Source organism: Mirounga angustirostris, unplaced genomic scaffold (assembly GCF_029215605.1).
Source record: "Mirounga angustirostris isolate CCGP_5_RB_7025 unplaced genomic scaffold, mMirAng1.0.hap1 SCAF_9, whole genome shotgun sequence".
Taxonomy (NCBI): domain Eukaryota; kingdom Metazoa; phylum Chordata; class Mammalia; order Carnivora; family Phocidae; genus Mirounga; species Mirounga angustirostris.
The window spans coordinates 56,374,012-56,446,100 of record NW_026991717.1 but is presented as its reverse complement, the minus strand read 5'-3'; the positions used below and the strand labels follow the sequence as shown (position 1 = coordinate 56,446,100).

General features: G+C 42.0%; 1 protein-coding gene across 6 annotated transcripts; it reads left to right on the top strand.

Moving 5' to 3' along the window:
* The first annotated feature begins 14,169 nt into the window (after positions 1–14,169).
* On the top strand, positions 14,170–66,703 carry SEMA6D (semaphorin 6D). Of its 6 annotated transcripts, none has more exons than XM_054513557.1 (19): positions 14,170–14,336; positions 53,990–54,152; positions 54,549–54,660; positions 55,225–55,285; positions 55,396–55,458; positions 55,568–55,669; positions 55,892–55,982; positions 56,425–56,544; positions 57,240–57,328; positions 58,052–58,269; positions 58,379–58,510; positions 58,837–58,992; positions 59,083–59,256; positions 60,067–60,207; positions 60,304–60,381; positions 60,798–60,898; positions 61,254–61,310; positions 62,782–62,949; positions 64,724–66,703. In XM_054513557.1, exons 2-19 carry the CDS (start codon positions 54,044–54,046, stop codon positions 66,010–66,012), a joined length of 3,261 nt encoding a protein of 1,086 aa, XP_054369532.1. In that variant the 5' UTR covers positions 14,170–14,336; positions 53,990–54,043; the 3' UTR covers positions 66,013–66,703. The 6 variants fall into 6 exon arrangements, with proteins under 6 accessions (XP_054369532.1, XP_045756097.1, XP_045756096.1 ...); XM_045900141.3 differs by having other exon boundaries at positions 14,170–15,475; positions 60,837–60,898; XM_045900140.3 differs by having other exon boundaries at positions 14,170–15,475; positions 62,782–62,937.
* The last annotated feature ends 5,386 nt before the right edge of the window (positions 66,704–72,089 follow it).

Sequence of the window (72,089 nt, the reverse complement as noted above, 5' to 3'; positions counted from 1 at the left end):
TGGGAATTTAATTACAGGTGTACTGTATTTCAAGTTTAATTTAGAGATCCTAGGCATATTTATTGAGATTTCTTATTTAAGAATAAAATCTGGTCCTCCATTTACTCATCTTCTTTTACATTCCTCTGAAGAGCATTATAGTCTATCCAGCACATTTCTTTCCAAGTTTATCCTCAGGTAATCTATGTTTCATTTGCCTTTGTGAATGTGATATTTTTTCCACTATATGTTGCAATATTTGTGTGGTATTTGGTATATGGGAAGACTAGTGATTTTTGCATTATTTTTTTTTTAAAGATTTTATTTATTTGACAGAGAGAGACATAGCAAGAGAGGGAACACAAGCAGGGAGAGTGGGAGAGGGAGAGGGAGAAGCAGGCTTCCCGCCGAGCAGGGAACCCAATACTGGGCTCGATCCCAGGACCCTGGGATCATGACCTGAGCCAAAGGCAGACGCTTAACCATCTGAGCCACCCAGGCGCCCCGATTTTTGCATTATTTTATAAGTTATTAACCTTGATAAACTCTCTTATTCTTTCCTTTTTTTAAAGATTTTATTTATTTATTTGACAGAGAGAGCGAGAGAGCACAAGCAGGGGGAGGGGCAGAGAGAGAGAGGGAGAAGCAGGCTCCCCGCTGAGCAGAGAGCCCAACGTGGGGCTCTCATGACCAGAGCCAAAGGCAGATGCTTAACTGACTGAGCCATCCAGGTGCCCCTCTCTTATTCTTTCTAAAAGCTTTATAATGTTTACCTCCTTCTTTCTAATACTTATGACTATATTTTACTTTCTTGACTTCCTGCTTTGGCTAGCATATTTAAAATTATGGTATATTAGAGAAGAACTTGATGACTGATATCCACGGCTTTTTTTTTTAAGAGAAATTCTTGTATTTTACCATAAGGAACTTGTTGGCTTTTGATATGAGTGGCTTGCATTTTGATCATGTTGAAGAATTATCCTATTCTAGGTTTTTGTTTTTTTTTTTCCCAGTGCGGTAGCTAAGGTGTATTTAAAGTTTTTAAAAGATGTACTATAGTAGTAGAATTGCATTCACCTTTCTAGTAGTAATCTCTGTGTTATCATTTAAACTGTCCAGTCAATAAATATGTATTTAGCCAGATAACTGTTCTAAGCACTGGAGATGCAAATATGACTTTGTAGCAGTCACTACTTAAAGGCAGCTACTTTTACCCTTTTTATTACTCTGAAGAACTTATGAGACACAATATAACAGTAGATCACTAAAGTAATGATACTCAATGAGAAAGAAGAGAAGGACACTGGAGGAACAGATTATAATGGGGAAGGAAAGGAAGGAAGCAGGTGTGACACATACTTTAACAAAGCGTCCCGAGTGATTCTTACCTGGCTACCGGGTGGGCCACTGAACTTTGGTATATCTAATCTTATTTAAGGTTTTACAGTTTTATCTATAAAACCTATATAATGTTTTCACAAACATTGATTACTTTACTCCTAACAGTAACCTCATATTAAATATCTCAACATTACAGAAGAGGAAACTGAAACTTGGAATTGTTAGGATACCAAAGCTAAGCAAAAAACCAAAACCTGTACCCCTACCCTAATAAAATAATTGAATAACAAAATATATGACTTAATAAATAATTTTTCACAGAGGTTCTAGAATTCATTCTTTCCTGATTTTTTGCCCAGAAGCTCACCATTTCCCACTGGAACCAGAAAATCACCAGCTGATCACACCAGGCCAGCCCAAACAGTGCTTTTCGCAATTCCTCTGAATTACAGGAATAACTAAGACCCGATCCTCTGTGAAAGCCCTGTGTTCTTATCCCATATTGGCTTGTGCTGATTAAGAGACAAGGAAGGGTCCAGACTGCTCAAATTGGGTCCAAATTCTATACTGCTGTATGAAAAATGTTGGCTTACTATCAAGCCCTCGAGGCTTAAGGCCATTACCAGGGAGTAAAAAACCTTTGCTGGATAGTCATACTCCTGTGGCCTCAAACCAAGACCAGGCTCCTTCTCCAGAGTGGGGACTGCCTCAGTCCCAGGGTCCTTTTCCTAACCTTCTTCATTTACACAGTACACATAGGAGACTGTTTGGGCAACAGGGTATTGTATTTTTCTACCCCTCTGCAACTTAAGGAATATCAGAGGAAGAAAAGTGGAGAGCGAGCTCAGGGGGCCAGATCAGCAATTCAGTCTCTGCTGAAAACCGCTCCAGATCTCACTGCTAAAGTGGAATCTTGAGAGCTCTCTGGCATATTAAATATTCATCAAAAGCCAAACACTACTTTTTCAACATTTGACTGAATAATACAAGTGTAGATTTGTCCCATTTCTACACTCGGATTGCTCAGATATACCTAGCACTAAATTATGGTTCTAATGAAGTCAGTTTAAAAGATGAGGAAAGAATCCTTTGTAGTTTATCCCTGCCTTTCATTTCCTCTTAATTTAACCATAAACTAAACGGGTTCATAAAATGTTTATAGAGGGTAATAAAGTGATGTTTTAATACAAAGGTTGCTTATGTAATTAAGCTTACATTCTATGACATTCTGTGTAATTTGAAATGGGTTGCATGAAATTAACAAATACTTATATCTATTTTATTTCTCCTCCCATTAACGGCAAATAATAAAAAGGGGGAAAAGTAAGTTCCTGCCATGTAAGTACCTACGGTTCAGAAACTGAACCTGCAGATGTTGCAAAAGACTTTATCTTTTTCTTGGAAACATGCCGTTAAATTTAATTAGATTTCTCATTTGCCTTCCTTTTCTTTCATTTTGTCGCTCTACTTTTTTTCTGCCCCACCCCCTCTTCTCTCCTATCTCTCTCCCTTATGTACTGGGGGAGAACACTACATGTTTCTAACCTACATAACATAAATGAAGAAACTTATCAAATCCTATAAACATTACATTATAAGTTGTTTTGATAGAAGTTACTTTGAAGCTCACTCTAACAGTTAAATAATATCATGATGTTCATGGCCCCCACACTCACTTTCTTCTTCTAAATAAATAGAAAAACTAAGCTTGAAGAATTTAAAGTCATATTCTGTTTTTTCCCAAATTTTTTGTAAAGAGAACTGGAAGTGATCTAATCTTTACTGTTACAGCATTTTATCATCGGGCTGTCAAGATGTGATTTCTTACTCTGAAACGATCCACTCTCTATTTCATGTTAACATTTCAAGTCAAGTAAAATGGCAATGTTCACATTGTTTAAGATAATTGGGAGAAGAAACCATGGAACTGTATTTCTTTGAGTTCATTTAGATTTCAATAGCAAATATTGATAATCAGATCCTTGGGATACCTAATTCTACATGGAGTGATAATGGCTTAAATCCATTAATTTTTGGACACTTTTCTCATCTATACCACTTTAAGAAACATCAAAGTTCCCTTAGCATGCTAAAATAATGATTTTGAATAGTTTCACAAAAAGTTTTAAAAGTATGCATCAGCATTTTCTATAAAAGTGTCAGGTAAAACAGATTATCACTGAACAGTCGGCCCAGACGGTATTAGATAAAATATGATGAATTGCCAGGTCCACTCTTCATATGTTTGTGTGGACATCGCTGAGAAATGGAAATAATTCAGTAGTTCTCCAGTGTATGTTTTCTGTGTTGGAGCAAACAGTCCAGGAATGGGAAGGATTAATGTTTCTCACCCGAGCATCTCTGAGCACGTGAGACTTTAGGAGGGCATAAAGGCTAACCTAGGTCATTTGATAAAAACTGAATTCCCTCTTCCCTTATTCTATGTATTTGGCTCATTTAGATGTTGCTGTTTCTCCAGAAAATAGAAAGATCCCCCTGTCCACTAACTATAATTATTATGACAATTTCTAATTTGCTGCTGCCTGTCAGGGATACCATGCCAGCACTTTAAGCTCCACGTACCCAAAGCCAACCTCAATTATCGCCCTTGCAAACCTGCTCCACTCCCTGTGTCTCCATCTCTTCTAATAATTCAACTTTTCTTAAATTTGGCCACACCAAGAAAACTGGGAAAAATCTCCCACATCCCATACCAATAGTCAAACATCAGCCTACTCTGCTGTGTCTCTGGTATGTACTGATTCCCACACCACTGAAGCCATCTTCTGCCCTGACCCCTATCCTAGCATTCTTACTCTGAAACCGCCTGTTTCTCCAACCTCTTCCACCCTTCGGTTTGAGCACTGTCTCTCAAAAGCACAGCCTAGATTACGATCACCTTTTCTTCAAAAATCTATGGCTTCTAAACACCCTGAGAAAGACATTCTAATTCCAGCAAGTGTCACTTCAGAAGTTCCATGCTATGAGCCTATCTTGTCTTTCCAGCCACATCTCTGACTACTTGCCTCCAGGAATGTCAAGCATGCCCAGCTACACGATGCCCTCCCACCCGCTCCTGCTTCTGCTGTCCCCTCGGCCCACAGTAACTTGGTTATAGTCCTCTACCTTTGACACTTGTCTTTCAATGTGCTTGGCTCAGCTCGTATGACCCCACATCATAAAGTCTTCACAACCCACACTCTTAACTATTCCTCCTTTTTCTGTCCATTTACAGCACTTTCCCTCTACCTCTGGATTTAACATTTGCAGCATTCTGCTATATGTGATGTTAGCCTCATACATCTGTCTCTCCAGTTAGGTTGCATGGTCTCTCCATTCTATCCATCAGAGGTCTCCAGGATTCCTATCCAGCCACAATTCTATACACTAAATACAATGACCTAGTTCTCTCTCTCAAGAAGCTCGGTCTACTAAGTGATAAAACATGTTAGTAAGTCAATATGGTAAGTATCATAAGGAAATCCAAAGGAGGGAATATGGAGATAGGTTGATAAGCACCAGACTTCAATTCAGAAGACTCAAGTTCAAGGTCTGGCTTTGCTATGTAACTAAGTTATGATAAGCAAATTTAGTTTCAGTTTTCTCATTTGCAAAATTAGGATTTCTACCATCTACTGTTCTGTAAGAATCAAAATAAAATTAAACAATGGGTTTCCATTTGTTCCACCAGATGCAGCCTCTGTCCTTTTTCTCTCCTCTGTACGTCTAGAAACTGACTTCTAAGCAAGGGGGTCTTCCCCACATTGTCTCTATGTCTCTAGGTTCTGCCAATTCCTCTGTCCTCTGGCTCCTTGGTCCTAGGGGTAGTCAGGCCCCAGGGTAACTCTCCCTGTGGTTTCCCTGCACTCTACCCACACCTTTACAAATAATCTGTTTATTAAAGGCTCTTTAAATTACACAAGTTGAATGTGCCATCTGTTCCTTGCCAGGACTCTAACTGATAAAGCTGCTTTTCAAACTCTAAGTTGCTGTCTAAATGCAAGGTATATCTCATTTATCTCTGCACAGTGCTTTACACAAAGCAGATTGCTGCTATTAATAACAAATGGTGAAATGAACGTATGCAAGGATGAATGAGTGAACGATCCTGCCCTTTTCCACGTTAGTTACATTCTTATCTGGGGGATCTCTTCTTGTCACCTTGATTGGATTTTGTAATGTCCTACTTTGATTTGGAAGGTCCTCTGTTCCCTTGGAACTCACTGTCTCTTGGAGAAACATTTTTACAGATAGACTACCTCAGGCCTTGTGTGTTTCCAGTGGTTTAACTTGAAAGGATTAACTTTGTTTGAAATTCCCAGAAATAACACCCCTTCTATAGGCTGCACACTTACCTGATATCAAAAGGGATGAGTAATTTGTTCATTTATTTATGTTTTTTGTTCATCAACATAAAAGCTGACAAGTCAAAAACAAGCAAATTGATTGTTCCCTTATTACATGGAAACCAAGAGCATATTGAAGGAATCAGTAGCCGGGGGTAGTTTTTTCAAATAAATAAACATGGGGCAAATAATTGCCTTCACTACTTCTTTCCTAGTCAAAAGCCTAGCCAGTGAATAAGCAATTGGGTAGACTCACCAAATGATCTAAACAAAGATAAATCACAGAATTAAGTATCTTGATATTTTTGAGGAGCTGAAGTCATGATTGATTAGACTTTAATATTAATTTATTCCCAGCTACTATCCTTGTCTTCTGAATTCTCACATATCTCAATAAAATAGGAGATAAATGTTTTCCTCTTATTTTAAATATAAGGTTGATGACTTAAAAGTGAGGAACTGACCCATGGGAAGTATCTTTAGAAAACATACTTTTGAGTAAACATATTTAATAGTATGCTTTGGTACTGAGTAGGTATTATTCATTAGAAAATAATTGCATAACTGGAATTCTTAATTAAAATTTGTGATGAGAAATGAATCTATTTAGTCTGTAATTATGACCCAGAAATTCAGAACACATTGGTTTATGAGCACAATTCCAAAGATTTTAATATAGTGAAAGAACTCATGAATACTTTAAACAGGAATTCTTAGAAGAAAAATACATTGTGTGTGTGTGCATCCAGATGCAATAAGATTTGAAAAGTCAACCATTGAATACAACTGTAACATGGAAAGATTCTAATTTAATGGATGTGTGATACTGTTAAAAGCTTCTAAACAGTCCTTCTGGACCCTTTCTGGATTTTCAGAATCCAAACAGTTTCTTTCCTTAGCTTTATAATTGAAATACAAATTAAGACAATGGCAACCTCTGAGGTTCCTCTTTTAAAGGTTTCCTTAAGAATGTAAGTTCGATTCTATATATGGACCACATCTTCTTTATCCATTCATCTGTTGAAGGGCATCTCGCCTCTTTCCACAGTTTGGCTATTGCAGACATTGCTGCTATGAACACTGGGGTGCATATGGCCCTTCTTTTCACTTCATCTGTGTCTTTGGGGTAAATACCCAGTCGTGCAATTGCTGGGTCATAGGATAGCTCTATTTTTAATTTTTTGATGAACCTCCACACTATTTTCCAAAGTGGCTGTACCAACTTGCATTCCTACCAACAGTGTGAGGGTTCCCCTTTCTCCACAACCTCTCTAACATTTGTTGTTTCTTGCCTTGTCAATTTTTGCCATTATATACAATGGAATATTACTCAGCCATCAGAAAGAATGAATACCCAACTTTTACATCAACATGGATGGGACTGGAGGAGATTATGCTAAGTGAAATAAGTCAAGCAGAGAAGGTCAATTATCATATGGTTTCATTTATTTGTGGAACATAAGGAATAGCATGGAGGACATTAGGAGAAGGAAGGGAAAAATGAAGGGGGGCAGAATCGGAGGGGGAGACGAACCATGAGAGACTATGGACTCCGAGAAACAAACTGAGGGTTTTGGGGGGGGGGATTGGTTAGCCCGGTGATGGGTATTAAAGAGGGCATGTATTGCATGAAGCACTGGGTGTTATACAAAAACAATGAATCGTGGAACACTACATCAAAAACTAATGATGTATTGTATGATGACTAACATAACATAATAAAATTAAATTTTAAAAAAAGAATGTAAGTTCGAAGTGATTTTTTTTTTCAGTGCATATCACAATTCAAACTTTTAGAAGGCAGCCGTTGAGGAGCTCATCCTCAACTACAGTAAAGTAAAATGGATAATGTTTAAATCTAACTTGGTTGCTAAGATCATCCCAGCAAGAAAATTCTGTTGTAAAAATTTCTGATCCTTAACTGTTTTTATTTGCTGACTGTATACTGATGATGGGTTCTGGTTTTGAAGGCCAGAGAGATCTGGAGAGATCACTTTGTGGAACCAGTGAAAGCTTAGACAAACAGCAGGTTTCTCCTGAGCCTCCTTGTAGAACATAAATGAAACTCCAGTCGCTGGGGCTGATGGAGACACCGTTACCTCCTATTACCTCATTTGTGTCATTGCTGACTCAGTGACACCATATCCCACACCCAGATTTAAACACTTGTTAGCCAAATGTATCTCCCCATGTGCTGCTGGCCCTTGCCACTTCATCACAGTTTAATAAGGCATTTGGGATTTTAGACAACTCCTATAATTACAGCAGAATGCGAACAGTGTTTGCTATTGATTTTTATTCCAGAATGTGAACTTTTTCCTGTCTCCCATACACATATTACCCTTCACTCCCTTGCACGTTACCAGTGTCATTTTTTAAATGACTCCAACATATTCAATATTAATCAAATGTCCATAATAGAAGACATCCTCCTGAGAAGGCAAAAGGAAAGAAAAAATGTATCCTTGCTTGCTTTGTTTGGAAAAATGGAAATTACCCAGAATCCTATTCTTTTTTTTTAACCAATAGGTGGCGCTAGTGGTTTCTAGCAATGAATTGAGTCTGTAGCTCTAATACACAGTTCTAATATATGTAGCATTTAGAGATTAGGATTTATTTATTTATTTTTTTGGCAAAAGGTACCATCACTATGGCCTTAACCATTAATTGAAACATTTGTAGCTTACCCAGTGGGGATTATTTTAATATAAATTTGCATGCTGTTAAATAGGTTTTTTAAAAATTATTATTTATAAGTGATCAAGAGGAGTTATATGGGTAATAGTTTGCATATAATGTAGGGAAGTTTAAAGTATGCTATAAACCCTATCACAGAATTCCTGATACTAGTTTGTATGCAACAAGCAACAACTATCAAAGAATTAGAAACTGAAGCACACATTTTTAACCTAGCTTGGAGAGTATAGTTGTGGGTTTTAAGTATTTTTATTTCCTGTGTTATCCAAGACACACTGGTTTTCAAACCTGTGCTATTTTCATTTTTTACAGCATGGTGTGCTAGAAAGCAAATTAGGCTTGAGAGCCAAACAGACCTGTGGTAGACTCTAGACTCCATCATCTACAAGGCTGGAAACCTTAACAAGATGGTTAGCTCAAACAATCCTGGGTTTCTCCATTCCTAAATGATGCCTGTCTCTAAGAGTTATGGTAAAAATTAAGTGGACACTATTGTAGCTCATCAGTATCTAAGATGTAATAAGTACCCACTTAGATTCTTCTCCCTTTGTTGATTTGAATTTTAACATTGGCTGAGGCAAAAAAAATAAAAAAATAAGCAGAAAGAGGGGGAAGCGAAGGAGAAGAAGAGGGTGATTAGGCAGTGAGGTCTATTTCAAAAAAAAAAAAATTGGGACACCTGGGTGGCTCAGTCACTTAAGTGTCTGCCTTCCACTCAGGTCATGATCTTGGGGTCCTGGGAGCCCCGCGTAGGGCTCCCCATTCAGTGGGGAGTCATTTACCCCTCTCCTTCTGCCCCTCCCCCTGCTCATGCTCCCTCTCTCTCAAATAAATAAAAAATCTTTTATAAAAAAAGATATCTGATATCTTTGTTAAAAAAATTAAAAAGTGTATATTTTAAAAAACAAAATATTCTAATTCTCTACCACTTTTGATTATTTGTGTTATCTTTCATTTTTGTGAAGAGATTCTAACATTTAATAGATATTATTCAGCCCCAATTCCTCAAGGTCAGGGGGTTGGTTACTGTAAATTTGTGGAGAGAAGGCTCTAAGGAATTTACAGAGTCTCAGCTTCCCTATATCTGCAGGGATGTAAGTTAGCATCCCTGTATCCTAAGCACTCCTTCCCGAAGTACATATAAGTACAAGTAAGCAACTTGGACTAAGTTATCATCTTTTTGTTTGACCCTCCCTCTAAAAAGTTTATTTTGCTTCTGCTGTTTCAAAACATCTTTGATAAAATGATGATAGCATTTCTGATCTGTTGTCTGTTTTCAAAAGAGCTAGTATTATTAAGGGCTGCTTACCATTCATCTTTCTGATGGTACAAAAAAAAAAGTCTGATTTTATTTGGCTTGAGCACTCATTGTCCTTCCACACAGTGGCACCTATGGGGTCATTAGCAAAATTAGATAAGTAACTGATTTATTATTTCCATAAATGCATGGTGCATTCCCTTTACTTAGAGTGTACAGCAAAAATTGTTCATGCTAAGGAATAGTAATCAAAGTGACTAAAAAGGCACATTTTTATCATTCAAAACATAAGCATAGCTGTGGTGGTATCTTATCATAGTACATAATAATAGAAATGAATTATGTCAGTAAAATCTTGAGGTTTAAGATTTAGCGTGATAAATGTTTTTCATTAAAGTGAAATATCTTGGCAGAGTCACTTTCATATGCAGACTGTGACACAAGGAGGCCAGCTGTGCCCATGCAGATGCTGAGATTTGGGTCTATATTATTAATGATTTATCATGTCATGGAGAGCTTAGGTTAGTTTTGAAAGCAATCCCTTGCCACAAAAGCACTTTCTATAATGTGTGAACGCAAGGAATTGTATATGTGCATTCCAAATTACAGTAGCTACCTTTGAAATTTCAATACCTCTTTTTTTATTCTGGAACATGAAATTCTAGATCCTAAACTGTATTATTCATTAAAATTCATACAAAAATGGTATTTCATATCCACTGGATAGTGAGTAGTGTATCTGAATTAACAGATCTATAGACATAGATGAGGGAATGGAACAAAAAGGTATTGCAAACCTATTGTATACCATGTGCTTTTGCGCTAAGACTCACATTTAATGTGAGGTTGGATTAAGTTTCCCTTTCAATTCTGCAGGCTTCCAAGATTGCACTGCCTTCAGGGCATGTATAATAACATTAGCTAATATTTATTCAGTGCTTGCTGTGTTCCAGGTAAGATGCTAAGCACTTTACATGCATTATCACATTCAGTCTTCATAAGTCCCATTTGAAATATTGTTATCACCCCTGTTTCACAGATGAGAAGACTAAAGCACAGTGTAGTCAAATAAATTATCCCAAGAGAGGAGGAGCATGGACTCGAATCCAGGTTGTCTAATGTTTTACAGCCTTCACTATTAACTACTACTATTAACTGTGACCTCGCTATTAAACACGGTTACAACTAAGCAAGAGTTAGGGTTCAGGTCCTACTTAGTTACTGCCTGTGTGCCTTAGGCAAGTCACGTGAACTCTGTAAGCTTCGTTTCCTCTTCTATAAAATGAAGATAATAATAGTACTTACCTCATAGAATTGTTGTGAGTTAATATTTATAAAATGCTAAGAACAGAGTTTGGCACATATTAAGCACTAAAGCTTTGTGCTGTAGTAGTTAATGAGTTGTACTCTTTGATGATTGATATCCTTTCATTGACTACTACACGCAGATTCTCTATACTTTTCAGATAGCTTTTATTCTGAAAACAAGATTGGGAATGAAACATAGAAATTAAATTCTGAATTTTACTCCTAAAGGAAACAAAGGACTGTGAATTAAGTTACTACTTAGCGCTAATGGGAGATGTATGCAGATAACACTAAAGCATCATCATCACTAACCATCTACAGCAGTGAGTCCTTTAAGTATTCTTTCTGAGTGTGGAAAGAGCCAGGTATCTTCCTTCCTTTCCTCTTTCTTTCTTCCTTCATTGCTCACTCACTCAACCAATATCCTTACAAGGATACTCTGCTTGCTCAGGGGATACAGGTGAATAAATCCCTACTCCGGAGGAGCACACAATCTAGAGATGACTATACTCTCTGGTTTAGCACATAAAAGAATATGAGAAAGTTGTAAGCTCCCTTACCTGACCTGTTTCAGAAGTATTTATTGGGCGCCCAGTAAATGCCAGGCACTGTGCTAGGCAAGGTCAAAAGGCAAGAAGCACCCAGTAGAGAAGACATCCTAAACAGGTATTTTCCTGTCAATGTGGTAAATTACACAGATGAACTTACTGGGAGAGCATAGAAAAGAGGTGCTTAAACCCATCCCGGAGCTAGTGGGAGGAGGGACATTCTGACACCTGGACAAAATTTTTGGTAAAGGTGAAGAAAAGCAGAAATTAAAGTACCTGAAATTATGGGGAAAGAGCAGCCCTAAAAGCAGAGACACCACAAGTGAAGACAGGCGACATGAAGCAGTGTGACACGGTGGGGAGCTACCAGCGGCCATGCGATGCTAGAGCCTAGCATGGATGTAAAGTGGGACGTGCGCCGGAGGGTCGCACTAGAGAAGTAAACGGGGCTGAAAGGTTAAAAGTGTATAAAATCAACGGAAAGGACAAATGCTAACAAACTGCATAGAGTGAGCACTTCCCTTACACTTCTTCTCACTAAAATCCAAATGAAAAGAATGTCATTTTCCTGACTATCAAGATTCTGGGAACCAAGGAGATGATGAATGCTTAAGAGTAATGTCTTGATCCCGACCAAAAGATACAAGGTGTCTTTCTTTCCATGTCAGTGGATTGTCTACTTCCCTACTTCTCTGCCCCAGGGAACCAAACATCGAGATTGGCTCAGAGACTGATACTTAGACTGAAAAAATGTCTAATCCTTGGCTCAAAATGACCTATTAGCACATCCTTCTGCAGCCTCAAAGTTTTTTTTATTCCTGGATTTAAGAACTCAGTCCACGATAAACTGGGTGGTGCTCTGTAAAGTTGGCCATCGTGGAGTTTCAGCAAAGAATTCAGGAATCTAAAGAATTGAACTTTTTTTCCCCCCCTTTGCTGCTACTGTAGACAGACAGTTCCTAAGCTTTCTGCCTCCAGGTGGGTGGCAATTTGACTCTCATGGAAGCCACTGGTCATCCCCTTGCATCTTCATTCAGTGCACAGAGCCCTCTGCCTGCAAGTGGGGCCTGCTCCCTTGATGGAGAAAATGCGGGAGGGATGACTGGATGCCAGTAAACCAGGCACAGCTTTCTGGGTCAGAAGTTGGCTGGGGAAGGGCTCAGACTGCCAAGTAACTTGCAATGATGTCAGAACCCAGCACAACCAGAAAACACCAGCCAGCCAGCCAACAAAAGCCCTCACAACAACAGAAAAATCACAGAGCAGCCTTGCCAAAGCTGTTCTTTCCGCCCCCTACCCTTTTTTCCCAATAGGAAGAACAGCAGGAAGAGAGTTTATATTTTAAAACACTCTCCCTCCTCCTCCCTCCTTCTTCCTTTTGGTAACAAAGTGTTACCTAGTGAGGAAACAGTTCTCCGGATGAGTCCCGATGCAGTTCCTTGGGGTGTCTTTTTTGAGTTCGTTTTCAAGGCTGTCAGTGGAAGTTTCAGAAACAACTCAGAACAGGGTATTTTTCCTAAATGTAAACATGTAACTTTGTGCAGGGGAGAAAGCAGGGACCATTGAGGAAAGGAAAATCCTTTCTCAAGTCCCTTCTTCTCTCTTGCCTGGTAATTAACCATACTCAAATGAAAATTAAAAGTTTGGCGAAAAACCTCTCTTCTTTTTTTTTTTTTTTAAATAGAGATATCATGGTTCATTCCAGCCATTTAGAGCCTTCCGTGATTCATAATTCAACTGGAAATTAATAAAACACAGCCCCTGTTCTTGGAAATGAAGTTTGGATTAAAATCCTCTTGTTTTGGAATATATGGCCTTTTTTTCCCTTTCATTTGTGCCAGTCAATTTTAAATGATGTCACTTCAAGGACATTTTCATTTCTCCCACAACATATTACACGAAACACTTGCCTGTAAAACCGGCTCATTAGCCTGCAAAATTATACTGTACTGAATGGCTTTCATTCAAAGTAGAAATGGGATTTTTAGTAGGCAATTTCTGTATTTTGTAAAGATAAAGCCATGTTTGATTGCTTCTTCCCAGCTGTTTTGCTTAGTGGTTATAAAGAGAAATTGGAGGGGGGTGGGGGACGAGAAAGGTAATATGGGGGCGGTTTTGTAAGGATGTGCTTAAAAAATAAATCTTAGATTAGGAAACCAAGGCCGAACTTTACAGAGCAACTGCGTCTGCAGCTCCTCTGGGCTGCAATGATTTGTCCTCTGGATGTCTGGAGGAAAGCTGTGAAAAAAAAGTGAGGGAAGGAGAAAAAGAGGGAAAGAGGGAGGAAAGCGAGAAGGCGGCTTCGCAGGCTGCAGCGGCCACCGCGAGCCGGATGACTGAGGCTCTGGGAGTTGCTGGAAGGAGCAGCCCTTCAGAGGTGGGAGAGGGAGGGTGCGCCGGGGAGGAGGGACGCGGGGGCCACCCAGGGGTCAGCGGGGCCGCGGCGCCGGGCCGGGGGCCTCCAGGCGGCGCTCGGCCGAGGGTGAGCGCGCCGGGCCGCCCGCGCCTCCTGCCGTCCGCGCCCGGGGGTGGGCCCCGCGTCGCGAGCTGCCTGGTGCGGGGAGGGAACCAGCTCCGGCTCGCCTGATGGATTGACTTGGAGATGGATCGAATTACACCATTTGCCTTGCCTCGATTTGTTTTGCTCCCGCTCCGTCCCGCTGCTGCTGCCGTCCCTGCTGCAAGGCTGGTGGTGGCGAGTTTCAGGATTATATCGAGCAAGCCAAGACCTAAAGAGAAAGACGGATTTTTTTCTTTATTTTCTTTTTTTCCCTGCGCGTGACGAGCTGCTTTTCTTTTTCTTTCTTTTTTTTTTCTTTTTTTTTTACTAGCCGACCCCCCCTCCCCCCGCCCCATGAGGTAAGACTGTCTTATAATCTGCTAATGCTCTGGGCGCCTGGTGGGGATCGGACTCAGATCCTCAGAGCCTGAATCGCAGCCCGTGTATGTGCGTGTGCCTGTGTGCGTGCGTGCGTGTGTGTATGTATGTGCGTGCGTGTGTGTTGTCACTGGAGAGTTGATTTCTCTTCCAAGCAGCCCCGTCCGCCTGCCGTGCAAGGGACGCGCAGCGGGCCGGAGAGGTTTGTCGGACTGGTCCAAACTGGCATTGCTGGAGGCTTAGGGGGAGGGGCACGAGGACTTGGAGGCCCCCTCCACTGTGCACACCCCCCCCCGAAAAAAAAAAAGCGAAAGGAGGGGGCAAGTAAAAGTTTCTTGCCAGGCAGAGCCGGCTCCGCGCTCTCCCCGCACATTCTCAGAGGGAACGCGGGCTGCTGGCTGCTCGGGCACGGCGTCTCCAGCCAGCGCGAAAGCCGAGCCGAGGCCGAAAGAACCGGCCGCGGGCTCGGCCGCCCCCTTCCGCCCGCCCGCCCCGGAGCCGACGCTGGGACCGTCGGGGTCGCGCGGCGCCGGCAAGGCGAGGAGCGGACCAGCGGGCATTCGCCCGCGCTCGAGGAAGGGGCGCAGAGCCGCCGCCGAGACCCCAGCAGCTCACCGCGGACGCCCGCTACCTGTCAGTGCGCCCCTGGCTCGGACAGCCCCCGGCAGCGCCTGGGGTCGGGGGCTCAGGGTACTCGCTACCTCCACCTCCCGCCCCGGCTGCAGCCCGGAGGGCAGCCGCTTCCCACCCTCCTTCTCCCCCTGCTGGCCGAGCGCGCCGCGGGCGGGCTCTGCGGCCCGGAGCTGCCCACCGCCCACCCCCACCGCCCACCCGGCGCCCCGGTTTCTCCCGCTGGCCACTCTCCCCCGCAACTTTCCGTGCTTTGTTCTACGGCTGGAAATGATTTACGGAAGCGTTTTGGACAGGGTCTCCGCCAGGAGGCGAGAGCCCAGCGCTGAGATGTGTTACGTTCTCATCTACCCATCAATTATGGATGGAAACAAATAAGGAAGAGTCAATTTTGCATGAGCCCCTTCTCCGGCGGCGAGAGGCGTCCTGCAGCCGGGAGGGAGCCGCCGCTCGCGCCCGCAGCCGCTGGCTGGGGATGGTGAGGAGGAAGGTAGGGAAACTTATTTCCCGTCTTGACAGCGATGATGTTTGTTCCTGGTCTGCAGAAACTGATAGAGCAGCCGCCTTGGGTAACTTGGAAGGGCTTAAAGCTTCCTCTATCTTGCATAAGTCTTGGAGTGAAATAAAAGGTTATAAAAGACTTGGTGTGGATGAGAACTGGGTTTTAAAAATTTCTGCTAAATCGACTCTCGGGACCACCGCTGTCGGGAGAGTGTTTAAATCCTGAACTTATAAAGAGCTAAATGTCGTGGAAGCTAGAGGGGAATGAAGTAGCAGTATTAATTACAGCATTAGAAGAACTCAGGGTAGTACTCCGTGTTCTGAGGTGACCAGTCAGCAGCCCACGTTCCAGCAGCCCAATCCCTCGCCAGTCTCAGCTGGGTGACTTTGACACAGAAGGGACAGTAGATCGTTTTTATAGATATATAGACTTTGTAAACAGTAATTGGACCTTGTGTCCACCACTGTGGGAGGCTGCTTTCTCTCAAAAATAACGGTGGTGTTTCCAGTGACATTGGGAAAAGAAATGTCTAGGGTCATTTTCCCAAGAACTTCTGGCTACTGAGAATTTTAAGTCTGCAGTAAAAAGTCTAGTTGCTTTTTCAGGATTGTCCTTTCCTCTGCTTGATGTTTGGAGCAATAAAGTGGATTCTTTTGTTTATTTCAAGGCTAAAGTCCTAGGGAAAGGTTTAACATTTTTCTAAACTGGTTTGGTCTCTGTCCCTCAGCATAGGAAGAATTCTTGTTTGGAGAAATTTTTCCAGGTTTCGTCCTTGTAGAATTGAGAAAAATCCCCGACAGCTCAAGATGAGGATTTTACTATCCTTTTGGTTTAATAAACAATAGGTTTTGATGCTGGTTTATTCAAGTTGTTAAAAAATCCTAGTGCTCTCTTAGCTATCTAACTCAGGAGATTAAGTTGTGTGTAGTCCTGTTTAATGTAGTGGGTGGCGGGCATATTCTGTCAGGCTGGCAAATATTACACAAACATTTACCCGGCTTAGATAAATAGAAATTGTCAAGTAAGCCCTGAGATTTGGGCCTATATTATCATGAACTTAAAACATCTTAAGGTAAATAAACTATAGCCCAGCCATAGCTGGGTTGTGTTTTTTATAGTTACTGTCTATGCTCTGATTTAGGTCCCTAGAATGTGCTCTCAGAAAGACAGTTAAATAAATAACCCTAAGATTTCCAAAATGTGTTGTTTAGCAAACCATTTTCTTCCACTGGCACATTTAGTTAGATTAACAAACAGTTACTATGTCTTATTGGATCCTACAGAATATTGCTACCTATCTTCGCTTCTACTAGAGATGCTACATAGATGACCTTTTTTGAGGAACATTTCTGTGATGCAGGACAGTGTCACCAAACAGCTGATTAACTCGAGTTTGATTTAGATTTGTGGGCATTCTGCCCTTTTCTTTCTTTCTTTCTTTCCTTCTTTCTTTTTCTTTCTTTCTTTCTTTCTTTCTTTCTTTCTTTCTTTCTTTCTTTCTTTTCCTTTCTTTCTTTCTTTCTTTTTCTTCTTCCTTCCTTCCTTCCTTCCTTCCTTCCTTCCTTCCTTCCTTCCTTCCTTCTTTCTTTCTTTCTTCTCTCTCTTTCATTTTTTTGGTGCCCAGTAATAGCACCATCTGGTCATGTCTTCCCTGGTTTGATGGATTTGAAAGATGGCTCTGACGTAAACCTATTAGCCCTTAGAGTGAGGGCAACTTAGAAATCCAGTGGATTTCAGTTCACTGGCTGTTTACTGCACAGGAAGGATCTGTCCAGTAACTGTGCTCTGGGTAAGTGAGCCCCTACAGCCTCCTGTGGTGGTTTCTCTTGCTTGAAAGGCACACAGGCAAGTAAGCAGGAATCAGAGCTTTGATTCACAAAGATGCTCATAATTGCTAAGGACTTAACTGAAACTGGAGAAGTTCACTTCTTGCTGCTCCATCATAATAAACGCTGGTAATTAGCTTAGTCATTGTTCTTGCATATGAGTTTCACTAAGATACAAAGAGTGAAAAATGCATCTGAAATGGGGTCATTTTTCACCCTTCTGATGCATTTTATGCAGAGTTAAGAGCCTGGCTGAATGCCTAACCATTATTGGTGTAACCATAGGAGGTAAACTCCTTCCCTCACACACATCGCAGGATAAAATATTACCTTTTATTTCAATTAATAGACTTTAAGCCTGCACATTCTGGATTCATTTCTAGAGGAAGCAAGAGGCCCTTGGGGTATGCCAACCAGTCAGTATTTATTGAGTACCTGTCGTTTGCAAGAAGCTATGCTAGCCAGTGTTCCAACGCCAGGTGAGGCACACATGTTTCTGTATGTTCAACTTAAGTAAGAATGCAAAGAACTAGAGTGTGGCAAAATGGATCACTTGGCAAGAAATGTAAATATGCCCCTTTTCTTGAAGCGTGCCATTGAATCCTAAATTGTGAACACTAATCATTCAATATACTATTAGTGTAATTCACGAACTGAAACTGTCATTAGAACAGGGGAACTCGGGTGCGAATGGAGACTTCACTTTGAAATCCACCAAAGCCCATGTCTTAGGTTGCTGCTTATTTCATGAACAGCGGCCAACTTGTAGTTGGGGAGAAAAAAAAAAGTGTGTTTTGATTTATTCCCAGGACACAGAGAGAGAATAAAATTCATATAACTATATTAAGCATATCATAACCTTCTTCAGTTGAGGTGGCTATTGTTGGGCTGACTTTTCTACTCGGACCATGACGACGGTGGCAGTGTGGCTACATACTTTGGGGCGGCTTCCATTCATCCGACGGGAAAACTAGGAAGGGTTTTAACTGTGAAAAGCCACTATTTAGGTAACCAAGGGCGATCAAATCCGTGGTCCACATAGATACCACATGAGGTGTACTTATTTCTCAAACTTCTTGTTTCTATTAAGCTTTTGTTAACTCCCCCAGATTAGCATTTTAACAACCCTGAAGTGAACTTCTGCCATTCTCTCTACTTGGACACAGTATGTAGATCATCCATCATCCTGTCCTTGGCTACAACAGGCTGCTGGCTCCATCACCGTTGGGAGCTACACAGAATCCATCCGACTGTGAACAGCACAGCTGGCTACAGCAGTTTTTTCTTCCACACCACTGGCAGCATTGTCTGGCTGTGGTAACTAAAGTTAACACCCAGAACGGGAAGTTTCCATTGTTTGGCGACCTGGGCTGGGCCCCTCATCCAGTTCTGGGGCACACCTGCCGAAAGGCCCTGCCGACTCGCAGTGGCGAGCTCCACTTGTGAGAGGACTTGCCATAGCCTTAGGCAACCCACGGGAAAGCCTCTGTGGGCTTGATACAATTAAACCACCAGAATTCCAGAATTAGAAGAAGCCACTCAGACACCACTCATCCTAGACCTTCGGAAGGCAGTCTTTTTTAAAAAGGGAAAGGAAAGAATGAAGTAGGCTTTAGCCTGTGATTCCAAATGACTGAAAACAGAAAAAGACCTTGTCTAAGTTCCTCGGAGAACTGGGCATGTCATTGCTTCCTCCCTTTTCACAAAGAACATGTGATGTCCCTAAATCTGGGCCTTGTGTCTGATCGTATCCAATACTTTCTATCAGTTTTTTGTTTGTTTGTTTGTTTTGGGTGGGGGGGGTTCTTCTTTTTACTAAGAAGGTATCTGCTTGATAAAACAAGAATGACATGAGTTAGGTGGATACATTTGTTATGTTGCGAAGCTTTAAAAAGAAAACTTTTATGATTAGAAGTACTGCTTTTGGAGTTTGATGTGGGCTGGGGAGACTGCCTCGTACCAGCTGGGATGATAGGACGAAGATGACGGTGATGGAGAAAGAGGAAGAGGGGGAAAACAACAGCCACTACACAATACCTAGCACTTACTCTTAGTCTTCATCATAATTATATCACGTAACCTTCAATCAACTGCACAGGGTGGGCTCTGTTGTTATCACTGCTCTATCTAAAAAGAAAACTCAGGGACCTGAGAAGTCAGGTCATTTTCCTGAGGTCATACCAGCAGGGGGGTGGTAGAGTCGGGATTTGAACTCACTTCTGCCTAACATGTCAACCCGTACCCTTTCATCACTACACTGAATTATTTCTGGGAACATGAACAACCCTACAATTTTGTGCCTCCCTGATATTTCTCACATGTGGTCTTCAATAAGAGTCCTGTTTTGAGGCAAAATTTTATACCGAATGAAAGGATATGTACGATGTGGGGATCCTCTTAAATTTTAACCTTTTCTAAACCAAATCATATTGTTATGTGACTTCTTTCACTTTTATTCCTGGTGGCCAAATAATTATGACACACTCTTCTTTTCAAGTGTCCTAGAACAGCTTCTTCTCCCACCATTTTTCTCCATGGTAGGCTTTCCTGTCCAAGATTACAGTGGCATAGGACAAATGGCAATATTCATCACTCTCCACCAAGAAGTGCGTCTGCATCAGGGGGCGATTGACATTCATTTCCCTGATCTTGGCAGGTGAAGATCCATTATGTATCCTTGTCCCATTTCCCAGGAGTATTTATGGGCCCCATCAGCAAAGACAGTGAGAGCTGCAGCTGTTCAAGCTTTAGTGGCACCAGGATGGAAATTGTATTATTGACGTTTGACTATGAATTACATTGTAATATGCATTTTTCTTACTTATGGTTGCAGGAGAATCCTTTTACCTAGACGAGTAATCAGACACGCATTGTTGAGAAATTGTCACTCGTGCATCAGCATTTCTTTCGTTGTCCTTTTTTTGTTCAGGATTCCTACGGGAGGGGGAAAAAAAAAACAAATACATACTACCACTACATAGAATGCTGAAATTTAAGGTGTTCAACATATATTTACGGGAAAGAAATATGGGTTCGAAGAAGGCCAGTATGTTGGGACATGTAAAATAAGGTCTCGGGAAGATCTGCGATTACTTAGCCTATTACTGGAGTCTGTGTTTAAAAATAAAGTCAGGAGTTTCTAGTCAGACGAGGAGCTGGCACATATGAACCAGAGCAGATGAAGCTCTTTGGGAAAATAACACTTCCATTCCCAGGAGCCGGCTGTCAGCAGACCAGAGACTCAGACTCCCCCAGCGTCTACGTTGGCCTAGGCATCGCTTGTCATTATAGGGGTCTCTGGAAGCTTTTGTGGTCTGTGGAGTTGTCTACATCTATCAGTAAGTCCCTGAACCTCCTCCCCTGGGTAATTGGTGGGTCAAGTAAACATTTTTTGAAAAGCTACCGAAGAAGGAGGAGGAGAGGGAGAAGAAGGAATAAAGAATGTTGCAGTTGTTTCTGTTTTTGTCATTGCTGGGGTGAACATTTGTTCATTCAGCCAACTTTTACCAAAGGTCTGCTCTGCACAAGTAGGTGCCAGGGTGGGGAGATGGTTCAAAGAGGAACTGACACATAGTTCCAGAGCCCAAGGGTCTTGCTGAGTGGTATAGAAAAGACCAGGTAAACACATAGCCAAAATAAAATGGCGAGCGTTTTAAGGGCCCGAAAACAAACACACAGACCTATGGAAATTGAGAGGAGTGAGAAGTTATTTCTGGCTAGAGTAGTCAGGGAAGGCTTTGTGGAGCCGCTGATATTTGAGCTGGTCCTTGAACTAGGTAGGATTTGGACAGGTGGACTGTGAGGGGCAGTGGGGGAGGTGGTGAGAGGGAGGGCATTCCAAGCATAGAGAACAGCTTAGGCAAAGGCCCTGGGGTGGGGGTGGGGGTGGGGTCTCGATCAGTTGTCCACATTTGAGTCCTAGCCTAGGACAGACTTGCATTTCAGGTGTGAAGAGGCAGTTTGCCATGTAATCCACAAATATTTTGAGTATCTCTGGTCTACTTTCTCTACTTAGCCATTCAGCAGATGGCCCCATGGCTTAAGCCATCAGAATGAATGGGATCAGTCTTGCCGCGATTCAGTAGATTGCTCCGTGATCAGAGCTAAAAACCCCGTATCAACTGCCAACTGGTTCAGTGTTGCACAGGAACATTGCAAGGGATAACATGATTTGCCTCAAACTACCCAGCGAGACAGTTCCCCCCACAGGGATGTTTAGCAGAACCAAACTAGAAGGGTCCTGCTTCACTGGTTTCATCTTTTTTAAACTTGAAAAAACTCTATGTTAGACATAGACTCTATGGTAAGGAATAAATTGCATACATATATGGGGGGTTTTGGAGAGGGGGAAAGGGGATGTGGGGAGAGGAAGCAGAAGAGAGTAGAAACTTGTCAAAACTGTGAGAATGATAAGAGCTGGACTGTAGGTGCTCAGACCACACTGCAGGTCCAGTGAGGCTGGATTGCCTGTTCGTCTCTGAAAGGTAGCAGAGTGATGCGCAGCAAACATCTTAGTAAACGTGTCAGTTGAGTTTAACATTTTATTACATTGCAGATAGAGCCTATCATGCCTGGTAAACTCTGCAAAAAATGGGGTTGGAGCTGACAGTTTTTTTCCTGATAAAGTGAAAAAGTAGCAGTAAACAACCTGGAAAGTTCCTAATGCTTCCTTTTGGAAAATCCCATCCTGGAGAGACCCTAGGGATTCAGCTGCACTTTCTGGGTCTGAGCTTTCAGGATAAACTCACCTCCCAGCAGTTGCAACCCACAAGCCCACTTTCTCAACTCCCTCCCCACATCCCTCCTCCCTCCTGTGCCCAACCCTACTCCAAGCTAGGCTGTTGGGTATGAGGGTTGCCAAGCCTTCATTCACCCCTTGACTTAACACAAATTGTAATCAAACCACTTAACTATGGTTACGTTTACTAGTGGAGGTGATAATCTTCATGGAAGGAAAGACGGGACGTTCAGTGTAGTAGAAGCGTGCTTATTAGAACACATAATACAGGAAAAATAAAATGAAAACAATTACATTAGGGAATGATTAAGCCAATTACTTTGGCAAGAGTTGCTCCAGTGGTTCAATTTTCCTTGGTACATTTAAGTCTTTTACAAGTTAATAGTTACATGACAGTCTGAGGGAAGACTTAAGTCTGAAGGATCACCGCCAATGAAAGATCAATCAGAAATTATAAAATAGGTCAGTGGGGAAAAAGGATTAAGCATATACAAATTCGCTATCAGGAACTTTTCAGGAATAGTCCAGTGACATAAAGCAGAGAACCTGTTCAGTCTAATAATTAGTCTGGCTCCCACCCAGTTATTTTTTTTGGAGGACTGGCTGCCTTCTCCCGCATCAAGCACAGTTGCCTTCCAGACAGGACCTAAAATAAACTGGCCTGGCTCAACTCAGCTAATAATAACAGCTAGCACTTTCTGTGTGCCGTGGCACTGTGCCTGACCCTTTGAATATGTTATCTAATTTAATCCTCAGGCTGCCCCTGAGAGTGTAGGACCGACTGGGAACTAAGAGCTTGCATTTACTGAGTGCTTACTGTGTGCCTGATACTCTTTTCAGTGCAGCTATTAAATGATTTGATTAGCATTCTTGGAGGTAGGTTCTATTATTAATAATGTCCTCATTTTATGCACGGGGACACTGAGGGATGGGGGCTGATGCAGTTTTCCAAGGGTCAAACCAGGGGAGTTGGATCCATGAGAAATAGCGTGGCAGGGTATCGAACAGCATGAACCCTGGAGCCGGCCCGTCGGGGTGTGAGTCCGGGCTGTGTGACTGATCAGCTGTGGTCTTGAGCACATTACTTCACCTCTCTGAGGCTCAGTTTCACCACAGAAAACATGGACCATGATGGTAGTACAGACCTAGAGGGTTGTAGTGAGACATAAACGAATTAATATTTGAGCAGCACTTAGAATAGTGCTTGGCAGGTGGTGAGTGCTGTCTTTGCCTTGGTGTCTATTAAACAAAAGTAAATGCAGTCTGGCTCCAGAGCCCATGCTTTTAGCCCTCATTCTGTGCTGTCTCTTCCCGGGGGCTTTTATCATGTCTCTTTAACTGATCTGTAGCCCTTGAAGTCAGTTTCCCCACCAGCCATCCTCTACCCTCATGCATGACACTTGCTGCACATTCAGCCAGACTGGAGAGGGGAGTTTGGCAGGAGAGGTCCAGTGGCCTGGAGATTGACCCCGACCCTGATGCCCAGTTGCATAACCCTGACCCTGATGCCCAGTTGCATATCCCTGACCTGATGTCAGCCATTTTGGATTCATGAGCGCAGAAATCTGGCTTCTACCGTTGGTTGTACTGAAGGCCGATAGAGATGACTGGCATATGTTCTGTGCTGGTTGACCCCTGGGCTGATGAAAAGCTGAATAGCACCCGGGAAATCCAGGCACATTCCCAGACCATTCCTGTCATTACCCACAGCTTTGATCTCTACCAGTGGTCCTCCAACGATAAAATTCATCAGTATCACGTAGGGTTAAAAGGTAGATTCCCAGGGCCCCAGCACTAATAGCTCTGTTCTGCTGGGTCCAGAGTCTGCATTTTCAGGTGACCCACACCCTGCAGTCCCTTGACCACGCTTTGATAAATGATGCTCTGGTATGGCCAGAGTGCAGATCCCTACCCAAACAAGGTGTAGACTTCAAGGCTAGCATTGGCAGGCCACCAGGTATCAGATCTGAAACCTCTTGCCTACAGCACAGGGAGAATGGTGATGAGCCAGAGGCATCCTGGCTAGCTCATGAAAGAGTGAAGAAAGTAATAAAATCCGTTCAAAGCTAAAGAGGCTTTTTTTTTCCCCCTCGTTCAAAAAAAAAAAAAAAATCTTCACAGTGAGCAGAAATTAAGAAAGAAAAAGAGCACTCACTTATTTCTGCTGACTGGCCTATATCATTTCATAAATGGAGTCCTAGGCCAGTATTCATAGCAACAGTTTTTGATTTAATGATAAACTGAGATAAGGGTAATCAAACTTCATGCTTCAGGGCATAAGGTGATTGCCTGCTGCAGTCAGGATGGAATTTTTTCCCTTGTGCTTTGCACAATTGACTAGATGCATTAGGGAGAGTACTCAGGCTGCGCTTGGAGGAGAGGGGGCAGGAGGCCCTGGCAGAAGACATCGCTGGGTGAGGTCGTATGGGAAATGGTCTGGTGTGCGATGAATAACCCCATCATCATTTGGCTTTATCATTTTTGTTTTATTAAGATTCTGCATATCATGCCCGTATATTTCTGTAAGCCACATGATGAGATTGGGAGTGTATGGTATTTGGAATCAGGTGACCTGGACTCCAACTTTGGCCAACAGAGTGCTCTCTGAGTGACTGAGGAAAGCACTGTCCCCTCGGGCCCTCAGTCTCTTCATCTGTGGAGTCACAATTCTAATAAGCATCACCTGAGACAGCAGAGGTGAATGTTCTTCATAAAAGCCAGATGAGTGCTGCTCAGATGTAAGGTATTATTATGATAGAATGAATTACATTTTATGGAATCACCGTTTATTATAATCAGCACTATATAAATCCCTAGTCTATGTGATGGTATCACATGTATAATGACAGTGAACATTCACTGAGTTTTTAATCTCTGCCAAGCACTAACGTGTTTTCTTTATATTCTCTTAATAAAATCTTTGCATCAGCCCTGTGGGGCACATACTTTTTTATTCCCATTTTATAGATGAGGACACATGCTCAGGAGCATCAGTTAGTTTCCCGTTGCTGTCATAACAAATTCTCATAGCTTCCGAGGTCTAAAACACTGTGACTGTGTGACCTCACAGTTCTGGACAGAAGAAGACCCAAATGGGTGTCACTGGGCTAAAGGCAAGGTGTCCGCAGGGCTGTATTTCTTCCGGAGGCCTTAGGGATGAAGCCATTTAACCGTCTTTTCCAGCTTCCGGAGGCTGCCTTCCTTCCTTCACTTGCTTCTATAGTCCCAGCTCCTTCCTGGCTATGTGCCTACTCCTTCCATCTTTTCAGGACCCTGATGATTACATTGGGCCCACCCAGGTAATCCAGGAAAATCTCCCTGTTTTCAGATCCTTTCCTTAATCACATATACAGAGTCCCTCTTGCCAGGTAAAGTAGCCTCTTCACAGGTTCAGGGATTAGGGTGTGGACATCTTTGGGGAGGGGTGGGGACATTATTCTGTCTACCGCAGCTCAGTACCTCACCAGGAGCAGGCCGTGGCAGAGTCGGGATTCATGCCCACGCCTGTCTGACTTCAAAGCCCACAACTCAGCCACTCACTCAAAAACCTTGGTTCCATCAGTGGAAGAAACAATAAAGTCATAGAACATAAGTGCTCAGGAGGGCCCTGTTGCTTTTAGAATAATCAATTGGGGGGCTTTTAAAAATAATCATTATAGTAGTAACAAAACAAACATTCACCATACTGATCTTCATGTCCTACTTTGTACTCAGCATACTGTTCGTAGTCTTTCGTTTATTTCTTGTGAGGATGAGTATTATTTACCTGATTAACTGCATTTACAGAATCCCTGAATCCTGTTGTCTTTCATGGGGTGACTGAGTAAAGGAGGAGAATTTGGGGGACCAGAAGGTCATTTTGGAGGGCTATGAGGAAGGTGTTTTAATGGAGTTAGCAGATATCTGTGGACAAGGCACTGGTCTTCCTGCCCTTAGTTTTCTCATTTAACAAAGTGAGGTGGGGATGGGCAGCAGAGAGTCTAGAGAATCTCCAAGATTCTTTCTAGTGGTAGGATTGCTTAATGTTGTATTTATTTTCATATTTTAATTAGCTAGGTGATAGGATCGAATCCAATGGTGATTTTTCAAAATATGAATTCACTTCACGCATGTGCATATAGCTATCGGTAAAAAAGAGACGAACACACAAATAGTCCAACTTTCAAATTTATTATTGCCATTTATATTTTACAACACTTTGCCCTTTTCTTTCGGGGTCACTTAAACTTCACTGCTGCTAATATAGTTTTTAGACTCAATTTTCAGAAATACATAGATAATATTTTCAGTTAGCAATAATTTCGCTTCATTCAGCTCTCAGGGGTAGATAAGCTAGCATGGCACAATTTCCCTGTAATTTCAGTTATGTCCCTGAAGAGCCATCCCCCGTGGAACATGTAGGACACACAGGGCAAATGAATTTCCAAGTAGAGGGCCACACCTGACTGATTGGTAGTGGCTGCCGCAGCTAGTGTTGAAAAAATCTGTGGGTCTATATCCAAGGTCAGGGAGAAAAAGAAATGCCTTGATTGATTAGGAAAGTCTTCTTTGAAAATGGAAGGTGCATGGTAGCCCCCATCCAGGAAATGTGCCATCTTTGATTCGGTATTTTCTGTAGAGACACATATCTCCCTTCTGACATTCCTACTCATTAATGGTATCCATACAGATTGATAAGTATTTACTGCAGATGTCATCTGGCACTATGTTGATGTCTCAGCTAGCCGCAAGAACAGAGCTGGACTTACCTGACCCGTGAGAAGGAAAATAAGTAATCCCCATGGAAAAGGAAACCTGGTAATGATTACTTTTCCCCACTCTTGCCATTTGCTTTATTTTATCGAATATTCCCTCAATTCTGCCTCAGTCTTTTTAACATTATTATGTTCAACATGTTTATGTTGAACACCTTAGCTTTTCAAAGACCGAAAAATGTGATAAATGATGGGCCACCACAGATAACACCTTCACCACAGGTGTATGAGTGTGGACATATATAAAAATGCAGTACCACCACACTTACACACAAAGGCATACAGAGATTTTAGGAGGCTTTTTTTTTTTTTTTTTAAAGAGACAGAGGAGGGAAGGGCAGAGCGAAAGGGAGAGAGAGAAGCTTAAGCAGGCTCAATCTGAGATCATAATCTGAGCTGAAATCAAGAGTCAGACCCTTAACTGACTGAGCCACCCAGGTGCCCCACATACAGAGATTTTAAATGATAACTTTCAAAGTCAAGCAGACTAAGGTTGCAATCCTGTCCTGTCTGATAACTGGATGTGAGTATATGATTAGTTTCTCCAAGTCTTAGTTTCCTTTTCTCTTAAGTGGAGAAAATATCCCTTAGCTTAGAGATGTGAGATCAATTAGAGAAAATGCATGGAAATTGGCCAGAATAGTTCTTTGAACATAATAGGTGTCAGTCATGTTGCGTTTGGCTACAAGTAGCAGAAAACCCAACTCAAAGTTGCTTCAGCAATGAGGACATGTGTATTAAGTCACATAAAAAGAAGTCCTGAGATGGGGTGGCTCCAGGGTTGGTAAATTCTTTGGTTCAACGATGTCATCAAAGACTCAGGTGCTTTCTGTATTCTCTGCCATTCCCAGCCTGTCGTCCTGTCCTTGGCTAGCTCTTTTCATATTTCCAGTAAACTGGCATGTTCCAAGTGAATAGCCAGCGGATCAAGAGACCAAGTCTAACTAAGAAGCCTTTCTTAGTAACACATTTCTCCTGGGTCTCTGTATATACTCATGACACCTGCTCATGGCTGAAGCCTAAAGTAGTCTTGGGCAGGGGACTGGGACCATCCCAGTGGACTTAGATGCGGGAGACTCTCTTACCATTGGATGGATACATGAACAAAATAAGCATTTTGTTACAAATTGTTTGTATGTATCACACTGTTATATATGCATACTATGTACGTACAGTGTATATTACATAGACATATTCATGAGTGTTCTCAAGCTATAAAACTTTGGTGTTTGGCCAGAAATATTTTTCTGCCGTTATTTGAAAATTCTGCATACCTAAAATAGACTTTTTATTTGATCAGGCAATTAAAAAAATATGTAAGATATGACACTGGAGGACAATGCTACAAAATGTGGACAGAATATATATAAAATGAATTTGCTTTTGCTATGCTTCCACATTTTTTCCTTATTTTTTTCTGTAGCTTGTTTTAAATAAGAAGTAAGATACTCCTGCCAGATTAACACTTTGAAACATAATAAATAGAAGCCATAACTCTGAAGGCACTTTTATCTCCTGAGAGGTAGAGACAGAAACACTAACTATATTTTCTTCAATTCTGAGACATTTCATGATTATAAACTCACATTTTTTTATGATTCCTACTTCCAAAAACCATTAACCCCTGAATCTCTAAAGATAACAATGCCCGTGTTTCTATTACACATTGTAAATCTGTATCTACAGAAAGTTATGCACGTATTTTTATTTATTTATTTATTTATTTTTATTTTTTATTTTTTTTTAAAGATTTTATTTATTTATTTGAGAGAGAGAATGAGATAGAGAGAGCATGAGAGGGGGGAGGGTCAGAGGGAGAAGCAGACCCCCCGCTGAACAGGGAGCCCGATGCGGGACTCAATCCTGGGACTCCAGGATCATGACCTGAGCCGAAGGCAGTTGCTTAACCAACTGAGCCACCCAGGCGCCCCCATATTTTTTTTTTAAATCTTTGTCTTGTCTCTTAATGAAACATCCTACAAACTACCTGAGAGGAAATCTTAGCTTTGGCTCTGAGCCTTCTTTCACTCTGTACTGTTACACTGTTAACCTCTTTTCCTAGTATAGTAATGCAGTAAATCAGGCCTAAGGCCCCATAAAATGTGGGCAAGGAGGCTCCTCCTCCACATGTCTTTGTACGACTGATCGGCCTTTCTAGTAAGCTGAAAATTAACCACCTAGATTTTCACTTCTGTTCACCAAAGTGAAACTTCACTCAGGCCTTATCAAATAAAAGTTTCATTCTTTCAAGTCAAGCAATATCTCCTGCTCTGCTCTTCTTGGTGTGTCCAACTTGCACTATTTTCTTTTCAAAGAGCAGTGAGTCTTCAGGAATCCAAATAGTCCTAAGGTCAAATTCTGATTCTGCCACTCAACCTCTCAGAGCCTGGTTTTCCTCGCTGGAAAATCAGCATAATATATCTACCTCATAGAGATGTTATGAGGCCCTCGTCAGGAGGAAATATATTCAAAGCACTTGGCATGATATTTGACATAATAAAACCTCAATAAATTGTATTAGTTTTATTATTATTACTATTGTTTTTAAATCAAGGATGCCTGGCAATGTATGAAATATTCATATCTGAAGGAAAGGGCTTGTAGATTTTGCACATGGATGAGTTCCATAAAATGTATCTGGATGGATACTTCTAAATGCAAAAAGAGAGAAAAAATACAAAACAGTTCTGGTAAGCAGTTGGCGTTTCTTGAGCACATAATAGCACAGTAATGCCTACCACATGCGCACGTGGCCACTCACATGTTGGACGTAGTTCTCACAACTTATTTGTGTCGGGGCTGGGAAGGTTGATCATGTTATGTGGTATTTTCAGATTATGAACTGTGACTGTTAAGGAATGGACCAAGTTCTCATGTTGACTTATTGCATTAACTCAACCTGCCCCCGAGTCTTAGTAGTAATTTCCTAGGTGCATTCTTTCACTCATGTGCATAGTCATTCATTCACTTATCCATGTGACAGATAATTTTTGAGCATTTTCAGTGTTCAAAGAGCCTTTCTTTCCCTTTCCCTTCCAAGAGTCAGCATCCAGTAAATAATGAAATCGCGACACCCAGGGTCTGTTTTCCTGGTTGTGTTACCTGTGTAGTCACACTTGGCCCCATGCCTAGAATGCTCTTCTGTAGCTATCTTAAAATTATTAATAATTTTTTAATTAGGACCTCCACATTTTCATTTTACACTGGCCCCTGCAAATCATGTGGCCCATCCTGATAGCTTCTTTTCACCAATGACATTTGTTTTGTATTGATCTGAGTAGACAGACGTGAGTTGTAAAGAGTCCCAAGCTCTGGGCCTGAGTTCCCACTGCATCATATACTGAGACAAGGCACCTAATTTCCCTGGGCATTGGTTCTCTCGGTTGTAAACTAGGGCAGAATAGACATGGAGTCCAGGGTCACTGCAGGCAATCCTCACAGTTCAGTAGACTAAGATACTAGTATAAAATTATGTCGGGCCTGCATTTGAATTATAACTGTGATGATCACACTCTCAAGACTTGGTATTAAGACATGGGGATTATGGGACCAAAAGGGAAAAAAAAAAAAAAAAGTTGAAATCAGTGCTCTTGTTGAAACCTTTGACCCTAGACTAAGCCTACATGCTGTTTGATAGTTTTACAACATAAAATCAAATTCATTGAGCGCTGGCATTATTCTGCTCATTTCATTTGGATCTGTCCTTTCCTATCTATAGGTTTTTAGGCTAATATCCCAGAGGAGACTTAACTCACTCCAGTACTTTTGCCACACTTAAAAAGAAATCCATGTCTAAGACCTTAAAATTCTAATATACAAATATTGACATCTTTGAGAATTTTCTAATTTACGATCCAAGAAGTTTGGTATATTGCAAGGTGATAATGAAAATATTTAGCCAGCCCTTTGGCATGGGCACTGACTGATTGAAACACTCCACAGTGCGGGACCAAGTTAATGCCAGCTCAAGATGTGTTCCGGGTCGTCTTATACTCAGTATTAACTTTTAGAAAGGTGCCATCATCCTCATGGCGGCCCAGATATCTGCAGAGATCCAGTGTCTCCAAGGTATAAAAAATAAGGCACCACCATTGAATCTGCATTTACTCAGTGTGAGAACCACGATCTTTTCTGGTTCAGTCATTCTGACACCTCTGAGAGCACAGGTACGAATTCTGTATTAAGACTAACAGCTATTTCATGGCAAGCACAGATTTCAGATACACTCATGTTTTTTTTATTAAGTTGAGGTCACCGGCAAATTGCATTGAATAAAGACATTTCAAAGTAAAAAAAAAAAAAAAAACCCTCTAAATTAACTGATGCCTGCCGTCATTTTTAGATACATCATTAGTTCTGCCTGAAGCCACCTTCTACATGAGCAAATTTTAGATCACAAGAAAAGTCGATGCTCAGAGTGTCTCTAATCACCCACCTGCACATTTGCATCATCAAGTGGACTTCTCTACTTTATAGGCATGCTGTTGGCCTGTTAGAGCAAAGAGATGGGGAGCCTGTCTGTAGTGTTAAAAGCCTACAAACATCTCTGGTGTAAGTCACAGTAGCAGGAGCTAATTAAGATCAAAGCCTTGATGCTTAGCGCTATGGATTTCATCACTTAAATATTAAGCGATTTTTACTTTGACCCTGACCAAGAGGTGTTAATGTAGATTCTTTTAAACAATAAGCAATTTTTACTTTGACCGTGACCAAGAGGTGTTAATGTAGATTCTTTTAAACAACTTAAATAGTTTAGGATTTTGTATGTGTATGTGAGAGAATGAAAGAAAGAGAGAATGGTAATTTTTCTACTTTCAAGAGCTACAAGTATCCTGTCTTTGGGCCTCCTAAAAGTTACCCAGTTTAGGGGTTTGTTTATACTTACTTATTTTAGTTTAATTTACCTTATTTAACTTTATTTTCTTCTGATGGAGAACATCTTGACTTCTGCCTGTTTTACTGTGGCAATAGGATGCTTAGCCTAGAAGCCTTGGAACCAAATGGGAGTTCACATTTTAGCTCCCAAGATATTCCTTCAGCCCCAGTGGTTGGCAGAATGATATGTTTACATGTGCCTTAGTATTGAGTGGGCTGATTTGTAAAGGGCTACAGAGAGAGCTGAAGTCTGGCTTCTTGTTGCTCTAACAACCAATGGCAGAAGCACAGAATTATCCTTATCTGCTATGGTATTTATTTTATGCCTGAGAAAAATGGCTCAATGTGACCAAATTCTGAAATAGATTCAGTGTTCTAGCAGCCATTTACCTCTAAGGTAAAATATGAACAGTTCTGCTTGGAAATTAGTTTATAAGAACACGTACTTAATGTTTTGCTACACACTGAAATAAAAGTTAATCTAACGCTTAGATGGTCACTTATTTGGATCGTGGTGAAGGAGGGGGATGACTACAGCAGTGAGCAAGAAAGCCGGCAGAAGAAGTGTCCTTACTTCCTGCCCCTTCGCTTGCAGGGCTGTAAGTGGAAATTTGGAATTTGAATAGGCCAGGCCTTCCTTCTCCACTTTCCTGTGCATGTTTTTAGAGTCAAGAAAGGGGACCTTAATGCCAATATTTGAGCCATTGGGGTAAAAACGGTGTTGGCTTTAAATATCCAAGTACACAGTTGCAATCAGTTTTCCATTTGCTTTTGCCAATGTACATTTGACCACTAAGAAGTCTAAGCCAAGTTTTTCTTTCTCCTATGTGACTGTAATTCTTAAATTTTAATGCAAAAGACAATCACTGTATTACTAGCACCAAGAGAAGAGCAGTGATTTTGAATTGGCATGGATCTTGGTGAAAATTAGATTAAAGTTCACTCTAAAAATAGAAACTGTTGTTGCTGGTTTATTTTAGCACTTTATATTCTGAAAGTCTAGGAAGGGAAAAGTAGAAGGTTGGGAGGGGAGCGGAACAAAGCCAAAAATATAATGTGCTCATTTAACTGCAATTTCTGAATTACTTCCATTTTCTCTTACTGAACACCCAAAGGATAAATATGATACAAAGTGATAGAGATACTTTTGTCTAAGAAGTTACCATCTAAAATAAGTTATTTACCACTGGATCCAAGTATTAGTTCTTGGTTTTATTCAACAGAAGGGCAATAACAACCATCTTGACCAAGAAAACTCTCTGCTTAATTGAGGTGGAGGGTAATTTTATTTTTTTTAATGGATCATCTCTCCATCCTACCTTTTTAAATATTAAAGAAATACAAAGTTTTCTTTCTAAAGGGGAAAAAACCTAATGTAAGTTATTATATAAAATAACCTAATTTTTTATCTTTTCCATTTTAATGTGTATTTATATGTATCTCTGTCTATATAAAGTTGTAGTCAGTATATATACAGTTTTATATTCTGATTCTTTTCCCACTTAGTATTACATCATAAGCTGAGGATGTCTGGTCTTCCTTGTTATCATCTTAATGGTTGCATAATATTCCACGAAGCTGATGCAGTATACTTTTATTTTAATTTCTTCTCCATGTTTAGAAATTTAGCCTGCTTCCAATTTTTTCACCATGAAAATGAGCATCTTCCTCTAATAAGGTTCCTTTTTTTTCTTCTTATTTCAGATTATTTGCTTAAGATAAATCATTAGAGGTAAAGTTACTGAGTCAAAGTTTAGTATTGCTAATGTACATGGATGGGAGTGTGTGTAGTGCACATTGTCAAATTGTTTTCTAAATGGTTGTCCTAAGTTATCCTGCCATGTGTGATATATTGATCTCATCCCAAGTTCACCAGCATTAAATAGTATCCTTTAAAAAAAAAAAGCTAATTTGAGATTGTACCTCATTGATATAATTTGCTTCTCTACGATTAATAATAAGAAGGGGCAGGGTGCCTGGGTGGCTCAGTCATTGGGCGTCTGCCTTCGGCACAGGTCATGGTCCCAGGGTCCTGGGATCGAGCCCCGCATCGGGCTCCCGGCTCGGCGGGGGGCCTGCTTCTCCCTCTCCCACTCCCCCTGCTTGTGTTCCCTCTCTCGCTGTGTCTCTCTCTGTCAAATAAATAAATAAAATCTTTATAAAAAAAAAAAAAAGAAGGGGCACTTGGTGGCTCAGTTGGTAAAGCGTCTCACTCTTGATTTCAGCTCAGGTCATGATCACAGGGTCATGAGATCGAGCCCCGTGTCAGGCTAGGCACTCAGCATGGAGTCTGCTTGAGATTCTCTCCCTCTACCCCTCCCTCTGCTCGAGCTCTCTCTCTCTCTCAAATAAATAAATAAGTAAATAAATAAATAAAATCTTATAAAAAATAAGAAGAATTATCTTAAGAGACTGGGACAAAACATCTTAGGGATGAGTTTTGTACTGTTTGACACATAGACAATCTGAAAACTACTGTCATCTGCAGTATATCCGACAGCTAATTTCAGTCTTTTGCTGGTCTAAGAGGAGAAAGCAAAGAAAGCAATATTTCAAGATAGAGAATATACCTAGAAAGGATCCAGGAAGGGATTCTCCCCTAAACATGGAATACAATGTTATCTAACTGCATTAGAAACCATGCCATAACCAGATGTTTAAAACAAAAACAATCAGGAGTGCTGGGTGGAAGGGTGGCTGGCTCAGTCAGTGGAGCATGCTCCTCTTGATCTTGGCGTCATGAGTTCCAGCCCCACACTGGACATAGCATTTACTTAAAAAAAAAATCATTGATTTGACTCATGAATCTACATTTTGGCAGATACTACTCTGCTCCACATAGTATCACCTGCGATAGCTCAGCCAGGGGCTGTAGCATCCAGTTCTGAGACGGATCACTCACATGGGGGCCAGTGTGGCTCATCAGCAGAGAGTTGAGTTAGGACTGGCCTGAGCTCCTCTCTACAGAGTCCTCTTCACAAAGCCTTCTCCATGAGCAACTTGAGCTTCCTCATACAATGGTGGCTGGTTCAACATCAAGTGTCTGAAGAAATAGGAAGTGGAAGCTGCCCATTTATTAAGTTCTGGGCTCAGAAACTGATACATCACTTCCACCATATTCCATTATTCAAACACTCACATCCCAGATGCAAGGGGAGGACATATATATATCCACTTCTAAATGGGAACAGTATAAAAATATTGGGGTGCCATGTTTTTAAATTGCTATATGGAGTTTCTAGCCCTTTGAGAGTTTGAACATCTAGATACTTGGAACATCATGGACTGGGATGTATTGTAGCACTAACCTCCACCCCTGCTTTCCAGAATGCATCAGGAGTGAGTTCTCCATTCACCCCATTTCCTTTCCCACAGAGAATTCAGTCCAGCATCTCTTGGACAGACTTCTCTTCTACTGGAAATGTAGCGGTATTCCTTCCATTATCCAGCCTTCTTCAGGAAGCCAAGTCTCAGTGCTATTAATCATCTGTCGTCATGGCTCTCTTCTGTTAAGATAGATGAGCTTGAGTGTGTGATGAGTCTCAAGAATAATGACATTAGGTATATTTGGTGCATTTATATTGGCAAAATGCTTAAATTCTAATGTGCTGGCTGCCATCTTTATGAGAATCTTGCCTGAATGCTGAGTGGTTGACTTAGGTGTTTCTATTACCAGTGCCACGAAAAGGGAAATTATTTGAAGTCGGTTTCTTTGTCCAGTCTTCCAAAGAATATTACAAGAGAGAATTTGGAACTGTAATCTCTAGAGTTTATCTTCAGAATAGGTGAGATTATCGCAGGGCAGGGGACAGAGCAGAGAGAAAACAGAATGATGCTCATAATAATACTAACAGCAATAACTATGCTAACAGCTAATACTTACTGCACTTATTTACCAGGCACAGTTTTAAAGGTTTGCTGTATATTGAGCCTATAACCCTCAGAACAATTCTTTAAGACGAGTGGAATCATTTTCTATTTTTTACAGATATAAGGTGAAGTAGTTTTTCCAAGGTCACAAAGCTAGTGGGTGGTGGAGCCAGAATATTCTGAAAGCTTTCTTCCTCATTGAATTGTATGAGGGTGTTTACTCTCAGGAGTGGTACGAGAATGGATCATCCCATTGCTCTTCCCTTGAGTTCCACACAATGACAGCCCTTTTCCAGTTGTTTTATGGGGTTGAGAGGGGGTGTAGGTGAGAACTTCCCCTTTGCTGCTCTCTTACTGGTCCTTGAAGACAGAAAGTAAAAAAAAAAAAAAAAAGACAAGCTCTCTCTAGAGGTAGAGACTTACCCTGTAATGTGCTTTCCCCTCACATCTACTCTGACTGGCCCGCCAGACATTTAATGGAAGGGGTTCCCAAGTGCAACTTTCTTTAGCTTTGAAGGACCTGGCAGCAAAGGGGCCTCTCAGGCCTTCCATCCTAATTTGTGTCTACTCAGGAGCCTCTGAACAAGGCGATTCCTGGCCCTGCTGCACCCCTGCCTGTCATCCCTGGAAACAGTTGGAAGTCTTTGCTGCTAAGTCAAGGATGGGAGGGAAGAGTTCTCTGACCATTTCAAAGGTGCAGATGGGAGGAAGAGGTGGATGCCAACTCCCGAGACTTAGGGAGGCAGGATCTTGGCTCTCTTCTGCATGAAAGTCCTCTGGTATTATTTTATTGTTTCATGGAAATTTTATTTGTCTGCTGCCATTACCTGCCAGGTCATTAGACTAGAAGAAGGGATGTAGGGGAAATAGTGCTGTTCATATCTTAAAACAACAATAGTGAAGTCAAGCTAAAAATAGGATATTCTTTTCTTAGTAAATGACAAATGCCTCTTTTCTCCTCTCTTTTCCATTTCTTCTGCATTATCTTCTCCTGGTGTAGTGATTAAGACCATAGATGTGGGAGTCAAACTGACTTAAGCCCCGCTATTTAGTTTGGGGACCTAAGGCAGATTGCCTCTTTTATTTGCTCATCTGCAAATTCAGGAAAATAGCATGAGCAGCCTAGGGGGGCTGCTTAGCACAATGCCTCATGCCTCCTTAGCATTCCTCCATGGCTTGTCGTGATCTTTATCACCGGTACTTCTCCAGCCTCCAGCATGCGCAGATTACACACAACTCCAGGTGTGGGGCGTGTAAGCCAAAAGAGTCTGTTACCAACGGCAAACTTTGCTCTCTTAGAGGAACATCTCACGTACTGGCCTGTGAGCGTATTTCCACTGACAAGTCCTAGCTCCTGCCTTCCAGGAACTCACAGTCTAATCAGAAAGGCGAGCAAGGAGGTGGCCAGTGCTCCCCACCGTGGCAAGTCCCTAGCTGAAATGGATGGGGTGTTGTGAAAGGAGACCAGAGAGAGATGGAAAAGGGTGGTGGCCCCTCAGGGACAATTAAGAACTTGCCAGTCAGAGCAGCCTCATTCGGAAGGCCTTCCAGGTCCAGAGAACAGCAGGAACAAAGGGCAGGAGGCCCAGTGGGGCTGGTAACTCATGGAGCAGGTGCGTCTGTGGAATGAGGAATGTTCATATGTATTGGAGCCAAAGCGTCCGCGACGTCAGTATACGGTGCTGATGCAAACTGCAGCCAAATAAAGCACTGATAATAATACTACTTCACGCTTGTGTAGCACCTTTACAATTGTCAAAGTATTTTTACTTCCATTTTCTCACTCAGCGGCAGTGCTCCCGGATCTCACCTCAGGAGAGGCAACAGGGCTGGCCTGAGAGTGTGGGAGGCCACGCTAGTCCACATGTGCCCATGGGGCCCTGGCCGCCCAGCCCTCGGATGCTCCGCAGCACCTTCTCTTTCCTCCTCCGCCTTGGAAGGTTGGGTACTGCAGAGACACAGGAAGCAGAGAAGGTGTTAGGGACTCACCTGAGATAGAGCTTAGGGCCTGGCAACTTTTGATTAGAATGCTTCTGAAAGTGGTGCCCCCACCCCCACTCGGGTGAGCCTTGTGCCTGGGTTAATGGCCGCCTCTACTTGAGTTCCCACTACCCTGAAGACTCTCTGGAACCTTCAGTATGTGCAACATGAAAGAGACAGCTCTCCCTCCCACCCCAGCTTGGAATAGACACAGCTTGGGAAGAAACCTAGGGGTCCCTCCTGTTTTCTTTCCCCAGTCCTGGTAGAGTTCTTTACTTATTCTTGTTATAATCCCACTTTGTCCCTGTATCCTTTATACAAAAGACCCCAAACCCCCACCTTCCCTACTTTTATGATGCTTTTTACCAAGGAGCTGCAAGCCTATAATAAGGGTAAGTGGTGAAAAGGAAAACCAGCCACACTTTTCCTTCCAAAGGTAATTAGGCTAATTTCCCTCAGTCTTTTTCCCCACAATCTTTTCAGCCTGTCTGCAAGTGTAAAGCAACACTCTTTTTTTCTGTAGCTTCCCCAGGTGCTTCCACTTCCTGTGGCTGGGATGGAATCTGGGGCCCCAGGCCCAAGGCTCTGTCTGGTCCTTGTAGGAAATGGGCCAGACAATATCCCTGGAGCAGTGTGACTCCTGTGGGTCCATCCCTGCAATTGCAACATCCCCAGCAGCCCATGTCTTCCTGTGGTCACATCAGCAGCCACGAGAGAGAATGCCTCCCACACGTTCCGCAGCATAATCTCACATTGGCCTGTGTTCATTACTGGTGCATATGGGTGATCTATTGCTACCAGTTCATCGTAAGGGGGAAAAGTGCTCTTTGGAGATTTTTCAACTTTTTTTTTTTTTCTCTTGATAAGGTACAGGGTTGCACACAACAATTCATTCAACCAACAACTATTAAAACCCTGTGTACCAACCACGTTTTAGGAATTTATTTATGGATGTAAAAGATACAGTCCCTGTACTCAAGAACTTATAGTGTGGGGCTGGGGAAGAGAAAGGAAGTTGAGAAAATGAGGAAATAGAACATTGTGTGGTATGTGCTCTGACAAAGGTGAGCTCAGATTTCGGTGGCAGAAGGTCTTGGTGGAACATGATTTCTGATTAAGGGTTGGCCATATCAAGGAAGAGGAAAGGATAAGAAGAACATTCCAGGAGGTAGGCAAAGCACATGCAAAGGCAGAGAGGTAGGAGAAGGAGGTTTGTTTTGGGAATTAGGTGAATCCATACACACAGAACGTGGGGTGCTAAGAGAAGCATCATCCAAACGCTGCCTCCTGGTCCCTCTTCGGCCTTGTATTTGTAAGGTCACTGCCGAGTGTTGCCGTGAAACATAGGTTTTATTTTTGTCTATGCAAATCCATTTTGAGCTTCTCTGAGATTAGTCATTGAGGTGATAGAAAGAGCAACAGACCTGGAGACAGATGATGCAGAAGCCTTTTTTTAACAGCCTAACCTCAAGCAGTTCTTTAACTTCTCATCTGCATAGTGGAGATCCATTCACTAACTCAGCAAAAATTCTCTAAGTAGGTATCTGGTACTAGGTAAAGCCGAGAGGGGTGCCTGGGTGGCTCAGTTGGTTAGATGTCTGACTCTTGGTTTTGGCTCAGGTCATGATCTCAGGGTCCTGAGATTGAGCCCCATATCAGGTTCTGTGCTCAGTGGGGAGTCTTCTTAAGATGCTTTCCCTCTGCCCCGCCCCGACCCCCTCCCTCTCTCTAAAAAATAAAAAAAAAAGATAAAGCCCAGAACAGAAGTAACTTCTGTCCTCATGAAGCTGACGTGAAATTCAGTAGTGATAATAATGTCTGTCCTAACATTTAAGGACCAAAATAGATAAGGCATATTTGCTTTAAAAGCATAAAACACTCTAAAAGGTAAAACCTCATTGCCCAGCCCCTGGTGTAGGATGAATGTCCCTGAGAGCTGAGGGCCATTGTCACACACAGACGGGAATGAAATACCTCTGTCAGCTCTGAAGTACGTGTGGGGACAGAGAGAGAGGTAAAGAGGCAACATCAATGTTATAGGAAAATTTAGAAGTGTGAATTGAGAATAATTTTGCTTTTGATAAAGAGCCCTTCTCAAACCAGGCGCCAAACTCAGAATCAGAAAATCTAATGACTTGGAGGGGGCCTTCGAGACCAAGGACATTCTAGCCCAACCCTGTCATTATATAGAGGAGGAAACCGAAGCCAGAGGAGGTGCATTGACTTTCTCATGGCCTCTCCGCTACCTGAAGCTGAATCAAAGGTAGAATCCAGATTTCCTAACTCCCTATTAACTCCAGGTGTGTTTGATGTTGCAGGTAAGCTTAGTAACCACCCCCCCCCAAGGTGATTCATAAGGCGAGGCAAGAATAAACGTAGATAAGGGTAATATAACATGCGAGGCAAGAATAAACGTAGATAAGGGTAATATAACATGTAAAGCACAATTATCTCCAGCTCTAGTGCTAGAAGCACACAACCCTTTCTCAAGGTTGTGCCTTTAGCCCTGTACAGTCTTCCTGCCACTCACCGGATCGCTAACATGTGCTGGGAATTCTGTATGCTCTTTTAATAACTCATTCAATCCTCTGAGCAACTCTGAGAAAGCGGCCAGCCTTATTCCCGGTTTACAGAGAAGCTGAGGTCCAGAGAGTAGTTAACCCCTGGCTCAAGGACAAACAGCTAGTTAAGTGGCAAAACTGGGCCTCCTACCTGGACATTCTGGCTCCAGAGTCCACGATCCACACTCCGATAGTGCTTTGCCCGGTACTTCAGGCAGGCCCCACCCTTCACAGAAGGAAGGGCCCCGCTTTTCTCATACCCTCCGAGTGTTGAGTTGATTTAGTAAAAATCGGGAATTGGCACGATTTACCTATGCTCCCAGTGTGCCTCGGCGGACCCAGGTATTTCAAAAACTCAGATCTTGGATGCGGAGCGCAGACAGACGTCTGTAGGTGAGTCCCAGGGAAACGACTCAGGCCCAGGTGGGCCTTCCCAGAGGTTTTGCCAGCCATGAAATTCACTCTGGCCATTTATTCTCACTCTTGATGACACCTTTTTTAATTCGGGATTGTTGGGCTAACCTAAGTCACCAGGGCTCTCATTTCTATCAGTAGGACAAAACACTTTTTTTTTTTTAAAGGATTTTGAAATAATTATAACCTCACAGGAAGTTGCAGCAATAGTACAGAGGCCATGCACTCTCCACCCACCTGCAAAAGGCATTCTTCAAAACAAGTAGAACTACGTTTCCTAACGGAATGTGGATAATGGTGATGCTTCGGGTCCTTCTGAACCGTTCATGATCTTTCACCACATCTGCCACGGACAAGCAACTATTACTGTTATCAAATACAGAAGGCAAATTCAAAGGCCATGTTTTTGGCAACTGAAAATCATAGGACTTGAACCAGGAATTTTTGGCTTTTAAAATAAGAAAAAAGACCACCTCTCTTTCTCTGGGTTGTTAGTTTTGGCAACTGAAAATCATAGGACTTGAACCAGGAATTTTTGGCTTTTAAAATATGAAAAAAGATCACCTCTCTTTCTCTGGGTTCTTAGAGCTTAACCCCTCTGTAAACGCTCGGACACCGTTTTAAGTCACAACATCTCCTGGAAGTCTCTGGTGAGGCAGTTTGCAGAATATAAAACATGGAGACACGAACTCTTCACGTTGAGCAAGTGCTCTAGTTGTTGGCAGTGATGGTGAACTGGACTCTGGGGACTTCTAGGTTCTGCACTGACTTCCCCCCTCTCGGATCCCACGTCCCTTAATTTATCTGCTTCTTCTCTTCCAGGAATAGTGGCAGCCACTCATCCTTAGTCTTTCCTTGCCTGGGTATCGTTCATGTCCTTTGAAAACCTGAAAAAGGTGCCATGGAGGATATCGAAAGCTAAGGTTCCATAGTGGCAGAATCAGATAAATCAGTGGAATCAGAACAAACATGCTCTACTTCTGTCATCCCAGCCCAGAGGGCAGAACCAGGCATGGACCCAGGCCCTATTATCCTGAACAGAATGTCAGGCGCAGGCCATATGGCAGCCCCAGCAGGTCATCTGGTAGAATAAGCCAATTTCCAAAGACAGGCTGAGTCCTTTGGCATCTCAGTCCTGCCTTGGAACCCTGAGCTCTTCCTTTGTCTAGAATGGTTCCTTTCCTGGAGGCCCACAGGGAGCAGCTGGGCCTAGCTGGGGCTCTGTGTATGGAGGAGATAACAAAAAAAAAAGGCTTTTAATTTCTCTTGTCACCAAGTTAGCCTGGAAAGCCCTGCAGTCCTCCCTGAAAAAAGGACACACTGTTGTGCTCATATCTGCCACAGCAATCTTCTGCTATCTAATTTTCTTTTTTCTTTTTCAATCATAGAAGATCCCTATGTTTTGTGTTTTCACAAAGCTAGCCCTCCTCTTGATCTCTTAAGAAGTTGATGTGTTTGTCATCTGCCTGGATAGCAGATCCTCTCGGCTTAGATATGGGGCTCATCCTCTCATTACTTTCTTGTGTTATTTTCACATTAAATGAAGATTGCTTCTAGGACAATTTAGCTTTAAAATGTTACCCAATTTGAGTCAGGACGGACCGGCAAAACTTGTAGATAAGTTGGCACTAGAATTCTGCTCCCTGGAGCCATGGTTCTTCTCAGAGGTCAAATTCTGAGATCCCTGTTTCTGATTTGCTTAGGATTTGGCAAAGGCAGGTTAGATCCTGTTTTATGTCCCTTCCTGCTCAATTCCTTTTAAGTTCAATTCCTTTTTGAATTATTAATATTTGACCAGAAGCATTACTGATGGAGATATCGGTGTGCTTTGCTTTAAAAAACTTCAGACTTAAACTGAAAACCTTACATAAGAGCTGCTTTAATTTTCAGAAAACTTTAAAAATAACCAGCTTTCCTCATGCATGTAAAATTAAATTAAAATAAACATAATTGACCCGACTTTGGGGAAGACATCGATTATAAAGGCAAGGCATTAATAGAGAACACAACAGGCTTCCGTACCCTGCAGCGTGCCCGCATCTCCCTTCCAGGGCATCTACTGCCTCCTTCCTTTTTTCTTCTATCAGAATCAAGCCCAAAGGAAAGATCTTAGAAAGGTATTCATACTGATTTCTGGCTTTGTTATGCTTTAGCACTACTTACTTTTTAGCTGGAAAGAGGCTATCAGCCAAAGGGAAGAATTGCCCATTGCAGGATCTCTGCCTAATGGCTGGCTGATTTTTATTTTATTTTTGTTTGTTGGGTAGTGGGGGGTCAAGTAGGCTTCCTGCCAGTCCCATAGACCCTGTTCTTTAATCTCAGGAACAGCCCTGCTTTCCTCTCCTTTGTTCTGGGAAAGCTGCAGAATGAATAGGAATTCCAGTAGGGAGTGACAGAAATCATTTACCCCTTTGGCCCGTGTTACCCATCACTCCTGGATCAAAGAGCCATTTGTTAGTGATGGGTAAGTGTGAAAAGAGGCATCTGTTGCCATTTGTAAAGAACCTCTTGGTTTTGCAGCACCTGGAAACTCATGGACTGGGGGCTAATGAGGATTGCGTGCCAACGTCGTAGGAGAACATTGTAGACTCAAGACTGTAGGTGTTTGGGGCAATGGTAGAGACATGTGCATGTGGCACCTGTGCCATAGCCGAGTCCCGTCACATGTACAACCTCTTTCATAAATCTACCTCTTCTTATATTCACTAAATACTGGCTGAAGACCTCCTAGGTGCCAGTCCCCATGCCTGATGCTGGGATAGAGGCTGACTAAGATCTGCTCTCTCTTCCAAGCATCCCAGTTTAATAGAGAAAATGTGAACACAAGTAATTACTATGATATGGCAAGTTCCGTAATAGAAGTATTTACATAGTAGTACAGTTGATTAGCCATCCTTAGGAGAACAGTGTGGCCAGAGGAGAGGAATTTGGGGTTGAGGGAAAGAATAGGAAAGAGGCAAACGCCAGCAACATTTCGAGTTTGTAAGTAGACAGTTTCCAAGAAGGGCATTTGAGAGAAAATAGTGTTCACAGGAGCCAATGCTTTGGGATCAAGGTGGGGAATTATTGGTAGATGAAACAGAAGGTGGTGAGAATCAGATCGTGGAGAACCCTGTAAATCTTGAAAATGAATTTTATCATCAGGCCTTTAGGAGGAACCATCAAATTGTTTTTAGACAAGAAGGTAATACGATACTGTTTGTGCTTTGGAAAGATCATTCTAGTGGCTTTTGGAGAATGAACTTAAGTCTGTGAGAGCAAAAACCAGTTAAGGGTGTGTTCTAGAGCAGTAAAGGGAGAAATTTAATAGGGTGTGCTAACAGATTGGAGAAGATGATAGAGAGGGAAAAATCTAGGATGACTCTCAGGTTTAAGGCTTAAATGACTGAGTAGGATATTAAAAATATCAGTAATGACAGCAACAATAAGAGTAGTTGTAACTATCGGATCCTTACCAGGTGCAGAGGATTTGGCTACATGTGTTGCATAGATGATTTCACTGAATCACTGTAATGATGTAAGTGCTGGAATTATCCTCATTTTAGGTGAGAAAGCTTGCAACTTTGAGAGATGAAGTAATATATCCAAGGTCACATGGTTGGTAAGTGATAATGTATGAATTTGAACCCAGGCACATTGAGCCCAGAGCCTGTGCTCTGTAGGGAATTTAGCAGGAGGACAAGTCAGGGCAAAGTATATGAAGTTCAGGTTTGCACTTTCTGAATTTAAAGTGCTTATATTTTACTGAGGTCAAAATATCTGACTTTGGACAGAGACTTTGGACAGCTGGCTCTGCAGCTGAGGAATGTGGTCTGTGCTGGACACATGGATTTGGCATTCATCAGTTAATTGGTGGTAGTGAAAAAGGTGGGTGTAGTGTGGGTGAATCTCCAAAGAGCCAAGTGGAACCATGAAGAATTACATCTAAGAGTGAGTGTAGTGGGACAAGTTGGAGAAGTTTGCTGAAAAGGAGTAGCTAGACAAGTAAGGAGATTACTATGAAAGCCAGAGGTGATATTCAAGAGCTGAGGAGGGATCAACATGATTAAATACCTCAGGGAGATGAAAGAAGATTTAGAATGAGGGTTGAGTTGGGTTTGGCAGTTTGGTGGTTGATGGACAAGAGTTGAAGTTAGACTGAAGTGGGTGAAAAACTTAATAAAAAGTGAGAAAATGGAGACAATGGGCTTGGACCTTTCTTCAGAGAAACTTGGTGGAGATGGTGAGAGACAGGGAGATAACACAGGCCACCTCAGGATTAGGGGAGATACTGTGTGTCTGTGATGGGAGTCACTTGAGATGCTCACATGTTGAGGGGAAAGAACCTGTGGAGCAATGGGGATTACACCAGGATGTTTATCTGAGTAGGCAGAAGGAGTCCTCTCTCCTCCAGCCCTCAGAAGATCATGGACTCTTAGGGAAAGAGGTGTTCCTATACTTCTAGTCCCCCCACCCCACTTTTATTACATGAAGAAACTCAAGCCAGAGACTTGTCGGGGATCACACAGCAAGTCTGTGTTCCCAAATCTCCTGGTTCCTGGTCCCTTTCCCCTCCTGCTGCCAGTGTCAGTGGGAAAAGAATCCCTGATGTGTTCTTTATTCCAAGTCCCCAGTTCCCCACAAGGTTTCTTCCCTGCTCCTTGAAAATGCACATCCTTCCAGATTCTGATGTGTCAGCAGGAACTCAGCTGTGTGGAGGGTGAGTCAGAGAGCTGATTCGTCATTTCCTCAACAAGCCATGGGGCAGTGTTTTAGGTGGTTGATTATAAAGTGTCATTAAAATGACAAAGCCTCTTTGAGCACTTTGAGAACTTGGGTACCCAAGTTCCCAGAGGGCAGAAGGCTCTCAGATTCAAGAGCCTTTCAGCCACCTCTTCCTGGCCCAGAGTAAGAGAGGATGTATTTGTTCACACATGGCACCTGGTCCACAAGCCTGTGTGAAGGAGACGATTGGGCGGTGTGGTGGGGGTAGCACTAGACATTCCTTACACAAGAGAGTTGGTGCTCTTCCAAGAGATCCCATTGGTCAGGAGTCACTTGGTGAGCCTGGATGCAGGGAGCTACCAGGTCCTCAGAAGGGCTTAGAATACCCACCTCAACTCTGCTTAAGGGTCTTCTGAAACTAGTAGGTTCGTCATCTCTTCCTCTCATCTTCTTATATTTAAAAGGCTATATTGTCAGCCTGGTTGTCATATCATTCTGATTAAATACTGATGTTGAGCACTTACTAAAATCTACAGCCCTACACAGAACATACTGCTCGAATCCAGACATGAAAATGCTATATAAACAAGAACCTTTTGTAATTGACCTTCAATTACAACCTTCTGAGTATTGGTAGGTTCCAAAGAATAACAATTAACTTGCTTCTCTTTGCTCTTTTTCAATCTACCTAAACCCATTGCTCCCTTTCCACTCTGTCCTGTGGGGCTGTTAGGTAGCAGACCTATAACTCCTGTAACTAACTCCAGGGGCCGTCATTCTCATCGACTGCAATGTGAACAGTGCCCCCTGGAATTTCATAGACTATAGAATGAATGGTGCCCCTTACACTACAGCTCTGGTTCCACCCCCATTCTTTCCTTTAGTCACAGCATATTCAACTAAAAGAATACTATTTGGGAGTAGAACCTAGGGTTTCCTGGCTCTGCTGCCCTTTGTTATAGTTGTTGTTTGTTTATTTAACAGTATTAAATAAATCTAGATTAGACAGGAGTCTGAAAAGCTAATCTTGCCCTGAGAGATTCAGCAGGGCTTGTAGTGATTCAGGGCCCATGATTAGTTTTGTTTCTTCCTTCATCTGCTGTTCATTCACAGTTGTCTCAAGTATAGACAACTGTAAGACATGCTTATCCCAAGGCACTGAGAAGAATCTTCTCTAGGCTCTAAAAAAAAATGAAGAAGACTTAACTAGGCCAAGGATGGGAAACAAGAAGGGATATCCAGAGTGAAAGTAGGAACAAAGGCTTGATGGAAGTAGGTGGAATGACACAGTCCATGGCCAGATACAGGGCCAGAGTGGTAGAAGCACAAGTAAAGAAGGAGACAGGCTCAAATAAGACTGTGGAGATGGAGACGGGACTCAGAACATGGAAAGTCTTAATGGCTCCATTATAAAGATCAGGGCTTTCTCCAAAGAGTAATAGAAAGTTACTGGAGGATTGTGAGATTATATAAGCTTTATATTCTGAAGGAAAATGCTTATTGCATTTAGACATGATCGAGAGACAAACAAGGGGCAGGCAGAATAGGTAAGAGGTCAAAAGAATGCCATATAAGGGAAGGCAGGGATTGGTAGTGTTTTGAAAAGCTGTGAACAGTCAACTGTGTCTAAAGCTACTGGATAATTATATGAGACAGGGCTGGAAGCACCCATTGCATTTAGCTACCTGGAGGTCATCATGTCTTTACTGAAAAGTGTTATTGAGAGAGGAGCTAGAACAGAGGAAGTAGAAGAATGAGTGGGAGGTGAGGAAATGACAACAGTGAGAATATAGAACTTTAAGTGTCTGTCTGTGAATGGAAGGAAAGAGGTAGGTGGTAGCTAGAGAAGGATCTGGGGTCACAGAAGCTTTTTACTTTTCCTTTTTTTTTTTTTGAGATGAGAGAAGCTTAGACAAATTGAGTGCTGATGGACAGTATTTAATCAATAAAAAGAGACTATACCAGAGAGAGAAAAACATAGTCCATGCTTTTTCTATTCCAGGAAAGACAGAAAGGTTTGGGTTTAAAGCACATGGAGAGGACTTGGGTGGGGGGTGAAAACTTCTCTTAAAACAGGACAGAAGGGGGCGCCTGGGTGGCTCAGTTGGTTGGGCGACTACCTTCAGCTCAGGTCATGATCCTGGAGTCCCGGGATCGAGTCCCGCATCGGACTCCCTGCTCGGTGGGGAGTCTGCTTCTTCCTCTGACCCTCCCCCCCTCATGTGTTCTCTCTCATTCTCTCTCTCTCAAATAAATAAATAAAATCTTAAAAAAAAAAAAAAAACAGGACAGAAGGAAGAAATACTAGATGAGGATGCAATGAGTCTGACTGGTAATGGGAAGGGGAAGAGGGGAATTGAGGAAGGTTCCTGTCTCATGGCTTTTACTTTCTGAGTGAAGTAGCTATGGGGCAGCAGGGAAGAATGTAGTGGAGTGAGGAAAAAGATCAGATGAGGGCTTTGAAGAGAATAGGAAGAGTTTAAACTTTATTGATTTGGGGAGTGGGCAAACCTGGTAGAGAAACATACCCTCCCCAGAGATTATAGTGCTACTTGTAGTCAGTGACCAAGAATTCTGTGATGTTACTACCAAATTGTCCCAGAGTGTGGTTGTCTTCACTGGGGCTCAGCTGCCCTGGGGCAGGTGCAGAAGGTGAAGGGTTGAGTTCATCCAAGAACTTTACAAGAAAGCCTGATAAGGATACAAAGGATGAAGGAGTCTAGAATATAGGCTAAAGTATTATTACAATGATTGACTATTGACTGTTACATCTAAGATGGATAAAGTGCTATGTCAAGATTGAGGAAACTTAATGAATTAGATGAAATGAGATCAGTTAGGAGACTGATGGCCCTGATGAGAAGAAGGAGCAGTCATGGTGAAAATGGTGAGACAAATAAGCTGGAAGGACAAGAGATTGACAGCAAAGCATGAGGTGCATGACTTTATGAGTTTTGAGGTGAAGAAGCTACAGCTGATGACAAGTGCCAGAATGGAACCATAGACTGGGGCTACTGAAGTCTTTGAACTTCACTTCTTAGAGAAAGTGACTAGGACATTATCAGCTGAAAAGGAGGAGGAGAGGCAGGCCTCAAATAGAAAGATTTGTTTTGAAGAGCATGAAGTTCCAAGATCTGGAGGAATAATTGGGAAGGTGGGAGGAACCAACTCCACTTTCAGATCCTGAGGTATGTGCAGTAGGAGAGTCTGAACAGCTCCTCTTCAAGAAGTGGCATCCCCAGAAGATAGCCAGAGCCTTAAAATCAGCATGGTATCCTTCTGGGTTCTTTGGGTTGGGGATAAAGTAGGCCTACTCCATTTCTGAATTCTCATTTCCTTTGCACTAATATAATTTTCAAGGAGACAGAGATTCTATGCCAATTTATTTATCTGGGATTCGTTAATTTTGAATTTGGTCACTATTCTATAACTATAAAAAGAACTTCTCATCAAAAACTAATGATGTACTATGGTGACTAACATAACATAAAAAAAAGAACTTTTATTAACAAACCCTGTACATTATTCTGCTTAAAGAACTCCCATTCAGTATTTCTTTTAGTCTGGATTTGCTAACAACAAATCTCTAGGCTTTTGTCTGTCTAAAATGTCTTTGTTTTGCCTTCATTTTTGAAGAATATTTTCACTCGTAATAGAAATCTTGCCTGAGAATTTACTTTCTTTCAGCACTTTAAAAATGTCATTCCATGGTCTGTTGGATTCCATCATTTCTACTGGTAAGTCAGCTGTCAGTATTATTCTTGCTTCTTTGAAGGTAAAATTTCTTTTAGCTTTTAACATTTTTTTTGTCTTTGTGTTCAGCATCTTGACTATGATGTGTTCAAGTATGTTTTGCTTTGTATTTAGAAGTTCTAGTTTCTGGAATATGAGACTTACAGTTTTTGGCCAGTTTTGAAAAAGAATGCCGCCATTATCTCATCAAATGTTGCTTCCATCCACATCTCTCTCTCTCTTCACTCACCAGCACTCTGATGTTAGATGTTTTCATAAGATCCTATGTGTCTCTTACTCTTTCATCTGTTTTTCCCAACATCTTTGCTCTCCATGTTTCTGTTTGATATTTTCTATTAGCCCATCTTCTAGTTCACTAATTTTGTCTTCAGGTATAAGAAATACATTGCTAAACACATCTATTACAATGCTTTAATGATTGTGCTTTTTTAGTTGTAAACTTTCCATTTAATTTCTCTATTAATAGAGTTCAGTTCTCTGGTGAAATTCTCCATTTTGTCATCTTTTTTCTTGGACGAAATAAACAATTATTTTTTAAGTTGATCTCTCATAACTCTAATATCTGGCTTACCCATGGGCCTATTTCAGTTGTCTTCCTTTCTCTCTTAGTTCTTGGAATGTCTAGTAATTGCTGTTAAGAATTTTATATAAAAAATTGTAGTCTCCAGATAATACTATTTTCCTCTAGAGAGGACTCACCTTATCTTTTATTCAAGGAGCTAGAGTGGGAAGAGATTACATCTATTCAATCCAGCACTTGGTTTTTTGGAGACCAAGTTGGAGTTTTTATACAATTTTGTCTACCTCATGTTTGCCTCCTCTCCTTAGGGTATAGATCTTCAGAGGTCCAAAAGAAAGTCTGCAGATATTTATTGGGATTCCTTCATGGTGGGCCCTAAACTTGATACTACCAAAAATCTGGCTTTTCTTTATAGCTACACTCTCATCTTTAGGTAGCTTAAGAATTAGCAAATCCTGGGGCACCTGGGTGGCTCAGTTGGTTAAGTGTCCAACTCTTGGTTTCAGCTCAGGTCATGATCTCAGAGTCTTGAGTTCAAGCCCCGCATCAGGTTCTGTGCTCAGTGGGGAGTCTGCTTGAAGATTCTCTCCCTCTGGCCCTCCCCCAACTCTCTCTCTCTCTTTCTTGCAAATAAAAAAAAAATCTTTTTAAAAAAAGAAGTAGCAAATCCCATAATATGAAATTAAGTGCTAAGTGTGGAGCTCATTTCCTGGCACCCTCCCTTCTCTCAAGGATTCTGCCACCCAAACCCTTGCTATCCTGGCAGCTCTGAACTGCTTTTAAGAACTTCCCTCATTATATTTAGGCTTTAACATCAGATATATGTGGGAGATGCCTATATATAATACCAAAAAATGACAAAATATACTTACTCAGTTTCCCCCGTTCTCTGGTTGAAAGGAAAAAAAAATCTCATTTAGGCATGTTCTTTACTGTACCCTTACACATGAGGAAGGTGGTTTCCTCCTCCTCAGAAGCATCTATGTCTGTGAAACTGTATCTTAATCCTCTAAGAACACCCCTGTCATTGTTATGATGGTACTCGTAAATGGTTTTGTGAATGGTTGTACAGGATAAAAGAGTAATAAGCATTTCTTTCCCCTTCTGGGGTCATGTTTGCCCAATAAGATGTAACAATAATAGTCATAATAATACCCGCTAAAATTTACTAGGCATTTATTATGGGCCAGGTTCTATGTTAGGTGTTTTATTTAGGCTGTCTCATTTAATCCTCAGAAGAGCCTAGGAGGTAGTAATGGCAAATTTCCTAATTTACGCTTAAGGAAACTGAGGCTTCAAGAGGTTAAGTCTTAAACAAGATCCCAGAGCCAGGAAGTAAATGGCACAAGCAAGTTTGAACCAGACTTTTCAAACCCCAAGGTCTATATTTTTCCAACATTTTGCCCTACCTCTTGACTTGTTCTCCTTCAGCATAAGCAGTCTCACTATTTTACTGAGCCCCAGAATTCGGAGATATTTCCTTAAATAAGGTAAAAGCCAGATAGTCTGAGGAGTTTATATGCAAAATAAATCTCCCTGGTTCATTTCTCACAGGTATTTCTAGATCCTTCCCTTCCCAACTCAGTCTTACTTTGATATATATTTTACATTAAATATTTCCATTTATAATTTCTATGGCAAATCTGAAAGTAATTTTTTAAAATAAAGCTTTATGCAGGGACAGGAAGCAATTAGTGGTGGGGCTTTATTTTTAGAGGATGAGATAGGTGGGGGTAGGGTATGAGGAGAAATTGCTTTCTGCAGTGTCAGATGAGTTGAGTGAGTTATAGGAAATGATAGCTCAGCCGGGCAACTTGGTGCTTGCCAGTGAGTCAGCAGTGATTTCATCCTCAGCCTCAATGCTGGAATCACAGATGCGAGAGACACCTTTCCTGGTGAGGGCCCCTCCCTGTCCTGCTGTCTGGGACATCAAGATTCTGCCCACATGATGTGAACCATTCAGTTATCTGTCATGGTGGAGAAAGATTCACAGAACCGTCTGCCTCTTGTTTTCACACAGATATTTCTAAGTTTCTTTAGGATTGATTGGTGCTCCTGATTTTTTCCACTGACACCCCAGGAGAAGCACCCAGTGACTTTCCATCCAGAGGATGAAGTTTGGAATTGATGTCATAACAGCATGTTGTTCTTATGGCAACATTTCATGTGTTTATACTACTTCAACTTTCCAGGGTCTGTATAAATGGCGAAACATGGAAGCACGATGGAAAAGTGAGACAGGAAGACTCTGCTTTAGGAGAAGTCGTACATTAAAAGAGGTCACCTTGTCATCATTGAAAATATGTGCATGTGACAGGAAGACTAGAACCAAATCATTACAGTTGTTGTGTTAGGATGGTCAGATTGACAGTGATTATTTTTTACCTTCTTTTCTAGGTTTAATAAATAGGCTCAAGTTGTGAAAATTATTCTAAAGATAATCCTTTTGTATTTTAAAATAACTCTCTGTGGGGAAAAAATGGCCAAATAGTTTTAATATTTTAGGACATCTTTTTCCCAGACTCTGCCCAGATTCTTCGGTCAAGGTCATGTGCATGGTGTTCAGTAGGGAATGAGTCAGGAGATCTAACTTTGCTCAGAATTTATAGGAGCCAGACATTTACTTCCTTTTCACCCAGTGGAAGGTGGTATTATCCCCATGTTATAAATAAATAAATGAACACTCAGAGAGACAGAAGAAGCTTCCTCAGGTCAGTCAGCTAGTAATTGTGGAGTTCCAACCAAGCCCAAGTCAGACTACTGCCAACAACCACACTTTTTTGACTTGAGTACAAAATGATGCTGCCACGGGTCCCACTCCACCATGCTTTTTGCGGAGCATTTTCGATGTGTTAACTTACTGCTGAATTAATCCTCCATCAAGAAAAAATGTATTGCAAGATTGTTCTCTCTTTTGCAAAACTAGGATTCTAAAATTCACGTATACTCGGTTTTTACTTTAGTTAGAAAGACAAACATTGAGAGCATTGCATAGCTTACATACCTGTGCATCTGTGTGTTTGGCATTAAGAAGATAAAAGAGGCACAGTAAGTACCCAGTTGAGTAGTTGGACTCACCCAGAATTTGAAGTGATTCTCATGATCTCTCCTAAAGTTCTTAGGTAGATGAGACTGTAGATAAAGCTAACTGCTCTATGGTTCAGTATAGTAGCTGTGAGGGATAATTATGGCCGAGGACGCGGTAGTATTGTTGCAAAGTAGAGCATTTACAGTTTCAAAAAAGCCATCCCATTGGCCCAGCAGAGCCCTAATTTTCTTGTTTAATAAATTAATAACAGCTAAAGATTTTTTAAATTTTTTGATGGGTAATGTGCAACTAATGCTTAATATTATGCTCAACTAATGTTGAGATGCTGACATAAAATATATTGCACATTGTAAATGTACAATTTGAGAAAATCTAACATATGCATGCACCTGTGAAGCATCATGTCAATAAAGATAATGAATATATTCATTAGTCCAAAAAGATTTTTTGTAATGCTATATTTTTGAAGGAAAAAAAAAAAACCAGTCACTTAATTTCATCATTTAATTTGATGAAAAGAGCCCGGATGGAGACTCAGGTGATGTGAGTCTGTACCCTGATCATGCTCTAAATAGCTCCCTGAAATTCAGTGAGTCCCTTAATTTTTCTAGCCCATGGTTTTCTCATCTGAAAAATGAGGGGGTTGGACTAGATGGTCCCTAAGGCTCCCTACGGTTCTAAAGTTCAATAAAGCTAAGAGGCCAGGCATACTTAGGGTATTGGTTTGTGTCCAAATGGTTTTATGTAAAAAGGTAGACTTCCCCAGTGGTCTGGTGTCAGCTGTGCTGCTTCCGTCCTGTCCTGCTTAATTGGTAGATCGTGAAATCATTTCATTTCTTTTCATTCTCTTTCACCCTGATTCAATGTCATTCATGTCCTTGCTTCCATGTTGGTCTTAGTAAACTAAGGGAACTGTTCTACTTAAGAATTTAGGGCTAAGGCTTGAGTAATGCTGGGAATTTGGCAATGCCTTTAGCAAGGATCTGATGAGGGGCGACAGGACCATCAGCTCCCTGGATATTTGTGAGACAGCTTGGGCATTTCATGGGGGGGGGGGGTGCAGAGACAAGCTGTACTGGATGTATTTCAGGCTGGGGGAAGGGAAGCAGATTGGAGTTTAATTAAAATTCTAATCCCAACTTAGCCCATCTTCTTGCCAAGTCAGCAGCCAGCATTTCTGTTTGTGGTTCTGGTGGTCTTGCTGTGATGACATACATAGTTACCTCAAAAACTCCTGCAAATGTGCCTAAAACTTCCATATACTCACCAGATGCTTTAATCAGAGCTGGCATGTTGCCATCTTTGGCCTGTGTTTTCAGAGATACCTCACCCACTGCTGCCAGGGCTCCTGGTGGGAGGGGGGCACCGGAGAGAGCTTGTGGTGAAAATTGAACTGATTACAAATGAGAAAGTTTCATCACAGCATAGAGATCTTTCCAAATTGTTTCTGTTTTCCAGGTAGCTAAGTGGGATTTCTGAGGAGGGGCTGCTCTGACTTCATCTTGGCCCACCATGAGGTTCTTCCTGCTTTGTGCCTACATGCTGCTCCTGATGATTTCCCAGCTGAGGGCAGTCAGCTTTCCTGAAGATGATGAACCCCTCAATACAGTTGATTATCACTGTAAGTAATCTAAAGAGCATTCTTCTTTTCTGAGAAGGGAGCTTTCTTGGTTTTGATCCTCTACGTGTATTTGTTTTTAGAAAGAGAGTTTTATATGTCTCAAAACTGTTTTTGCATATTAATTGATCCAGAGCCCTTTCTTAGTGTTTGGAGAAAATGGGACAGCTTTGTTGGTTGCTTTTCTAAAGCAACCCATATATAGGTTATATATTTTCTGTTAAAAGAAAAAGACCATTTGCTAACATTCACCATCTTTTATTCATTTGTATTCAAGACCTTAAGAGAGGAATTTAGTTAAAACCCTTCTACAACTAGTATATACAGCTAATCAATGCTGTATATTGATTCTTCAGCTCCATAATCCTGACTGATAGTTTAGCCCATTTTTACTTGCAGATTCAAGGCAATATCCGGTTTTTAGAGGACGCCCTTCAGGCAATGAATCCCAGCACAGGCTGGACTTTCAGCTGATGTTGAAAATTCGAGACACACTTTATATTGCTGGCAGGTAATTTTCCTCTCGTTGGTTTATTAGATTAAAATTCTTTTCTCTTGTGGTGCTTGCATTAATGTGTCTAGTTCATGAAAAACTAATATGTGATTGTGATCAAAAATTGCAAGTAGCCAAAAATAATCACTGAGAAGAGTCAGTGTTGTGTTACCAGGAACAAATACAGAGCTAAAGCCTTCAGCAGTGCTATTTTATTACTGCCATCAAGCAATCATACACCATTCTTTATTCCTAAAGCAGCAGGGGGAAAAAAAATCTTTCTTTATTCTTTTTTAACTTGGAATTATTCAAGCAAATATTAGAAGTATGTCTATGCTAATACCAAGTAGCCGTTTGACCTATGCCTGAAGAGAAGAGCTTTCTTTGCTCCCTAACCACAGTGATATATAAAAGCATCTCACTAATGAAAAAGTACTCTTTGTTGACTTTGTTGGAGACAGAGAAAATCCAAATGATCTCCAAAATACAATAAAGGCAGATCTGTAAAAAATAAAATAAGAAGAAGCAGCTTAACACTTTTATGCATTCACATGATATGACTTACTGGCTTGTTTCCAACAGGGATCAAGTTTATACAGTAAACTTGAATGAAATCCCCAAAACAGAAGTAATACCGAGCAAGGTGAGCAAGTGAAATTTATTTGCATTCCCTCAGAACTTGGATAATGTCTCCCTCCCGTCCAAAAAGTTTCACTTAAAATACCGAACTTTGGTTTTGCTTGGTTAATACAGAAACTGACATGGCGGTCAAGACAACAGGACCGAGAAAACTGTGCTATGAAAGGCAAACATAAAGTAAGTAAAACAGACGAGTTATCTGCCAGAGTTAGTCTTTATGTGGGCTTCACCCAACAATGTCAGCATATGGAATGTCTAATAGTAATTTAATTATTACTTTCTTTAGGATGAATGCCACAACTTTATTAAAGTATTTGTTCCAAGAAACGATGAGATGGTTTTTGTATGTGGTACCAATGCATTTAATCCCATGTGTAGATACTATAGGGTGAGTATATTTCATATGGTGTGCTTTTTTTATCAACTTTTCTTTCTTCGCTGTCATGCTGTTAGAGTTGAATCCTTTCTGCTATAACCCATTTATCTCTAATGCTATGGAAGAATAAAGACAAAATTCTTCAAATAGAATTTCGGTACAAATAAAGCAGTATTGCCTTCAAACAGGTACATTGAACAGATGTGACACCAGCTATTTATTTTTCTTTTATAGTTGAATACCTTAGAGTATGACGGGGAGGAAATTAGTGGCCTGGCAAGATGCCCATTTGATGCCAGACAAACCAATGTTGCCCTTTTTGCTGGTAAGATCCTTTAGTGTAATGAATATAAATGATTAATGACATTGAAGGTAAAAGGGAATTTAAAGGAAGAAAAAAGCTCATAAGTGGGGCAGCTACCTTGTTATAGGTGTTTCATAGTCTAGGAGCTAGGAAAAAAATTTCCAAAAAAGAGGATTTAAAAGTGAGCATATTATAAGTATTCTGACACTGGGCTCTGTTGTTAACTAGGTCAATGACCCTGAATAAGTGGCTTAGCTTTTTGATACTTAGATCCTTAATCTGTAAAATGAAGTGATACCAGGGGGCAACCTGTCACAGGTTGATTATGAGCATCAGGTCTAGGTCGATTTGTATATATAGGGATAACAGGTGAAAGCACTCCAAAAGGTATAACATACTACATAGGGTAACACACTACCGGATAATTATGGTTATTTTACCCAAGTTATAATTCTGGTTTCAGATGGGAAGCTGTATTCTGCCACAGTGGCTGACTTCTTGGCCAGCGATGCTGTTATTTATCGAAGCATGGGTGATGGATCTGCCCTTCGTACAATAAAATATGATTCCAAATGGATAAAAGGTACCCTTGAAAAGCAGCGTTGTGGGATTGCCAAGGGTAGTGGGATGGCCAAATGGGACCAGGAGCCATGGCATCAGGAGGCTCAGTGCATGACTTTCTGTTATTTATTTAGAGCAAGTACAAGTTGCTTTGGTTGTAAGCGGGAGCATTGACAAGGAAAGAGGAAATAAGTTGCCATGTCAGGAAAGTAGATTCATCTACGGTTATATCCCAGTTGACCTCAAAAAAGAAAGAGCTCATTTCTCTGTGCCAATTTGCCTACCTCTGAATACACATAATGTTCCTTGTCCACTCCCATCTACCTATCCTCCAGAGTTAGCACTGATTATCAATTAGTTCATCTCCGCAGAGCCACTTTGTTCTTTGGAGTCTAGATACCAAGATTTTTCATTCTCCATGTAAGAAGTTTTCTTCCCTAGTTAAATAGGTTAATGAATAAATCTGCTGAAACAAAGACCTTTGCTGTAGTTCAGTTCCCATAGGCTTTTTACAGTCCATTAGCTGACATGAAAGACGGTAGGTTCCTTGAAGCTTCAACACACCCATACTGGGACTCCTTGAGTGCGTTGGCATATTGGGGTTCTCACTAGTTTGTGTGTAGCTATGTGTCGTCTGTCAGTCATGCCGAGCAGCCGGGGTCTTGTGCTAATTGAACTATCCTTTAGGAACCAGTTTGTTTTCGATTTCTCTTTCAGAGCCACATTTTCTTCATGCCATAGAATATGGAAACTTTGTCTATTTCTTCTTTCGAGAAATTGCTGTGGAACATAATAATTTAGGCAAGGCAAGTATATGCACTTGACTTGTATCCTGGACTTGTACTGCAGGGAATTGAGCCCGCTTTGGTAGAGTTATGCTGTTTGCGTGGTTTCCAGCACTCAGTGCATTTAGGGCCAAGTGCAGAGAAGTGAATTGCTTATCATGAGAATAATTGCTGGAAAACACCTGAACAATGGCCAGCGTGAGAATAGCAACCTTAGGCCTTGAGATGGTTTCATTTGTTCTGTCACCGCCGAGAGTGTTCTACAGGCACCCTTGAGCTATGGATACTTCTTTACCGCTTTAGAAATCTGTTGATCGTTTGTTCTCCCTCAGCATCAAAAGGCAGGATGGAAAGTAGAGGCCCCTATTCAATTTTGAGGGCTTCAGTAAAAGCCCGTATAATTTTAAAGCATCGCAGCCTCGTTTTGCCAAGTTTAAGGATGGCACATTTCATTAGCGATATAAGAGACCAGGTGGGAGACCAAGTGTGGGGATGGTTCGCATTCCCCCAGCCAGATCGACAGCTTACTTCTTGGGGAGCTCGTTTGGCAGAACAGGAAAATGGCCCTCTTTTCTCCCAGGTAAATCTTCTTACCGGACAAATCCCTAGAGAGAAGATTGCTAGATTCTTTCGAGCCAGACGTATCTTTAGCACTCTTGTGTCCCTCCCTTAAATAGCAACTTTTCCTTTCCGTTCCCCCTCCCTGCGCATAACCCTGTGGCTTTGCTCTCGTCCCCCGGGCAGGCTGTGTATTCCCGTGTGGCCCGCATCTGTAAAAATGACATGGGTGGCTCCCAGCGGGTCCTGGAGAAACACTGGACTTCATTTCTGAAGGCTCGGCTTAACTGCTCTGTCCCCGGAGATTCGTTTTTCTACTTTGATGTTCTGCAGTCTATTACAGACATCATACAAATCAATGGCATCCCCACTGTGGTCGGGGTGTTCACCACACAGCTCAACAGGTGAGAACCGAGCCCTGGCACTTCTCAAGCTGTTCTGTGCATGCTTCTGGGACCCAGGAGTGGGCCTCCTGTTGTTGGATGCTTTCCCTGATGCTGTCCCCCTTTGCAGCATTCCTGGGTCTGCAGTGTGTGCATTTAGCATGGATGACATTGAAAAAGTATTCAAAGGACGGTTTAAAGAACAGAAAACCCCAGATTCTGTGTGGACAGCAGTCCCCGAAGACAAAGTACCGAAGCCAAGGTAAAGAAAAAAAAGACAGAAAGTGGTTTTTGTCTTTAACAAAACCCTCTGGTCACTGGAAGCATCCATCCTCAGAGAGCAGGGGGACCAACCTCCCGTGCCAGGAAGGGGTCCCCGGGGGGGGGGCGGCGAGGGGGCACTGCAGACAGAGCCAGTCCACTGAGCCCCGCGGGGGTGAATGCGGAGAGCCTTCTGAGCGCAGGGAGAGCGCGCTACTCCTCTGGTTTTGCCCATTCTCCTTTCTTTCTCAGCCTCTTCTTTCAGAATGGACACTTCTCCCTTAGATACAGTTTGGGAGGGGGAAAAACACACTGTTTTCCTTTCAGGCCTGGCTGTTGTGCAAAGCATGGCCTTGCCGAAGCTTATAAAACCTCCATCGATTTCCCTGATGAAACCCTGTCGTTCATCAAATCCCACCCGCTAATGGACTCTGCCGTCCCACCCATTGCCGACGAGCCCTGGTTCACAAAGACCCGGATCAGGTAATACGGCTGGAACTGCAGCCCCTCCCCTCTCACACCTTCTCTTCCCATTGCCCCCCCCCCTCTGACTTGGCCTACCTCCTCTGGCAGGTACAGACTGACGGCCATCGCCGTCGACCACACTGCTGGGCCCCACCAGAACTACACAGTCATCTTTGTTGGCTCTGAAGCTGGCGTGGTGCTTAAAGTTTTGGCAAAGACCAGCCCTTTCTCTTTGAATGACAGTGTATTGCTGGAAGAGATTGAAGCATACAACCATGCAAAGTAGGTGCATTTTACGAGAAGGCTTTTCAGCGCGGCTCGAAACTTTCCGGCGTGTATTTCATCTAGTAATTTCCTTTGCGCCCCAGAAATTAGCAGTGGTTGGGCATATTAGTGTTTGGTTTGGTTTTGTCTGTCCTTAGTGAAATAAATCCTGAGTTTGTTGTTTTTCCTGAGTCCACTAGGGCTAGGATGGTGGGCAGCGGATTAGTTTAAAAATAATTCAGCCCTCATTTATCCCACCTATGGGCAGTGATAACGTGTTAGTAGCCACCCCTGATGCCCCGCAGGTTTATTTTCGGCCGCTGCCTGCAGCAGGCAGTTGTTGCAAGTATGCACATGCGCACGCTCACAATACAAGTCTTCCAACCACTGATACAAAAGATAACTGGACCATTGAAACAAACAAGTAGGTGAGAGAAATGGAGCAAAGGAGACTACAAAGAGATCAGAAACATCTAGCCCAGCAAGATTTAAGTGCATTGAAACCCTGGCCTTTTTCTTTCCCTTTGGTCTAAAGTGGTCTTCACAAACACAGTTCCCTTCCGTCACCAGAACAAGAAAGCAATCTTAAATAAAAAAAACAACCAAACTTTGTCCAACCTGAAGTTTAACCAATTCTGCAGAGTAGCAGAAGATCAAACACAGAATTATTACTTCCCAAACTATGTACTTAACTGGTTTGCTACTGAGAATATCCCTCAGGATCTCCCAGCTCTTAGTAATTGCAAAGCCAAACCCCACTTGCCTTGCATATTTCGTGTAGCTTTCGACTTCCTAAACACAGGGCTTCAAATGTATCCCCAAATACAGGTGTAATGCTGAGAATGAGGAGGACAGAAAGGTCATCTCATTACAGTTGGATAAAGACCATCACGCTGTGTACGTGGCATTCTCCAGCTGCGTTATTCGCCTCCCCCTCAGTCGCTGTGAGCGTTACGGATCCTGTAAAAAGTAAGCTGATGTTTCTTTCCTTACCATGGGTCTTGCAGCGTCGTGACCTTTGATGATGAGAAAATCCAAGTTCCATTCTGTTTGGTTTTTATACAGGTCTTGTGTTGCATCTCGGGACCCGTACTGTGGCTGGTTAAGCCAGGGCACCTGTGGCAGAGTGACCCCAGGGATGCTGTAAGTATGCTCTGTCACATTAGCCAGGATCTTCGGAGAGCTGCCTCTGTCTTCTCTGGGGTCTCTAAAGCTAGACATTTAAGAAAAATTCCAGTAATACTACTTTTGTTCTTTTCTTCCTCTCTTTTCTTTTTTTGATATGGGAGAAGTAAAAAAGAAAAGAGAAAAGAAAATATCAGATCTGGGGCTGTAATAAGGAAGGGAGATTGTAGACAGGATAATACCTGAGGGAAATGGATGGAGAGAACAAACAATTCTCTCTCCTCTCTTAAACATTCTAGTGGCCAGATGTTGAAAGAAGAAATACTCGTTTTAGCAAGCTGTGTTGAAATGTCCATTTTTTTCTCTCCGCCCATTCTTACTAATCGGTCTGTGTTCTTGGTTCTGCTCTGGTTGTCACTTGTGTCCCTATGAAGGCTGTTAACCGAAGACTTCTTTGCTTTCCATAACCACAGCGCTGGAGGATATGAACAAGACACAGAATACGGCAACACGGCCCACCTAGGGGACTGCCATGGTAAGCCCGGATCTTCCTTCTCCTTCTGGCAGTTCTTTTTGACCACATTTGCACGTGAACATTATTTTACAATCAGCCTTTTAATGGCTCAGGACACATACCACCTAGCATTTAACTTAAACTTCGCAAAAGCTGAGCTGTTTGGTCATGGGATGCGTTAGAGAAGAATCTTACTTTTTTTTTTTCCTTCACCGTTTACAGTTTTGTAGAAAATCTAGAGAAAGGTAGTCTAACCAGCAGGTTAATCTTTTAATTTATAGTCTTTTCTTTTGACTTTTTTAGTTAATTGGAATTCATAAATTTTGCTTTCTTTTGGTTACTTTTTACTGATTACTTGTTCCTTTAATTCTTTTAGAAATTTTGCCTACTTCAACTACACCAGATTACAAAATATTTGGCGGTCCAACATCTGGTTAGTTTTTTTTAATTTTTTTGAATTAACAACCTTTTCTTTCCTTCAGTTCAGCATTTTCAGCCCCTTCTCCCCTCCTTTTGCGCAGTTTGGCAGCCTTTCATGTTTCTGCTTTGACTCATAATCCCACCGATGGTACTGAAACACTTTTTCTTACTCAGCACTCCACCCCTGTGTAGCATGTTAACAGTTCATCATTGACCAAGGCACATCCCGTAAGAAAAATCAAATGGATTCACGTAGACTGCATTCCAGCTGCACGCCCGCCCACCCAAGCTTTTCTTCTCTCTCACCCCTGTGCATTGTGGATGCTCCCTCTGGCCATCTATACTGAATGGATGGCAGAATTTCATTGTTTCCCCCTTCTCTCCTCACCTCTCCTAAGGCCTAGTAAACAAATACACATTTCCCCAAAATGTGTATTTATACATTTTGGACGTCTTTTTTTGAATGGTTTGCAGTGAGCCCGGGAATCTTTGAATGTTGTGGTCTCGGTGGTGTGCAGAAGGCTCCCGTTGAATGAAGCTGGTATCTGATGTATGAAGGTGTTCAGTGGGCTCTCCGTGCCCGTCTGTCTGTATCTGTTTTGGAGTCTTCATCTGCAACCATTGCACCAGTCTGAACGGGGGTCTCCAGAATTTTAACCTAAAGCCGTATGCTTACATTCTGAGGGAAAATCTACTTTGTGGAAATCAGTAACACACGTGCTAAGAGGTTCAGCTCCTTCCGGTCCTCCTGCTGCTTCTAAAGCTCACAGCAGTTTCATTCCTCAAAAGGGAGAAAAGGACGCCAGATCTTATGTATCAGCGCATCCTTATTCAGTTTATAAATGCCATTTCTTTTGCATGAGTTGTTGCTAATTCTTTGGAAGAAATTCCCTGAGCATGTTGAAAAGCCCAGGTGAGGTTCCTCCCTGCTTCGGTGCTTTACCGCGGATGGTGGGAGGCCTCACTGCACAGACGGACGGGAGGTCCGTGGTAGACACACAACAACCTGCTCCAGTGGGTCAGAAGTCAAGTGTTCACACAGGTGTTTCCTGACGAAGTTGCCCTGTAGGTTCCCCAGTGAAGGATCCACCGTCTCCAGCCGTCCAGGACAATGCTTTTAGACATAGACACAAAAAGAAATGAACTGATCCCATCTCACAAAAAGACGAGAAAGTAGCAGTTCATCTTTGGGATTTGTATTACCTTTTCCACGAGGGTCATTCATCACATAGGGGCTTCGGTAGGAGCGTTTTCAGCGTCTCTAGTTTTGAAATCCGCTTAATTTGTCTTTATGGTTAATTTTTAGTTTTTCTTTTTCCCTTGCAAGAAAGAGGTTTCGTATAGTCTCTTTGAATGTGTTTTTTTAATGAAATCCTAGAACAGGCTTTCTCATAAAATTGATTGAAACTTTACTTAAAAATGCAACAGGTCAGAGAAATCTATCAGCACTGCCCGCGTTAATAAAAATCTGTTTGCCACCACAGACATGGAGGTATCTTCATCATCTGTTACCACAATGGCAAGTATCCCAGAAATTACACCTAAAGTGATTGATACCTGGAGACCTAAACTGACGAGCTCCCGGAAATTTGTAGTTCAAGATGACCCAAACACTTCTGATTTTACTGATCCTTTATCAGGTATCCCAAAGGGTAAGGCCTCACCAGGGAACTCATCTCTTGCTGAGTGGAAACCTGATTCCTGATATCTCTGAGAAGCTGGTGGATGTAGGGTTTCTCGGGGGTGGACTGACACAGCTCTGCTGTTATTCACGCCACCTCCCCTGGCTGCCCTCACTCCGGTTTCTGTGCTTGTATGGAGTGCGTCCCTTCACAGACCAAAGAGGTGGAAAGCTGTGAAAGAAAGGGTTGAGAAGATGGCCCTTCAGACAATCTAGTCTGTGTTGGTTTCTGCCTGAAGACGCTGAGAGGCTGCTCAGTGTCAGAGAATTTCCAGGACCACCCCAACAACATCAAAACACCAAACTCATTAATTACAAATATCCTGGTATCAGATGTTTCGTCTAATAGCCTTTCCCAGCCTTCTGTTTAGCTTCGATTCCATATGCAATATGAAAAGGATATGCAAGGCGCTAGTGAGTTGCTTGAATGTCACAAGCAATAAAACATAACAGAGCACTTGTCCATAACTATCACTTTCAGCCCTTAATAGAAGCAGTTATAAAACAGCTGCCTGGTGAACTAGCTTAGTAGACCTATTACTCCGGGAAAAAAAAAAAAAATCTCTTCTTTGGTGCTTAGCAAACTATGGTATCAGGTTTCCAATCAGTTTTTATGCCAGTACATTGTCATTTATGATTTACGTCTGTTGATTTGGGTTTTACACGTTTTCATTGTAAACAGTTTTATAATCATTCTTTCTGTTTTGTTTCCTTCAGTAGTATCATTTCCTTCTACTTTTCTTTCTTTGTCTTTCTGAGTGCCGCTGAATTCCATAATCCCAAACATTGATTAAAAGCAACTAATGTTCAAAGGCCTTAGTACTAACCTAAAGCAACAGAATCTTCAAAATTACTCTGATTTAACCTTATCCTGGGATAGCAGTGCTTACAGCATGTAACAGACTTGGATACCTCTTGAACTAACATTTCTTTGACTGACTGTTAGATGTCTGTGGTTGCATTAAAAATCCCAACAATTACAAACTAATCCACTCTTCTTCTAGTCTAACTTAAATATTTCTTAAATATCTCAAGACAATTGGATAATATCACTTAACTACATATTATACTTCTCTAGACTCTCTGGATTTCTTTCATAGCAAGCAATTCAAGAGTAATTCACTCCAAGATGGAATGAAAAAAAAAGATCGAAGCAAACATGGAAGTCCGTGTTTGTAGCTAGCAACGACCAAGCAGGCGCTTTTTGTTTGTGAACCAGTTGTGTGTCTTTTCTAGTTAAGATAGCATAGTTATTTTAGCATACTTATTTTAGCATAATGTACATTTATGCCAACCCATACATTTTCCTAATTCCAGCAGTTGCCCAGTAATCCTGACTTACGAATTAGGAGAAAATCATGAGACAAAACACTTCGAAGCATTTCTAAATTGGCCATTTAGAAAATACGTACTTTCTAACCCTAATTTTTAGACCCCCAAACTCTTAAAATTTTGAATGTTAGATAACAACTACTTAGAAGGGATTTGGGGGAAAAACACACATGCATACGGATCAGTGGGAGATCAGAGTTATCCTGGCATTTGCAGCAATCGTATATGTCTCTGGGGATCCGATCATGACTCAAGAAAAATATATAGATGAGAATTTGAGAGTCTCCCTGACCCTCCAGGCTAAGCATATGGACCATGAGAAGGTAGTATTGGCTCAATGGAAGCCATTTGCTGGCTCATATCGTTGGAAAGAAGCAGCTCACTCAGACTCTGTTTCTGCGTGTCTGTTGCAGGTGTGCGATGGGAGGTCCAGTCGGGAGAGTCCAACCAGATGGTCCACATGAATGTCCTCATCACCTGTGTCTTTGCCGCTTTTGTTTTGGGTGCGTTCATTGCAGGTGTGGCAGTATACTGCTATCGTGACCTGTTTGTTCGGAAAAACAGAAAGATTCATAAAGATGCAGAATCTGCCCAGTCGTGCACAGACTCCAGTGGAAGTTTTGCCAAACTGAATGGTCTCTTTGACAGCCCGGTCAAGGAATATCAACAGAATATCGATTCTCCCAAATTGTACAGTAACCTGCTGACCAGTCGGAAAGAGTTGCCTCCCAACGGAGATACTAAATCCATGGTGATGGACCATCGGGGCCAACCTCCCGAACTGGCTGCTCTCCCCACGCCTGAGTCTACACCTGTGCTTCACCAGAAGACCCTGCAGGCCATGAAGAGCCACTCAGACAAGGCCCATGGCCATGGGCCTTCAAGGAAAGAAACCCCACAGTTCTTCCCTGCTAGTCCACCACCCCATTCCCCATTAAGTCACGGGCATATCCCCAGTGCCATTGTTCTTCCTAATGCTACTCATGACTACAACACGTCTTTCTCAAACTCCAATGCTCACAGAGCTGAAAAGAAGCTTCAAAACATTGACCACCCACTTACCAAGTCATCCAGTAAAAGAGATCACCGGCGTTCTGTGGATTCCAGAAATACCCTCAATGATCTCCTGAAGCATCTAAGTGACCCAAACAGCAACCCCAAAGCCATCATGGGAGATATCCAGATGGCCCACCAGACCCTAATGCTGGATCCTGTGGGACCTATATCTGAGGTCCCACCCAAGGTCCCTAACCGGGAGGCATCACTATACTCTCCTCCTTCAACTCTCCCCAGAAACAGCCCAACCAAGCGAGTGGACGTCCCCACCACTCCTGGAGTCCCAATGACGTCTCTGGAAAGACAAAGGGGTTATCACAAAAATTCCTCGCAGAGGCACTCTATATCTGCAATGCCTAAAAACTTAAACTCACCAAATGGTGTTTTGTTGTCTAGACAGCCTAGTATGAACCGTGGAGGGTACATGCCCACCCCCACTGGGGCTAAGGTGGACTATATTCAGGGCACGCCAGTGAGTGTTCATCTGCAGCCTTCCCTCTCCAGACAGAGCAGCTGTATAAGTAATGGCACTCTTCCTAGGACGGGACTAAAGAGGACACCGTCCTTAAAACCTGATGTGCCACCAAAGCCTTCATTTGTTCCTCAAACCACGTCTGTCAGACCACTGAACAAATACACTTACTAGGTGTTATTCTCCGTGTGGCTTTATCCTGTCCATGTTGTTGAGAGGATGATGTTGTAAGGGTACCTTAAGATAAGAGACTCCCTTGTATTTTAAGAGAACCAAGTGGCCAAAGAAACTCTTTCTAACTTTGGCAACATCAGAACTTGCCACATGTAGCTACAACAGCAAAGCTTCTGTGTACTTGCCCGAAAACAAAGGAAGGTGCTGGTCATTCCATTTCTTTTGTTTGAAGCTAAAGAGATGTGTAGCTCCCAGGGGCTACCCCACCAGTAGAGAGAGCCGATACAGTACTCAGAAGAATCTGTGAGCAAATACTTGAAAATGGGTTCAACTTAGACTACCATTGTGTGTGGTCTTCCCATTAAATGTGAACATTTTAATTGTATGCATTCACCTTGCCTCTTGCACAAATGTCAAAAAACAATGGTAATGTCTCAAAGAAACGAACTTGTAGATTACCAAACGATTTGCTAAAAATTCAGTCTTAGACCCAAACTGTAGCATTTTTTTCAAGTGTGGCGTTTTTTTCATGCCACCAATGAACTGTGGTGCGTGTGCGTGCGTTTGTGCATATGTGTGTGTGAGTGTGTGTGTGTTCTCTACCCACTAGGATTTGTTTTGGTGCCCATTGCATCTTTTTGTGCTATGGACTTGTTTACATTGAGCATGACTGAACAAGAGACAATAACTTCTTCCCACAGCAGTCCATTGGGTTCAGCTTTGAGAAAAGAAACAAATAAAATCAAGGCTGATTTGACCATCAGAATGATTCACTTGACTCACATGGTCCCCAATGCCAGAATGTAAGAGTTCTAAGTAATTTTGTGCTGCTATTCATTAAAACTTCTATTACAGTCTTGCCAGCTTAAGGAGATAGAGATGTTAAGAGGTATCCTTGATTTATCAACCAGTATTCAGTAGTAAAATTTACCTGTCCACTGTGAATCCAAACCTGACTCACTGTATTTAACCTTGGACACACTAATAAGGTTTTATTTTGATGTTGTTTGGTTTCTCCTGTGTAGTATAATTTCTCTTCCTTTAACTCCTCCTACCCCCAAGATCAAAGAACAAAACAAAACAGAAGACAAAAGAAAGAGATGTGAAAGGATTTCTAATTGGCCTAACAGAGAGAGTCTCTGAAAACCGAACAGTGGTGCAATCATGTTGTCTATGTTGTGTTATATGAGAATTTTCTTTTAAGTCATGCAGGTAATGACAATATACTGTAAATATTACATGTGAGTTTACCTGAATCTGTGCATTTTGTGCCTTATTCATGAGAATGATAGAAGTACTAAAATATGTCAAGTGTTTTCAGTATAGCACATCATTTACCGAGTGCCAGTTGTAAATGTTTTTCAACCAGCACCTGAAAAGACTTTTAAAAAATCGTGAAAACAACCTAGAACAATTAATTGTCCAACAGTCCACCCAAATAGCAGCATTACATCCTTTGCCATGATAAACATTCCACTCCTGCTTTCCTAAGGATGAAACAGTGATAATGTGAAGTCAAATGAGGTTTCTCGGGTAATGTGACACCTACGGGAACCGTAGGGTCATTTATTCGTAGTTTTGCAGAAGCCACTTACAGTTGATGATGTGTAACCCTGATGACTGTTTCAGTTAATATGCTGCACACCACACCATGGTTTATTGAACCTAATCTAGAAAGTACCAACGCAGAGGAATGCTCCTGACTTAAACGAGTAAGTTCAACTGATTTTTTGTGATAACACTGATGATCTGTATCACTTGGGGGAGGATGGGTTGCAGAAGACCAGAGCATTTTTATACAGATTGTAGAATACTGATACAGTTATTCTTTTCCTTTGAGAATATTGTTTTATAAGGAACGTGATTCCCTGAGATCTCTGGAAACTCAAAAACTAGGAAGAACTTCTGTTCTTGAAACACGTCAGCTTTGCAACTAAAATATTACAGATTAATAATAAATTAAACCAACCAACGATAAATACTATTCAGTCCACCGCCAACAAACGTGTTTGAATTCACCTTACCAATATTAATCCCAGCGTGCGGAAAATGGAACAGTAACTCTGTGTGAACCCGGATAACATTTTGTAACATTGTGCTGCCTTGTAGTTTGTAATGTGAGTTCTATCGGTATTTATGTTGAAATTTCTAACATAAAATCTAGTCTCTATCCTGTTAATTTAATTTTTAAATGCTTTATTCATTTGTGCAAAGGTAAACACAGATTGTATCTTTTTTAATGGTACGGCATAAAAAGTAACCCTAAAGTGAAGTGGCTCTATACTGTTTTATAGAGTACTTTAACATGTATAGATATCTTGTAAACTTGTATTGTGGATGTGTAAATAATATGTACTTTGGGTTTTTAACACCGCATGTAAAGTCAAAATAAAATATACAAATCATTATATCCTGCCTCTTGATACTGAAGAGGTTTATGACTTACCATGTTTATTAGAGTCAATCAGCACCACTGAGAGTTTCTTTTAAAATGTACCAGAATATTCTTATCTGGAATATTTGCTACTTGGTCATGGTTCCGCCACTGTTCTCTTCTGGGGAAGCTGATACTGATCTCTTCTTGGGAAGCTGATACTGAAAGGCAGAGCCCCTGAGAAACTGAGAAATGAGGGCCCGATGAACTGCACCCCCATCAACAGGCAAATGCTTCAGGCAGACGTACCAGCGACTCGCCTTGTCCACACACCTAGTTCGACAGGCAGTTTTAAAATGCATGATTTGTATTCCCACGTGAAAATTTTGATGTCCTTTTAGTCCAAAATTACAGCTGGAAAACCAGGTTCCTGTGAACATTTCTTACTATTTGGTAGACGGCCTTTCTCCATCCCATTGTTTTAATCGAACAGACTACGTTAAGAGGTACCTTCCCCAAATATGGCAGTGGGAGACAAAATCATGATCCCATTTTAGGAGACAAAATTACGATTCCATTGGGTCCTGCCTTTAGCATGGGCTGAGCTGGTGGCGCCTGTCCTTGCCTCTTGGGGGTTTTGAAGGTGTCACGACACTTGCGGGAGAGACGACGGGAGTGTCTGTAGCAATCTCTGTGCCCTCGGTTCCAGCTGTGCTCCTGCCCCAAGCCCCTCTGTACCTCCTCCCTGGCCCTGTTTTCTCCCGGAGCCCCAGCAGCATCTCTGCAGAAATTGGAGCTGCCATACTCCTGTCCGGGGGCCTTGTTCTCCTTCGTGGTGTCATCTAATTAGGCTGCTGTATTTCACTATTCGTTCAGTGGTATTCCGGGGTCCTTTTTCATTCCTGTCATGGCGTAGTCCCATCTAGAGATGCGAGGGAGGGTTTGCAGGGATTCTCCCATGAGAGGAAAAGATTGGGGGGGGGGGCGGTGATTTGCCCCTTTGTACAGCTACCACCGCTACAGCTGGTAGTCAGTGAGCCGGTGCCTGCCACAGGTCATGGAACCTGACTTGGTACTCGAAACCCTGCCCCACCATCGCAGGAAGTCTGGGTCAGCCTGTAGCCCTTCTGCAGTGCTGGGGAAGGTGGAAGGTTTTCTCCCAACCCACTGACTTGCAGAAGTTGGTTTATAACTCTTAGGGTTTGGGCAAATGAAGGAAGGAAGAGACAATTAAGGAAACTCGATCTTCAATCTTGTTTCTTCCTGGGCTTCCTAACCATTGATTTCTCCTTCATTTACATTGCCTATTTCTATTAAATTGGTGGTTATTATGCCTTATGGTCATCATGCCAGTTTTTCTGGGTTTGGTAATTTTTTTTCCTTCTAAAAAGTGTATTTTTCTTGGGGTGCCTGGGTGGTTCAGTTGGTTAAGTGTCTGCCTTCGGCTCAGGTCGTGATCCCAGGGTCCTGGGATCGAGTCCCACATTGGGCTCCCTGCTCAGCGGGGAGCCTGCTTCTCCCTCTCCCTTTGCCCCTCCCCCCTGCTTGTGCTCTCTCTCTCTCTCTCTAGCTCTCTCCCTCCCTCTCTCTCTCTCAAAAAAAAAAAAAGTGCATCTTTCTCTTCTCCCTTTATAGGAGATTTCTCTTGGCTTTTTTCGATCATGGATATCTTTGATAATTTAATGAATAATACAAACTGGGAGCTGAATTTCATTTTCCTTTTCAGGGGATTTACAGACCCCTAAAACCACATCTGTGAATCCTCAAGATAAATGCTTAGATGCCACTTGAGAGATGTGGGATTAGGGAACTTGGAGCTTTTCATAAGGAAGACATCATAAAGGCACACTCAAAAAATAAATTAACCAGGACAGACCACCTGTACTCTCGTTCCAGAAATCCCATTGATTGGCATGTAGGTTACTCTGGGAAATGGCAATTTTGAAGCCATGGGGAACATTCGAGATGCCCATGTAGGCCAAGAAGAAAGAGTATCTCCCATCCAAGGTAGTGGGCCTTGGGTAGCCTGGGTGCTGGCCAGGTACCAGGAGGACTCGATTTCCTGCCGTCTTAGAGTGGCCATCTTTCTGTCTTCCCCTCCCAGCTCATCCTCCCCATCCCCTTTGTCAGAGCAGGGCAACAAAGGAGGTGTCCAAAATAGCCCTGGCTCCCATGTGGGAGCTGGGTTCTAATCCTGACTCCGTCACTCAGCAAATAACTTTGTGGCACTATACTTCTGTGGATTTCAGTTTTCTCATTTTTGGAAAGAGGTGGCTCAGCATCCATTTTGTTGACAGTTCTATGGTATCTGTCAACTCTACAATTCCATTACGTATTTTATGAATGCTATGCTTAAATATTACTCTTTCAATAGCTTGGTTTGTAGGCTTTTTATGGGTGTGTGAGGCCTGTTCCCTGTTAGATGTGAGATATATGTGAGATTAGCAATAAAATCAGGCATGATAAACAATGCACTTTAAGACATTCAGCTTGGGTCTATAGTTGATGTTTACCCTTTTTGCATATATAACATGCAAAATACTTAAATCTCTGCCAATGTTGCATTCTCTATCAAATAGATGTGATACCATAAACAAGAAGGAAATAGACCTATAATAAAATCAATCTTTAATTCACAGAGGAATGGGGGAGGTGAGAGGATGGGGTGGGGGACAGTCAAATCCTGGATATTCAGACTATGAATCAATTGGAATTCACATATAAAAGAAAATAGAATATTTTTAGACCCTGGCCCATGATATAATTCTTTTTAAAATGAGGTATTGATTACTGGTTGATAAATCTCTTTGTAACATGCCCTTTGGTTTATCTTAGCTTCTTATGCTGGGTGAAGGAAAGTATGAAAACATGACTTTGTTACATATGCACTGCTAGTTAGGACTCTTCTTCATTTTGTATGAGATGGACCCACGTGATGCTAAATATGGACTTGAGGCTAGATAGTGTAGTAGTGAGAGGAAAGATTTGTCAGTGTCAAGCAACCCAGTCCAGTGGAACTTTCTGTGATGGTGAAGATGTTCACATATGTGCTGTCCAATATGATAGCCACTAGCATGCAATATATGGCTTCTGAGCACTTGGAATATAGCCAATGCCACTGAGATGCTATTTTGGACACCACTGGTCCAGAAAGCCACTGCCCCTTCTGCCACAACTATTAGAGGTCAGACGGCTGCTCGGAATATAGCAATTCCAAGGCAAATTTGACTCTGATTAAAAGATGAGACACACCTTGCGCATTTTATATATCCACCTTGTGCTTCATGGTGAGCTGGGCTCACAATTGATCACCTAATCACAGATCTAGTTGGAGGATGTGGGTTTTTATTTTTTCCTTATTTAGAAACTATTATGAGCCCATCCATTGGTACCCGAGAGAGGATCAGCACTTGGTTTGGGTGGACAGGCTCCTCTTGGGTTTTCTTGGTGCTTTTGAGCCCTATGCAGTTAATCCGGAACATGCTTTTTGCTGAAAAGGGATAAGATTTGTCATTCACGTTTTCAAGGGACAGAAATTGAGGTCAACAGGGCTGACAACTATGGAAATGTAGATGACAGCCAATTCACAACTCAGGGCTAATTCACATATTCTCACACTCATGCCCTGTGCACAAACCAACACCCTCAATGAAAGGCTGAAAGGGAATATCAGTGTTCAATCAGGAAGGATGGCCTCTCTCCA

Excerpts from the sequence above, each read along its gene's own strand:
- SEMA6D (XM_054513557.1), top strand. The coding sequence starts at position 54,044 with ATGAGGTTCTTCCTGCTTTGTGCCTACATGCTGCTCCTGATGATTTCC. Across the intron at positions 54,153-54,548 it reads CAATACAGTTGATTATCACT|ATTCAAGGCAATATCCGGTT; the intron begins GTAAGTAATCTA and ends TTTTACTTGCAG. Across the intron at positions 55,670-55,891 it reads CCATGTGTAGATACTATAGG|TTGAATACCTTAGAGTATGA; the intron begins GTGAGTATATTT and ends TTTCTTTTATAG.